Source organism: Ornithorhynchus anatinus, chromosome Y1 (assembly GCF_004115215.2).
Source record: "Ornithorhynchus anatinus isolate Pmale09 chromosome Y1, mOrnAna1.pri.v4, whole genome shotgun sequence".
NCBI lineage: Eukaryota > Metazoa > Chordata > Mammalia > Monotremata > Ornithorhynchidae > Ornithorhynchus > Ornithorhynchus anatinus.
Genome location: NC_053175.1, coordinates 42,306 through 113,984, shown reverse-complemented (window position 1 = coordinate 113,984; position 71,679 = coordinate 42,306). Strand labels below are relative to the sequence as shown.

The 71,679-nt window shown below is 45.4% G+C and overlaps 3 protein-coding genes across 3 annotated transcripts; all 3 read right to left on the bottom strand.

The window, feature by feature from the left end:
- Window positions 1–23,790: 23,790 nt before the first annotated feature.
- LOC120638006 (cation channel sperm-associated protein 3-like) lies at window positions 23,791–34,868 on the bottom strand (the record flags this gene model as incomplete). Its single annotated transcript, XM_039910961.1, has 5 exons — window positions 23,791–24,240; window positions 28,231–28,350; window positions 30,431–30,570; window positions 33,139–33,321; window positions 34,773–34,868. Coding segments are annotated over 4 exons (426 nt in total), but the record flags the coding sequence as incomplete, so codon positions are not given.
- LOC114808653 (cation channel sperm-associated protein 3-like) lies at window positions 34,787–48,155 on the bottom strand. The gene is made up of 2 exons (XM_039910962.1): window positions 47,810–48,155; window positions 34,787–34,874 (listed from the first exon to the last, which is right to left on the bottom strand). Exons 1-2 carry the CDS (start codon window positions 48,125–48,127, stop codon window positions 34,869–34,871), a joined length of 324 nt encoding a protein of 107 aa, XP_039766896.1. The 5' UTR covers window positions 48,128–48,155; the 3' UTR covers window positions 34,787–34,868.
- An 18,190-nt stretch (window positions 48,156–66,345) lies between these two features.
- Window positions 66,346–70,292, bottom strand: LOC114805390 (pterin-4-alpha-carbinolamine dehydratase 2-like). The gene is made up of 3 exons (XM_029056439.2): window positions 70,088–70,292; window positions 67,834–67,914; window positions 66,346–66,605 (listed from the first exon to the last, which is right to left on the bottom strand). Exons 1-3 carry the CDS (start codon window positions 70,139–70,141, stop codon window positions 66,510–66,512), a joined length of 231 nt encoding a protein of 76 aa, XP_028912272.1. The 5' UTR covers window positions 70,142–70,292; the 3' UTR covers window positions 66,346–66,509.
- Window positions 70,293–71,679: the final 1,387 nt, after the last annotated feature.

Below are 71,679 nucleotides of genomic sequence, written 5' to 3'. Positions count from 1 at the left end.
AAGTCATGGTACTCAGAAAAAACCAACTGTGCACTTATCATCTATAAGTATATGTATGGCTCATTTATTCCTGTATCTCCCTTCCCTGTATACTTGTGATTAACAATTCTATCGATGTTTTTCCTAATGTTCCCACTGTATATAGACATTTTGTGTCTGCCTATCTCCCCATTAAATTCTAAGATATTAAATTGTAATTTTAAGGAGGGTAGGGACCGTGCCTTTAACTTCTGTTGCACAGTAAGTTCTGCCAGGACATGTTTTCACCAAGTATTTTGGTTAGACAATCAGAATCACCACAGCCTAGTGGAAAGAACACGGGCCTGGGTTCTTATTTCAGCTTTGGCACTTGCCTGATGTGTGACCTTGGGCATGTCCCCTAAGGTTACTGTGCCTCAGTTTCCTCCTCCATAAAAATGGTGCTCTCCCTCCCCCTGAGCCTGTGAGCCTGTATGTCTTGTTTCTATCCCAGAGCTCAGTACAGTACTTGGCAAATTGCAAGTCCTTAACAAATTCCACAATTATTAATGCTTAGAACAGTGCTTCGCACATAGTAAGCACTTAACAAATACCATTATTATTATTATTATTAGAATATGATGGCAGAATGGGGGAGCTGTCTTCCAACAAAATGTACTTGTCTGGATATGATGTGAAACAAAGTTGAAAGAAATAATAGTGTGCATCTGTGAGGCGTCATACATGGGACAAGTATTATAACAGTGAGTTTTCCTTAATGTGAGGGTCTGCAAGAATGCTGCCCTTCAGCATTAAAGGAGAACTTTGTGTAGCATCCAAGGGATTTAGTACAGCACTCTGCACACAGAAGGCACTCAATAAAACCAACTGACTGAACCTCTAAACTGTAAACTCTCTGAGGGCAAGGAATGCATCTACCTACTCTGTTGTATTGTACTCTCCCAAGCACAGTGCTCTGCACACAGAAAGTGTTCAATAACTACCATTGTTGATATGATGATTAAGGCCAGGGAAACAGAACTGATTATTGGCAGGTAGGGGAGCGGGGAGGGTGGACAGTGAAACACACCCTTTAAAATGCCTATCCTTTGGGCCCTGCATTCAATCCCAGTCATTATAACAGTTGTTCTTTGCACTCCCAGTAAAATTACTATCTAAAACCAAGCCAGTTTTGCTTTTAAAGAAGGCCAACCAGTACCTTCTCTTAGTATGAACCGACAACATTAGAAAGTTCATAAAATAAACAAAAACAAACATGAATGACAAGGCAAACCTTGAGGTTTCTTCATCTTCTGTACTCCTGCACCCTGGTTTTTAAAGCGAGGCATATTTAGATTATGAAATGAAAATCTTATCCGTGGATGTCACAAGACCTCACAGTCTGTAAGCAAACTTCTAATCGGCTTCAGCTCCACCTGTTCATCAACAAAAGAGCCTCTGCTTCTGAAATTCTCTGGATTATATTCTACAGTCTTCCATGTTAGCTGTTGGGGAAAGAGCAAACAATCTGAAAACGAGGCAGTGTAGCAGCTAGTCAGACTTCACTAGAGTCAATGGAAAATGCCCTCAAGCTTATATGTGTGTTGTACCTAAGGGGACCAGACAACCGGTTTTCAGCTGGTCTGACCCCGACTGTTGAGGATATGGCAGCTTTATTTTATTTTTTAGGGTAATTGTTTAGTGGTTACTATGTATCAACCACTATTCTAAGCGCTGGGGTAGATACAGGATAATGAGATTGGACATAGTCTATGTTTCACATGGGGCTCAGTCTTAATCCCCATTTTACAGATGAGGTAAATGAGGCTCAGAGAAGTGAAGTGACTTGCCCAAAGTCACACAGCAGACAAGTCGTGGAGCTATAATTAGAACCCAGATCCTCTGACTCCCAGGCTGGAGTTTTTCTTTTCTGTTCCCAGCTTCCTTCCCTCCCAGCTCCTGTTCCTGATGGAAAGCAGCAATCATGCTCAGAGGGATCTGGGGAGGGAATCCAAGAGCTCTGGATGAATAGGAATGGGAGACAGGGGATCTACAATAGCTAGAATTAATTTATTTATACTAGTGTCTGTCTTCTCCTCTAGACTGTAAGGTCTTGGGGGCAGGGAATTTGCCTATCAACTCTGTTGTATGGTACTCTCCCAAGTACTTAATTCAGTGGTCTGCATACAGTAAGCACTCAATAAATACCATTAACAGATTGATTGACTGATTCCCCAGAGCAATACTCTAGGCTTGGGTAGCCTCAGACAGACTTTCACCAAATGGCTCATGTGATGTCATCTCGTTAGGCTGCATGCCGAACACATTGGGTGGAACACCATGTTTGTCCGTCTTTCAGGCTTCCCTGAAGGCCACTGGTGGCTTCCCTGGTCATTTCTCTTGGCAAGAGGGAATTGTGGGTAATATGACAAATGATTGAAAATTGAATGCCGAGGTTCAAGACATCCAATCTCTGAATGGCTAATAAATGACCCTCTGAAGACCACTTAAGCCCAAGTCCTAACCCTGGACGTTTGGATGACAGAACTGATTTCTGACTTTGTTGTGACTCTTGGTCATCTGGAAATTCATTTCTGATTATTTGTAGGAAATGTGAATAGGGTCCAATCACACCTCTGTATTTGGGAGCACAAAAACAAGGAAGTGCAAAGTTCCAGAGGTTAACAATCAGGAAATATCAAGATGAATTAAACAACAGGCAAGAGATCTACAATCCAAACTTGCTTATATATATTTAATTATTAATCAGTAATGTAGTTGCGCTAATTCCATGCCAGTATGTGAACAAACAAACATAGGCTCAAAGACATACCCAGCAAATGGGTGTTAGGGTAATTGGACTCCTCAGTCTAAGCCTGAAAGCCACAACTGTCATGAGTTTGAAATCCTGTGACAGACAAACCTTCCCTTGAAGTGTAAGCTCCTTGTGGCCAGGGAATATATATTTTGCTTCTGCAGTATTTGCCTATGCGATCAGAATGGTGCTCTTCACTCAGTAGCTACCCAATAAATACATCAATTGATTAACTGATGATTTGGGTCCCAGTTTCTCGCACCTGTCTGGCCTCCCTTTCAGAGTCTCTTTTCCTGAACAGTAAGACCACTCCATTCTGATTGCCTGCTGGCCCTTCAATGGGCTCTCTGCCTAACTTGACTTCATAAAGAGCTTCTTTAATGGATGCCATCTTGAAAAAAGAGAAATGGACTAAAATTCAACTTCCTGTGTCCTCTTGACTGCCTCCTTACCTCAACCAAGACTTCCCTCCCCCACACCCAGGGCCGGCACTAGTTCCTTGCTGCACCATCAAGGAAACCCTATCCTGTCCTGCTTTCCACTGTTCCAACTGGAATGAGAACATCACCGGCAGCACTGAGGCCTCATAAAACCTCTAGACAATTAGCTTGCTGTGAGCAAGAAACATGTCTACCAACTCTGTTGTAGTGTACTCTCCCAAGCACTTAGTACAGTGCTCTGCACGCAATAAGCACTCAATAAAGACCATTGATTGACTGAGAGCTAGAAACTGTGGAACCATTGTGTTGGACTCTGAATTATGCGGAGAAATTCTCCTGCTGTAGCAACAGCTCCCTAATGTCTTCTGCTTTTATTTTGTGTACTGCATTTTTATCCTTGTCTTTATGTGGGTTCTAATGTTTCAGTGTGTATTGCTTCCAGTGTGCCTGTCTTCAATCCTTCTCCCTAGCACTCTCAACTTCACAGATTGGGAACCCCTAAAGGAACAGGGTCTGTGTGTAATTCTCCCCGGTATTCTCTTTCCCAGTGCTTGGCACACAGTGAGAGCTTAATAAATACTGCTACTTCTACTCCATAGGAAGGATCTGTATGATTAATTTTGAAAAAGGCTATAGCTGGGTTCCTTCACTCAAAGACACCCGATGAATTAATTCTCTCTTCCCCAGCCCCTCTGCTATCTCTGGGGTCAAAATGGCCTAACAAAAAGATTATGGGACTGAGAGACAGAAGACCTGGGTTCTAGTCTTAGCTCGGTTACAAACCTGTTGCATGTCCTGGGGCAATCCACTCAATCTCTCTGGGCCTCTGTTTCCTTATCTGTAAAATGAGAAGAATAAAATCTGCCTCTCCCTACCTCACAGGAATGTTACAAAGATTATGCCATGTGAAGGCACTTGGAAAAATGGAAGTACTGTACAAATTCAAGGCGCTATTTTCTTTCTACTTACCTATTTCCTAGTTAGGAACTTAGCTATAATCACATTATACCTCCAAGTGCTCAAGAAAACTGAGAGAGTAATTAGAGGGAGTAGTTTCCTCTGAAATGATAAAGATTAGGGCACAGAATACAGCAATGCAAACTCCAAAATCAGTAACCAATTTACTCATCTCTCTAAGACATTAAATTTACAAAATTATTTGTAAATAATTTCTGTCTCTTCTATTAAATAGTAAGCTCCTTGACCAATCAATGATATGTACTGAGTGTTTACTGTGTGAAGAACACTGTACCAAGTGTTTGGAGGCACGCAATGCAATGCAAATAGTAAACATGACCCCTGTCCTCAAGTACCTTATAATCTGGCATTCTGCTTCCATTGTACTCTCTCAAACTCTTAGTATGGTGCTTTGCACTCAGAGGTGCTCAATAAATCTAACCAATTGATTAATTTTGATTATCCCCTGTTGTAGTACAAAGAGCAAAACACGCTAATCCTTAAATTTTGAATTAGAATAACATATGGGTTGACACACAGATTGCATTCTGCATTTGACGCCAAGTGTCCACTCCACAAGGGTGAGGAGGGCCACTGTTCTCTGGCCTATTGGCTCCGGGCTCCCAGATTCCCTCACCCCAGACAATACCTGCAAGAAACCAATTAGGGCTGAAAAGCTGCCCAGCAGTAGTTTTCTGGCCCATCATCTTTTTTCAAGGAGGAGCAGCAAGGACTAGTGGAAAGAGCATGGGCCTGGGAGTCAGAGGACCTGGGTTCTAATCCTCTTCTATGTGTACACTGGGTGACTTGGGCAAGTCACTTAACTTCTCTGGGCCTCAGTTCCCTAATCTGCAAAATGTGGATTCTCCCTCCTTCTTAGACTGTGAGCCCCTCATGGGACCTGATGATTTCATATGTACCCCAGTTCTTAGTATAGGGCATGGCACATAGTAAAATCTCAATAAATACCACAGTTATTCTCCATAAAGCCCATCCCTGCCCTGTCTCCAACACTCTCAACCAAAAGTTGGCAGCAATACTTCTGGTCCTAATGATTTATTAATCAATCAGTGGTATTTATTGAATGCTTACTGTACGTAAAAGCATTATGCTAAGCACTTGGGAGAGTACAATATAACAGAGTTGGAAGGCATATTCCCTGCCCATAATGAACTTATAATATTTTTTGCAAGCAGCTAAAAATGCCCTTCAAAAATCATCTAGGGACTAAATGCTTATTGCCAGGTGATAGTTTGCTAAACAGCCAGGACTACAATAGATACAATAATAATAACTATTAAGCATTTACTATGTGCCAAGCACTATACTTGAGCATTGGGGTAGATACAAGATAATCAGGATGGACACAGTACCTGTCCCATATGAGGCTCATGGTCTAAGTAGGAGTAAGACCAGGTATTGAATCCCCATTTTACAGATGAGGAACCTGAAGCCCAGATAATTTAAGTGATTGCCTAAGGTCACACAGCAGACAAGTGGCAGAATTGGGATTAGAACTGTGATCTCCTGAGCTCCAGGCCCATGCTCTTTCCAGAAGGCTAAACTGCTCGCCTCCAAAGTATTTCCACTCCTCCTACTTTATCTTGTTGGTTTCAGAGGACTCATAACATGTTTCTTAAATGATATACTAAAACATTAATTGTGACATTTGTTAAGCACTTACTATGTGCCAGGCACTATACTAAGTACTGGGGTCGATACAAGGAAATTGGGTTGGACACAGTCCCTGTCTCACATGAGGCTCACAGTCTTAATCCCCATTTTACAGCTGAGGTAACTGAGGTCCAGAGAAGCTAAGTGACTTGTCCAAAGTCACACAGTAGGTAAGTGTTGGAGCCAGGAATAGAATCCTGGACCTTCTGACTCCCAGGCCCATGGTCCATCCACTAAGCCACAAGAAAATTCTGAGCACACAATCCCATTCATTCAACCTATAATTTCCTGATTTGATTTTGCCAGCCCCCATGGAATACTTTGGTATGTACCACATAGTAACTAGTAATCGGTATTGCTGAGCAGCTACTGATTGCAATACACTACACTAGGCTTTTGGGAGAGTACAACAGAGGCATAAGGCAAGTTACCTTCCTGAAAGGAACGTGCCCTACACAATGGGAGAGACAGATATAAAAACATTTACAAAGAGTCTGATCAAAGTAAGGAAATTGAACAATTAATTGAAAATATATAGATACACAAGTGAGAAGATGGGTATAAGTAAATAAGTCCATGCCAGGGGTGCGGCATTTTGGCTCATACAATCCCAGATACTAATAATGGAGACTTGGGGGTAAAGAAGTGGGATGAGAATTCTAAATCCAAATTGCAGAAAAAGGTGCTGATGACTTGAGAAGTAACATTAATATTTCTGGCCATGGAATAAATAAAATTTGGTGAGTTTCTAATCCATCAGGCAGCCAAATAATTGTATTTATGGAGCACTTATTGTATGCAAGGGTCTATCTTGGCACTTGGGAGAGTACAATACATGCTGTTGGAAGACTTGATCCCTGCCCTCAAGGACCTTACAGTCTAGCAAGGAAGACAGACACTGAAATAAATTACAGGGGAAGAAAGCGAAAGAGCTTAAAGGTATCTCCATATGTGCTATGGGGGTACCTAAATGATGGGGAAGTTTTGAAGTAGCAGGAGTGGGAGAAATAGGGTGGGGAGATGAGAGATTAATCAGAGAGGATTTCCTGGAGAAGATGCTCTCAGAAGGGCTTTGAAGATGGGGAGAGCAGTGGTCTGCCAACTATAAAGTGGGAGGGACTTCTAGGTGGAGGGGAGGGAATAAAATGGCAAGAGACAAGAAGGCAGCATAGTGAGTAGTTTGACTGGAGAGAAACAGAGCTCATGAGTAAGTTTGTGGTAGAAGAGCAAGCATAAGTAGCGAGGAGAGAGCTAAACTTATTTATATCTTCCTCAGAACTCATGTATATCTATGAATGCCCTCAATTATTTATTTTGAACACTCTAATTTCGAATATCTTTCTGTTTCTCTCCCCCATTAGATTGTAAGCTATTTGTGGTCAGGAAATGTGTCACTCCCTTTTCTATAGTACTTAAGTGCTTAGTACAGAGCATCATATCAAGTAGAAGCCTCTAGGTTAGCAATACAACTAATATTAAAGCTGATGGTGGGGAATTTCTGCTTGATGTGGAGAGGAATGGGTGACCATTGGAAGTTTTTGAGGAGTGGGAGGCCTTCCAAACCAACCGTCCATCAAACAGTGGTATTTACTGAGCATTTATTGTGTGCAGAGCTCTGTTCTAAGAACTTAGGACAATACTGCGTAATACAGTTGGTAGACAAAATCCCCCCCCTCAAGAAGCTCACAATCCAGTGCACGAACAAAGTTTTAGAAAAACAATCCAGGCAGCAGAATGAAATATGGAGAGGGGAGAGACTGAAGGCAAAGAAGTCAGTGAGGAAACTGATACAAGTTCTCATTTTCCTTTTATTCCATTGGTCCTTTATCCCAGAATGGAATCTTAATTTACAAATAAGTTATTCAACATGTTCCTAGAAAATATTTGTTTCAAAACTGGCTAAGGGATGAAAATGCCATACCTAGTGCATGTGACTCTTTTCTCTGGCAAGTGTTTTCCAAATATAAATTTGATTTGACAAATTACTTCTGTGGATGCATTGCAACAGCCCAAATGTTTTATTATAAACATTTCTGTCACCAAACTTCCCCCAGACAGAAATGACTCTGTTATTGTAGCAAAGTAAACAGGCATTTGCTCTGGAACTATTAGGACAAACCAGCTTTCTAGAAAACGTTTTCACAGTCCAGCTGCCACTTTATCCCCATGGACCAAGAATGTTGATGGGACTGTTATGTCTGGGGAGTGTACGCGTTTGCCAAACATTTGGGCAGTTAGAATGGCTCAAGCATCCTGAAAATTGGAGGTTACATTGCATCCACTCAGAGGTGTGTTTGAAATTGTCTGTTCTTGCAATGCTATTTTCCTGGATCAAGGGCCCCACTGGGATCCATTTCCATCACACTGATTTGGGAATTCTCCTATTACAATGCCACAAAACATATCCCTGAACTCTCAATGGCCCTGGCGATTGAGAAATCAGAATCTCGAACTCAGGACTCAGCAGACTGATTTTTTTTATCATTTTCCAAGAAAGTCTGAAAATCGTAAGATCCTTTGTCTGCCTTTTGCCCTCAGATTGATAGGGACCATGAACTGAACTGATCGCCAACTCTGGATATTTGTAAAAAGTAAAAGGGAGCAGACCTTAATTGAATAATTGTGGCATTTGTTAAATCCTTCAGTTGTGCCAAGCATTCGAGTAGGTACAGGATAATCAGGTTGGACACAGTCCCTGTCTCATGTGGGGCTCATAGTCTAAGTAAGAAGGAGAGCAGGTTTTTAATCCCCATTTTACAGATAAGGAAACAGAGACAGAGAGACCTTTAGCAACTTACCCAACATCACATCACAGGTAAGTGGCCATGCTGGGATTAGAACCTAGGCCTGTTCTCTTTCTCCTAGGCGACACTGCTCCCCTAATTTGTGCTATGGTTCAGCCCTGGGACTTGTTCAGGAGCTCCAGGACTGCTAAACCAAACCTGGGCAGTGCTCAAGTGCAAATTCACTCCCCCAGAGAACAGAGCCATCCTTGGTTTCCTTTCAGGTGTCCATCTCCCCCCCCCCGGAACCCCCACCGCCCAACTCCCTTCCTTTCCCCACCCCCATTGCAAGAAGCTTGCCTCAGGGTACAATTTGTTCCACTCCAGCTGAAAAGGTCTAGGGCCCCAATCCAACCATCAGTCAATGGTATTTACTGAACACTTACTGGATATAGTCTGGTGGCAGCAGGGATAGACATTAAAATCAGTTACAGCTAGGGAAAGTGCAGAGAATTTAACAGAGTTCAGCCCCAAGAGCAGGGGACTTTTCCATACTACTCAAACCTCTCCTCCTCCCTCTGCCCCTTCCCCTGCTGGGTTCGTGAGAGAGGAAACATGAGGCATCTTTCCCAGTAGGAAGTCAGCACTGAAGTGGTCACTGCTGCTCACAACTTGAGTCACATCATTACAGGCCTTTAAAGATTTGGGGCAAGGAAGATCAGTAGTCTTCACTCTCTGTGGGTAGAGAATGTTTCTACCTGTTTTGTTGTATTCTCCCAAGTGCTTAGTAATAACAATAATAATGACTGTGGTATTTGCTAAGCACTTACTGAGTGCCTGGCACTGTACTAAGCTCTGGGGTGGGTACAAGCAAATCATGTTGGACACTTTCCCTGTTCCACATGGGGCTCATGGTCTAATGAAATTGAGAAGTAGCGTGGTTCAGTGGAAAGGGCCTGTGTTTGGGAGTCAGAGGTGATGGGTTCTAATCCTGACTCCAACTCTTGTCAGCAGTGTGACTTTGGGCAAGTCACTTTACTTCTCAGTGACCTCATCTGGAAAATGGGGATGAAAATTGTAAGTCTCATGTGGGACAACCTAATCACCTTGTATCCCCCACAGTGCTTAGAACAGTGTTTGGCACATAGTAAGTGCTTATCAAAAAATATCATGATTAATCCTCATTTTACAGATGAAGAAACTGAGGCTCAGAGAATTGAAGAGACTTGCCTAAGGTCACACAGCAGACAAGTGGCAGACAGAGTTCTGCATACAGTAAGCTCTCAGTAAATACCACTGAATGATTAAACAGAGAGAAGAAAGAGAAGGGGCCAAGGTGAACAATACTTAACCCAGACAGTTACTTCATCTCTAACCTGCAATTGGCACAAATTCCTTCCATAGCCGTTAAGACCTCTACCAGTCCACCAGTAAGCCTCCCAACTTCACTGCAGTATCCATGCTGCTTCTTAGCACCACCGGGATCAACTGGGCCCCACCTACTCCATCCCACCCATCCATAAAAGCCTCTGCGAAGCCTAGTTCAGTCGCCAAAGCACCATTCTGACGCTTAGTGAACTTTTCGCTCTGCATATTTCTGTTAAAAAAAAAGCTGTATATGCAAAGAAAATAAAGAGCCACCACTGGGTTATGCCACAGAGCGGCATCACTCTCAGAGTAACTTAGGAAATAATAAAGAGTCGTTTTATAGGCAGAAAACCTGCTGGGCCATAGACTAGTAAAAGACTGCCATATTCTTCTCATTGAGGTGTTTGGAGATACTGGTAACAGGTGGCTGGGCTGCATGGATAATTACCAACTCAATATGCTTATTGTAGAAGGCACATCCTCCTTTTCCTCTCCACTCAAAAATGGAAAATATCAAGACGTAAATGCTTTCCAAATCTCCTGCTGTTTATATTCTCCGCTTGGTGGAGTAAACAGGATATCGTATGCTTGTAGGAAACAACCTCTTGAATATATCAGACACATAGAGCCTCTTTCCTGCCAAAGACATCTCTGAGAGGTTACAAAGAGGAAACTATCATTAAACACTTTGGTGAACTGTGCTATGAGCCCATCCACAAAATAAATGGTGATAAACCAGATCAATCCCTATGTCTTGATTAAACTGGATTAAAATAAAACCATAGAAAGGGTAATAATAAAATGAAAACAATAATTAAGTTGGGCCTGGAAATATTAGGGAGGCAGTTGATGCTGTGGAGTGTCTGTGATATCCAGAGTGCAGAACTAGGAACCTTTGGGGAGAGTTAAGAGGAGTCAGCATTTGTGTACAGAAGGTGTTGCTGCAGTGGAAAGAGCCTGGTTCAGGGAATCAGGAGGTCTACCTTCCCATCCTAGCTCTGCCTGCTGACTCTCTGCTACCCGTAAGGAGGGTTTTAGACCGAAGAACTACTTGGGGATATCTATGAAATGACAGACTGAGCAGGAATCTTGAAAGATAGGTGGCTAACATGGGCAGGGAAGACAACCTACTGGGTCTTAATGGTATAGCCCGATCTCAACACTGTGTGATCGGCACATTGGCTCTGAAAGAGTTCTGCAAGGGAAAATGTGTCATTGCGTGTTGTAGTGTGCTACACCTCTGCCACATTACTTGCTCTTTGCACTCTATGCCCCAAAGTGAGGGCCACCAGCATGAAGACTAAGCCCTAACTAAGCCCTCATTTCCCCTTACCTCCTTTTTGCATCCACTATGCACTTGGCTATGTACCCCTCAAGCATTCTGATACCCCAACCCCACGGCACTTATGTTTATATTCTTATATTCGACTATTTCTCCTATCTGTAATGTATTTTACTGACTGTTTCCCCGTCTAGACTGTGCTGCTCTTTGTGGACAGGAGACATATCTACCGACCCTATAGTATTGTATTTTCACAAGCACTTAGTATGGTGCTTTGCACACAGTAAGCACTTAATAAGTACCATTGATTGATTGATTATTATTATTAATAATAATAAAAATAATAATAATGTTGGTATTTGTTAAGCGCCATGTGCTGAGCACTGTTCTAAGCGCTGGGGTAGACACAAGGGAATCAGGTTGTCCCACGTGAGGCTCACAGTCTTAATCCTCATTTTACAGATGAGGTAACTGAGGGACCGAGAAGTTAAGTGACTTGCCCAAAGTCACACAGCTGACAAGTAGCCGAGCCAGGATTCGAACCCTTGACCTCTGACTCCAAAGCCCGTTCTCTTTCCTTACCTGTTAAGGCCTTACTATGTTCCAAGCACTGGGGTAGAGCCAATATAATCAGATCAGACACAGTCCCTGACCTTCATGGGGCTAACAGTTGCAGAGAGAAGAACAGTAGGCATCTAATTTCCATTTTACAGATGAAGAAACTGAGGTACAGAAAAACTAAATAACATTTAATAATAGTTGTTGAATTTTTCAAGTGCCTACTTTTGTCCAAGCGTGGTTCTAAGCATTAGGGTAGAACCATATTAGCAGATCAGACATACTTTCTGACTTACGTGGGGTTTGCCAACCTAGAGGGAGAATTGAATTCCCATTTTATAAATGAAGAAACTGAGGCACAAAGAAGGTAAGTGACTTGTCCCAGATCTCCCAGCAGGCAAGAGGTAGATCCAGGATTAGAACCTAGGTCCTGTGACTCTCAGGCCCAGGCTCTTTCCACTAGGCCAAGCTGCTTACTCTCACACACACACGCACACACACACACACAGAGGAAAAAAAAGCACAACTAGAATTATTCAGAGGCAAAGCCCTACCTTTGAGGAGGCAAAATGAATGGTAAAAGTTATGGAACTCTGTGGAGCAGTGGAGTCCTGGTGAAAGTGTAGGAGGGCTTTGTAGTCAAGACAAGTCTTTGAAGACTTTGGAGAAAGCAGTGAGTAAGGGCAGGCGTTGAGGGGGAGGTGTAGAGCACAGGGAGTCAGAATGATCTGGGTTCTAATCCCAGCTCGAGCATTTGACTGCTGTGTGACCTTGGACAAGTCACTTAACTATTCTGTGCCTCAGTTACCTCATTTGTAAAATGGGGATTAAAGCTGTGAGCCCCTCACATGACATGGACCATGTCCAATCTGATTAGTTCAATGTCTGCCCCAGCGCTTAGTACAGTGCCTGGCACATAGTAAATGTTTAACAAATACCATTTAAAAAAGGTGGTGGAGAAAGGAGAATGGCTCAGAGGGGAGAGGTTAGAGGGATAAACAGAGGCTGCAGTTCAGACATCCAAGCACTGCTGGGCACAGATGAGATGTGTGGGAACTTGGATTGGCCAGTGCCAGCTGGGGGCTGAATCCACTTAGACTATGAGTTGGAAGAACTGGGTTCTCACCGGGCACCTTCCACAGACTTAACCAGTCACAGCAAAATAAACAGGCCACTTGGCAAATTGGCGTTATCACTGGTCATCGTCCAAAGTGGAGATTCTAACTGGCCACCAGCAGCCCTGCAAACAGAAGATGAAGCCAAATGGAAACCTGGTTCCTGACTCTGCAACAAAACCACACTCTGGTCTTGCCACCCAGTGTGTCTGGGGCTTTGTCCATGGAAATCTTCCCAGACACAGCCACACTTCCCACTGCAGCTAGAAGAGGGTTTCAGAGGGAACTCCTTCTGCTCTGAATTCAAGTTCCAGGTAACACTGAAGAAGCAGCATGGCGCAGTGGAAAGAGCACGGGCTTTGGAGTCAGGGCTCATGAGTTCGAATCCCAGCTCTGCCACTTGTCAGCTGTGTGACTGTGGGCAAGTCACTTAACTTCTCTATGCCTTAGTTCCCTCATCTGTAAAATGGGGATTAAGACTGTGAGCCTCACGTGGGACAACCTGATTCCCCTGTGTCTACCCCAGTGCTTAGAACAGTGCTCTGCACATAGTAAGCGCTTAACAAATACCAACATTATTATCAAGGCAGTCAGGATTCTTGATTTTCTGCACTTTGCAAAATCCTCCAGGATTCTTTGGTTTTAAAAAAACTGGTCCTTGTTAAGCACTTACTTTGTGTCAAGCACTTTACTAAGTTGGATAGGAGATCATCAGGATGGACACAGTCCCTCTCCCACATGGGGCTCACAGCCTAAGTAGAATTTAATTTAATTTAATGGTTTAATTTAATTTAATGATTTAATCCCCATTTTACAGATGAGGGAACTGAGGCAAAAGTTAAGTGACTTGCCCAAGGTCATACAGCAGACAATCAGTAGAGCCAGGATTAGAACCCAGAATTTTTTAATGGTATTTTTAAGCACTTACTATATGCAAGGCACTGTCCTACAAGATACAAGATAATCACATTGGACACGTCCCACATGGGGCTCAGAGTTGCAATCTCCATTTAGAGTTGAGGTAACTGAGGCACAGAGAAGTTAAGTATCTTGCCTAGGTCAAACAGCAGACAAGTGGCAGAGCTGGGATTAGAACCCAGATCCTCTGACTCCTAGACCTGTGCTCCTTCCACTAGGCCATGCTAATCTTCTTGCCACGAACTTCACCTGGGATAATCTCTGGTAGCCGAAACTCTTCTAAAAATTATTCCTTAGGTAAGAAGCAAATATTCAGTCCCTGTATGCTACTGTGTTGGTATAGGGAGCAAAAGAGTGAAAAGCAGCATGGCCCTGTGGAAAGAACAAGAACCTGGCAGTCAGCTGATGTGGCTTCTAAATCCCTGCTCTGCCAATTGACTCCTGTGTGACGTTGAGTAAGTCACTTAACTTCTCTGTGCCTCAGTTTCCTCATCTATAAAATGGAAATGAAATCCTATTCCCTCCTACTTATTATGTGAGCCCCATGTGGACAGAGATTGGGTCCAACTTGATAATCTTGTATCTGCCCCAATGTTTAGTACAGTGCCAGGGACATAGTAAGATCTTGGCAAGCATTATTGTTAATATTATTGATATTGGATGCCTACCGTGGCCTAAAATGAGTACTGTTTGTATGCAGGACACTGTACTGAGCACTTATTATTCTTGGTGCCTCCTGAGTGCAGGGGCCTCTACTGTACACCTACTGTGTTTAGAGTACTACACTAGGCACCTGGAAGACTACACTCTAAGTGAAAGACACAAAGGCTGGGTCTTGGAGGTGCGTAGAGTTGCCAAAGTGCTCTTCGTTCGATCAGACATCAGAATGGAGGGAGGCAGAGGAGGGAGGCAATCGGTTAAACTCTCCCCAAGTACAAAGCAACATTCTTCTGTTTGGAGGATTGTATGAGAAGTGGAAAATGTGGACAGAAACTATCCCTAATAGCATCTGGAGTGGGATAAAGCAACAGCGCTGTGTAAACAGAAGCAAATTAGAATGGATTTTCAGTCATTGCTTAAATTCTCAGGTTTTTCTTGTTCCCAAAGTGCAAAACCCCTCCTGGGCCTGAGAAGCAGGTGATAGAGAGAGAGCACGTGTGGTGTAGGAAAAGAGGCCTGGCCTTGAGCCAGGAACAATTCAGTAGTTCACACTGATGTGGTTCCCTTCCAGAGAGGAGTGACTACCAGCACCAGTCGGACTGAAAACGGCTCTGAGACACCTTTCAAGCTACTGCTTCTAGAACGTTGTGTATTGCAGCCGGTTCTATGTCCCTTTAGCCCGAGTTCCTTTCCCGGAGCTTCTAAGGGAACTCTGAGCCTGACAATAAACACATTGTCAAGCAGTTTGCACCATGACTCACAGAGCCCCTCTGAGCTCATTCAGCTTTTCATCATAGATCACACCCGGCCTCGCAATTCATCACTTCAGACCGAGACCCCTAAGCGCAGGCTGGAGGGGGAGAAGGCAGCTGGTTCCGGGAGCCAGACAGAATGTTTCTGAAGTCGTCATCCCTATCATCATCCTCATCTTATGGACCGAGCACCTCCTGTGAGCAGATCCCGGGACTAAGCCCTTAGAAAAGTAAGCCTTTGAAAGGGGTTTACATTCTAGAATTTAATCTTTGGGTACTTGGCACTACCCTAGGCACCATGCACAGAGTTCAAAGCTTTGGTCCCCATCCTCCAGGATCCTAGGGGCTGATACAGACAGTCAAAGCTTAGCCAAACATATGAAAATAGGCATGGCAGAGCCAACTCAAAACCAAAAAGCAAGCGGGAGAAGCATCTTGCGGCAAGAACGCAATGAAGAGTTAAGGAAAAACAAAAAACACATTTCTAATAGAGCCAATAGTTCCTGCCTGTGGGTTCTGTGTTGTGGAAAGTGTCATTTGTCAATTTTCAGAGGTGATGTGGCAAGGGTGAGATCAAAAATGGCCTAATCCCTCCATTTAGTCCAGGAAGGCTTCCGGAAGGAAGCGGGGACTTCACTGCCCAAGAGGCATTTTTAGACTCAGAGAGCAGTGGGTGAGAAGGCAGGGACAGGGAGAACTGGCTAGGGAGTAATTTTCATCAGGAGCTAGATAGAGGTTACTCTGGATCGATATAAATGGTTTGGTTACCCACCCCTGGTCCTAGGGTGCTGCAAACCTTTGGGGAAAAAGATTCCAGAAGGAGTAGGAAGGGGAAGAGGGACATCTTCAAGGAACATATTTCTTATTTCAAGGGGACCAAGTGGCAGTGGTTGGAGGGGAAAGGAGGAAAGAGGAAAGAAGGGGGTTTTCTGCTACTTCCATGGAAGAAATGGGAGTGGGATGGAGGAATATCATCCTAGTAGATCTTCCCTTAAATTGTACTATTTGTTTGGTGCTTACTATCTGTTAAGCACTGTACTGAGCATTCAGGTAGGTGCGATTCATGTAGATTGGACACAGTCCCTCCCCACCATCGCCCTGCCATAAGAGGCCCCATCTTAGGTCCTCGGCTGGAATTTTGAATGGCATTTCTTTATTCATCCTTCAAAAAGTGCTTTCTGGCAGCTGTCCCAAATCTGAACAAATCATCCCTCTCGGCCCCCAGACTGACCCATTCTTGGGAGCGAATGGGAAGTACTCATGGCCAGGGTGACATGTTCCCAAAACAGATGGAATTGGTGCGGGATCCAATGAGATGAAGCCAAGGCATAAAACCCTCATCATTAACATGGCATGCGTACTCCACCCAGGGCACGGATGGTCTCCCAAAAGCTTTCCAAGAATATTAACTAAATAACTGTTGGCATGCTTCTTGGTAAAACTATAAACCAGTGCTAGATGTATCTTATGAGCAGGGAAACCCAGGCTGAGATGTTAAGTGTCAGCATTAACTCAGAAAGCTAGCTTTTTGCCCTACCTTCATCTTGTTCAGATTTAGCCCTGTATTTCCCAATGACCCTGCTGGAAACTGGCTCTGCAGAGTTTGCATACTCAAGCCACTAATGAGCCTTTCTGACTTCTCCTTTCAGTGGGTTCTCCTTTGAAGGAGAATACTGTTCCTAGCTCTGACTCTCTCGCCACTGCAAGCTCGCTGTGGGCAGGGAATGTGTCTGCTTACTGTCGCGTTGTACTCTCCCGAGCGCTTAGTACAGTGCTCTGCACACAATAAATGTTCAATAAATAAGATTGAATAAATGAATAAATAACATCTAGCTCTATCTAGGCCTGATCCAGGGAACTCTGCTGGGTCTGCTTTCTATTCTGAGATCCACCACTGGATTGGTAGAACTGCTACCCAAAAGATGAGTCAGTAAATCAAAATACAGTGTGAAACACTTGGGAAAATATACTGCCCACAAGAACCTTACAGTTAAAGGGGGAAACAGACAAAATTGATTTTAAAATAGCAGGAGGTTATAATAGGAAGAAGCATAAATATATTAGGATGAAATAAGTAAATATTTGAAGATATATCTGTATCTAAAAATATATAGACATATAGATAAATGTCCATAATTGGTAAGGCTGGGCATAAAATATATGTGCTAAAGCATAACTGTTGGGTTGATACAATTTGGATGTTAGAAATTAATCAGGGAATGCTTCCTGGAGGAGGTGGAATTTCAGGAGGACTTTGAGGATGGATAGAGCGGTGGTCTGGTGAAATTAGGGTGAAGGGAGCTCCAGGCCGGGGGAATGGGGTGAGTTAGGGGTTTGAGGGTGGGAGAGTCAGGAGGGGGTACAGCAAGACAGTGAACTTTGGAGGAGCGAAGAACCCAGGCTGAGTGAAGAACTCCTGAAATCTTCATTGTTGGGAAATTCTCCAAGCCAGAAAGGAAAAATGTGGATATTTTTAGCTCCAGAGTTGTCCAGTCTTGAAAGGAAAAAGTTCAAGCGCCATCTGTCTATCCTTTGGCTGGGGCCTCTCCACACCCAGGGGAACAAAGGCGGCTTCTCCCGGAGAACAGGCCCAGGGTGTCTGACGGAGCCACATGTGTTTCCATTCTGCTGGGGATGTTGCAGGAAGTGCTCCTCATAAAACGTGAAATTATTACAAATGAGAACATTAAAGCTGCCGGGGCCGGAGCTGAAGCCATTGGCTCCTCCAGAGCCCTTTTATGAGGAACTTCCGTGAATCCCCATAAACATCTTCCCCGAGGAGCCAGGGTGCCAACCCCCTCACCGGCCCATCCTGGCACCGCTTCAGGAACTGGATTCCAGACTGGTTTGGCCACAGGGGACCCGGCTGTCAACTCCTGGAGGGTCAATTGGCTGTCGGTCAATCAATCAGCTCGAGGTATCTGCTGAGTACTTCCTGAGTGTGAAAGCAGTGTAAGGAATGCAAGAGAGTGTAATAATAATAATGACAGTGATATGTATTGAGCACTTTGTACATGCCAAGCACCGTACTAAGTGCTGGGGTAGATACAAAATGATCAGGTGGGAAGCAGTTATTGTCCACATGGGGCTTACCCTCTACATACAACAAACACCAGACACACGTTCCCCATCCTTGAGGAGTTTAGAATCTCAAACAAAAAGAAGTTATTTAAAAATTTTTAATAAAAAATATTTAACAATCAGGGGGAAGAACGAAGAACCAATAAAGGTGGACAGGACCGCAGGGGGAATCGCTCAAGATTGGGGGGAGGCAGGGGTCCAGGGAGCGCAAGCACAGGGATGGGGGAATCCTGGTCCCAGCCTGGGCTCAGGAGAGCCCCAAGGGATGATCCCCCTGCTTTTTGGTGAATTTGGGGGCCCAGATTTTGAGACCCATCCTTGGTTCCATGTTGGTATGAGTGGAAGCCCAGGCACTGTGGCCCACTGTCAGTTGTCCCAGTCCCAGCAGCCTTGAGAGTCAACTGCCTTTGTGCTACATCAACACAGTAGATTGGCTACAGATACATTGCAGCAAGAAAGGGTTGGGTTAAAGAGCAAGCACCTCAATAATTACTATGAATGAGTCGATTGATTAAAGGAGAACTTCTCTGTGTCCGCTTGCTTTGAAAAGGGAGATTTTCCAAGTAGTTGGGGATGGGAGGTGAAATTATCCACTCAAAGACCTTGTCAGCAAGCTGGATGAGGTGACTTTTCAGGGTTCTTTCTGGCTCCAGGCTGCCTCCACCACATCTGCCAGGCCAGACTAGTACAAAAGCCCAGTGTAGTGATAAAAGCGGAAGGAATTCTGGCATATGAATGATCTGGAAGCACCAAGCCTCCTTCCATTCTGGCTTCTACAGCCAACTTCTGCTGCATAGGATTTCACCCTGACCTGGGAGGTGAATGTAAAGGTGCAGGAACAAGTGGGAGTGCAGGGACTTGGGTTTGCTGTGCCTCAGTTTCCTCTTTTCCATTCATTCATTCAATTGTATTTACTGAGTGCTTACTGTGTGCAGAGCACTGGACTAAGCACTTGGGAGGGTACAATTTAAAATAAATAGACACATCCCCTGCCCACAGAGAGTTTACAGTCTAGATGGAGGAAGATGAAATCAATATAAACAAATATTTAAAAAAAGATATGTACATAAGTGCTGTGGGGCTGGGAAGGGGGATGAGCAGATGGGGCAAGTCAGGGCGACACAGAAGAGACTGGGAAAAAAGAAAGTGGGGGCTTAATCGGGGAAGGCCTCCTGGAAGAGATGTGCCTTCAATAAGACTTTGAAGGTGGGGAGAGTAACTGTCTGTCGGATTTGAGGAAGCAGGGTGCTCCAGGCCAGGGACAGGATGTGGGCCAGGGGTCAGCAACGAGATAGGCGAGGTTGAGGCACGGTGAGAAGGTTACCAATAAAGGAACAAAGTATGTGGGCTGGTTTAGTAGGAGAGCAGTGAGACTAGTTAGGAGAGAACAAGGTGATAGAGTTCTTTAAAGCCAATGGTGAGAATTTTTTGTTTGATGTGAAGGTGGCTGTGCAACAGGGAAGTTTTCTGAGGAGTGAGTTGACATGTCCTGGACTTTTTTTAAAAAAATGATCCAGGTAGCAGAGTAAAGAATGGACTGGCGTGAGGAGAGACAGGAGGCTGGGAAGTCAGCAAGGAGGCTAATATAGTAATCCAGGGATTGTATTAAGGGGGTAGCAGTTTGGATGGAGAGGAAAGGGCAGATTTTAGCAATGTTGTAAAAGTGGAACTGACAGGATTTAGTGAAGGATTGAATATGTGGGTTGAATGACAGCAGTCAAGGAAGGATGGTGGTGCTGTCTACAATGATCCTGCTCCTTCCTGCTTATAAGTTCCATGTGACAGGGACTGTAACAGACCTGATTATCTTGTCTCTACCCTAGCACTTGGAAAAATGCTTGGCACATAGTAGGCACTTAATGAGCATATAGGAAGTGCTCAATAAATAACACTGATAGCTTAACAAATATTATTATTGTCATTATTATTATTATCATTTTGAGTTTCCATGGCACTAGTGCAGTTTCCCTGTTCCTCAGGGCAGGGTTGTGACTGTGGCAGCGAAAGGGTGGTGGGAAGCAGGAGCACCATTGGCTCCCAATGCAAGTCCAGAACGGCTACTGCAAACCCAAAATGGCTTTGGGCAGGAAACTTAAGGGACCGCTTTGGAGTGGGGACCCAGGGAAGGTCAGCCTGCGGCATCCATTGCTCCACTCCTTTAACCAGCCAGAGAGGGGCAGGTGGCACCAGGGAGTGGAGGGAGTGAGAAGTGTTAGAAGCCCCAAGGTAGGCACTCCATGCTTTGATGATGCAGCGGGCAGATTGCTTGCCGGGTAGGAAAACGTCCCCATTCAGGCCTTCCTGGCTAGGCAGCAGCAGAGGCAGCAGGTGAGGATGAGATTGAGACAGCAGCAAGGCAGAAGACAGACAGGGTAAGTTCTTCATCACTGGGTACCCACACTTACTGGAATTGCAAGATCAAACCAGGCACTCAGAAGAGTAAGACTGATCCTCTTCTGAGAGTCCTTTTTTACGGTTTCTGTTAAGTGCTTACTCTTTGCCTGGCACTTTACATAGTGCTGGGGTAGAAGCAAGCTAATCAGGTTGGGCACAGTTCAAGTCCCACGTGGACCTCACAGTCTAAATTCCCATTTTACAGATGAGGGAACTGAGGCATAAACTGACTCACACAATGTCACACAGCAGACAAGTTCTGGAGCCAGGATTAGAATACAGGTCCTTCTGACTTCTAGGCCTGTGCTCTGTTCACTAGGCCAAGCTGCTTTTCATCTCAGACATTCCTCTTCTGGTTTTTAACTCACTGGGCATCCTGTTAACAGACATTTCTAGTTCCACCTCTGGTTTCTGCTCCTTTTTCAAAGATGGAGATTCTACCACCTTTAACCAGTTGGTCAAATATAAGTTGCCTGTCATAGTGGTGGCAGATGAACCTGCCCAGAATCCTCACTAAAATGCTACGAAATGCTCAAAGTCCAGTAGCAGTCCTGGGAATGTTTTGGTCCATTTCAGATCACAAACATCAGTTCCCCAAAAATGCTTCAATGGGCTGCCCCCCCGAAAGGAGCTGGCCATTTCATAGGGGCTGCATCTCCTAGATCGAGAGCTCATTTTGGGCAGAGAATGTTACTGTCTGTTGTTGTACTGTACTTTCCTAAGTGCTTTGCACACAGTAAAAGCTTAATAAATACGATTGATTGAATGAATGAATGAATGACTGAATCCTGCCCAGCATCCGTCTCCCTGCATCTTCCAGCACACTCCAGAGGCTTTAAGGCCAGCAGGAGATGGCCAATTCTTCCCCAAGCATCTCTGTGGGCTTCCAAGAAATCTCCTGGGGGGGGGGCCTGGGAGAGGAGGGGGAGCCCACCTACCAGTGGCTCCGTTACCATGTCTGAGGGGGCCACTCTTCAATTCAGGTCGAAGAACCGGTCTTGTCAGTGCTGATGGAATCTCTCCCTGGGAGTGATGGATGAGGCTCGGGCCCGAGACCTCAGGACCAAAAACCTGAGCAAAGGAATGGTTAATGGGGAGAGTGGTTTGCACACAGCCACTCACACACCCTCACCCTTGCCAGCCTGCATGCACGGGAGTGAGAGAGTGGTGGACGGGCAGGACCCAGCCCTCAGTGAGCTGCTCACAAAGGTTTTTTGGGGGAATCCCATGACAGGACCATGTCTAGACTTTGTTTGGCTCTTTGGCACTAGCTCAAGTCTCTGCTCCTTTGCTCCTACCTTTTGAGGAAAAAGTTTGATTGATTTAAAGGCCAAATAAAGACAGCCCTATCTGTGACTGGTCCCTTAATCACTCCATTGTAAATGAAGGAGAAACATTCAGGCTGTATGTCTCTTGGATCCATCCACTTTCGAAAACCAAGAGAAACAAGCTTGGAATAAATGCACTTTTGGCTTTCTGAGCATGGAAATTTGCCGATCACTCTAGGTTGTGAGTCGCGTGTGAGACAGCCTGATTATCTTGTATCTACTCCAATGTTTAATACAGTGCTTGAAACAGGGTAAATGCTCAACTATTATAATTATCATTATCATTATTATTATTCAAGGGGCTCTAGGAACACTACATCCCAGTTCCCTTCCTTTGCCTGGGGTTCTTGTTCCCAATCCCAGGGGTTGGGGAATTTTCCAGCAACTGGGGGAGAGAAAGAGAGAGAGAGGAAGAAAGTGAGAGGGAAGGAGATGGAGAGAGAGAGAAAGGAGAATGAGCCAAAACACTCAAGTGAGTTGCAAGAAACAGAAGGCTGATGATCATTCTTTTGTTATTTTAATGGGAAAACAATTTCTTACTTGTTCCAAACTTCAGCAGGCCACCAGCAGGATGTTTCTATAACTATGAAGTCACCAATGATTTATTTTCTAATCCCTCCTCCATCATCAAATTGAAAACATGTACAATTCAATAATAGAGTTCTAGGATCCTAGAATGAGAGAGGTGCATTGTGGGGAGGAGCTGGAGGGAGGGTCAGTGCACTGTGGTTATCAACAGGCCCTGGGCTTCGGGAACCGAAGAGCCAAAGGCTACCATGTTCCCCTAGGAAGTTTCCTAATCTCTGGTCTGTCCCTGAAAGAGATAAGCTCCCGGCTGACCCAGGGCTGTTGAAGTGCTCTTTGTTAGGGTGTCCGTTTGTCCAGTTTTGTGATTTACAGTCCACTATCAGCTGTTCTTACCCCACCCGGTGTGGATTCAGTTTGGGATTTGAATTTTCAGTTCTGAGGGTCAGAGGCAGTCCCCAAGGCCACCAAGACATGAGAGAAGAATGCAATAGCTCTGCAGGCCCTGGGGAGTCAGGGTTCCCCCCTAGAAAAATGCTCCAGGTTCAAGGTCCCCAAATGATCCGCAAAGCCGAGTGGGTGGAGTAACGCCCTGGGCGTTGGTTTGAGTCTCGTGGTCTCCATCCGTTGGCAAGTCAGGGACCACCCTACTCAGTTCCTGCTTTGGGGACAGAACTGTAAAGAGTAGGGGGGTCCCCCACAGGCGGCCCCCTGTCTCAGCTGCTTACCTTCCTCAGTCCTCTGTGGACTGCACTGAACCATCCCAGCCTGCTGTGGAAGCCGGGCAAGGGGCAGCTGGAGCCCCTGAAGGCTTTGACTTGTAAACACCAGCTGTGAGCTCCAATTAGACCTAATACCTCTGATTATTTCCTCACCACCCTTACACAGGGAGCTCCAAGGATCCACTCTAGTAGATCTACCTTAAGGTGCAGGTGGAGGGGAGAGGGTTCTGGCAGTGGGATGGGCAATGAGGAGCAAGGACCACAGCAGAGATGGTGGCCCAGGGCCTGGACATATTGCGAAAGGAATCACTGGGGAGTGGGGGCCAGAGGGTAACCACGCGGGAAGCAGCATGACCTAGTAGGAAGGGCATGGACCTCAAAGTCAGAGGACCAAGGTTTGAATCCTGGCTCCACCACTTGCCTGCTTTTTGACCTTGGACAAGTCACTAAACTTCTCTGTGCCTCAGTCACCTCGTCTGTTAAATGGGGATTAAAACTGTGAGCCCCATGTGTTCAACCTGATTAGCTTGTATCTACCCCGGTTCTTAGTTTGGTGCCTGGCACGTAGTAAGCATATGACAAATGTCATAAAAGAAAAAATTTCAAAGGCAATACCAGACTGTCCAGTGGGCCTTCCAAAAAACATTTAGTTCTCCTCCACCCAATGCCAGTGTTGGGAGGAACTAAGATGACATTTCATAGCTGGGAGAGGGGAAGCAGCAGTACTTTCAACAGGTGGGTTCTGGGAGGAACCCAAATCTCTCCAGTGAGCCTTTCTCTCTCCCTTTGCTGCTTCCCCTCACCCAGCTATGAAATTTCATCTTAGTTCCTGGTTATCCAGGGATGTCAGGTAGATATCAATAAAAGGCAGAATAGTACAAAATTCATCTAGAATTATTGGGTCCAAATGATGAAGGGTCATCTTGAAGTTATCCACCAGTTCACTGAAAGTCTTGTATTCGCACTTTTTCTAGCATTGAAAGGGGACAAACAGCAGAAGGGAAGTCAGTGTTAGTCAGCCAGGATTTATGGAGGGCCAACAGAGGCAGAGAATATCCACTTTGTAACACAGGTTCAAGACTAGACCAGGGCCTACACTCAAGGAGTTTACAATTCAGGGTCAGAGAAAACGGGGGCTTTAAGGGTTGCAGGGGTGGACTGGCTATTCCCTCAAAGATGTGTGACTAGGGCCACCGCCATCCACTGGACCATCGCTTGGAACATTTTGAGGATGGTGCCCAAACCTCAGCTTTCTAATATGGCTACCACCATCAGAGGGGTTGGGGAGTTGCTGGAGTTGGCTGCAGTCCCTGTTACAACCTTATGCTGCCTTGGCACTCTGGCTCCCTCTGATGTTTCCTGTGGGTGGTGGCCATTTTGAATTTCTCAGCTCTCTGAAGAATGATCAGCGGTAGCTGATCGAAGAATGTGAGGGGAGACCGTGGGAGGGAGTGTGATCAGATCTCAGCTCTCATCCCCAGGGATGGTCCTGGCTTTTATGATAATAATAATAATAATAATGTTGGTATTTGTTAAGCGCTTACTATGTGCCGAGCACTGTTCTAAGCGCTGGGGTAGACATAGGGGAATCAGGTTGTCCCACATGGGGCTCACAGTCTTAATCCCCATTTTACAGATGAGGTAACTGAGGCCCAGAGAAGTTAATGACTTGCCCACAGTCACACAGCTGACAAGTGGCCGAGCCGGAATTCGAACTCATGACCTCTGACTCCAAAGCCCATGCTCTTTCCACTGAGCCACGCTGCTTCTCTTTTATGCCCACCACATCACAACGTCCAGGTTGAGCACAGCCCCGGGGATGAGGCAGACCATGCTGGGCGGCGTCCTGCAGTCTGAGCTTCAGAATGACTGCTATTGAAAGTGACACTGTCCTTTAAGTGGCTCAACCCTAGCTCGGGGAAGGCAGGGGATGGCAGCCAGAGTGGGGAACCTGGATATCCTAGAGTCAGCCAACAAGGTTTGGCTGTGGGATCCCCTCTGCCTCTCTTCCCTATCCTGCATCCTGATAAAATCTGTTTTGTGGGGCAGGGGTCTGGAAAAGTGGGGAACAGTGTGGACTAGTGGAAAGAGAATAGACCTGGGACTTAGAGGCCCTGGGTTCTAATCCCAGATCTGCCACTTGCTAAATAATAATAATAATAATGGTATTTATTACTTACTATGTTGCCAAGCACTGATTTAACCAATGGGGTAGATAGAATGTAATCAGTTTGGACACAGTCCATTTCCCTCATGGCTCACAATCTTGATCTCCATTTTACAGATGAGGTAACTTACTTGCTTTGTGACCTTGGGCAAGTCACTTAACTTCTCTGTGCCTCAGTTCTCTCAACTGCAAAATGGGGAGTCAATGCCTGTATTCCCTCCTTTTTAGACTGTGAGGCCCATAAGGGGTCTGATTAAGCTGTATCTACTCCAGTGCTTAGTACAGTGCTTGACACATAGAAAGCACTTAGCAATTGTTATTACTATTACTATCAGGCACAGCAGTCTAAGCATTTGCCACAGCTTACCTGACCCGTTTTCTGTCCTGGCCCATGAACAGAGTTAAAGCAAGGATCTTCCCCCACTGCATCAGCCTCCTCACTGACCACCCTGCCTCTACACTCTCCCCTCTCAAATCCTCGCTTCACTCTGCTGCCCACATCATTTTTCTAAAATATTGTCCTTTCTATTTCTCCCCATGCCTCATAATTCTCCAGTGGCTGCCCATTCCTCTCTGCATCAGACAGAAACGCTTGAGCATAAGGATTAAGGCACTCAGTTCTCTCCCCACTGCTTATCCTCACTCCTCTCCCACCAGGCTCCAGCTTGCACTCTGGGCTCCTCTCAAGTCAACTAACTGAATGTGATTGATTCTCATCTGTCTTGCCACCAACCTCTTGCTAATGTCTTCCATTCTTGCCTAGAACTCCCTCCCCCTTCACATTCATTCATTCATTCATTCATTCATTCATATTTACTGAGCGCTTACTATGTGCAGAACACTGTACTAAGTGCTTAGACTGTACAAATCAGCAACAGATAGAGACAGACAAAAACAATAGCAGTAAATAGAATCAAGGGGATGTACATCTCATTAACAAAATAAATAGGGTAATAAAAATACATACAAATGAGCGGCCAAGCACAGTGCTGAGGGGAGAGGAAGGGAGGGGGGAGGAGCAGAGGGAAAGAGGGGGAAAGGGGACTTAAGTGAAGGGAGGTGAAGGGGGGCAGAGAGGCAGCAGAGGGAGCAGAGGGAAAAGGGGAAGCTCAGTCGGGGAAGGCCTCTTGGAGAAGGTGAGTTCTCAGTAGGGCTTTGAAGAAGGGAAGAGAGTTAGTTTGGTGGAGGTGAGGAGGGAGGGCATTCCAGGACCGTGGGAGGACGTGGCCCTGGGGTCGATGGCGGGAGAGGCGAGAACAGGAGGTGGGCGGCAGAGGAGCAGAGCCTAAGGAGTGGGCAGTAGAAAGAGAGAAAGGAGGAGAGATAGGAGGGGGCAAGGTGATGGAGAGCCTTGAAGCCTAGAGTGAGAAGTTTTTGTTTTGTGCAGAGGTTGATAGGCAACCACTGGAGGTTTTTAAGAAGGGGAGTGACATACCCAGAGCGTTTCTGCAGGAAGATGAGCCGGGCAGTGGAATGAAGAATAGACTGGAGCGGGGAAAGACAGGAGGAAGGGAGATTACAGAGAAGGCTGACAGAATAATCCAGCCGGGATACTATGAGAGCCGGTACCAGTAAGATAGCCATTTGGGTGGAGACGAAAGGGTGGATCTTGGCAATATTGTAAAGGTGAGACTGGCAGGTCTTGGTGACAGATTGGATATGTGGGGTGAATGAGAGCCGAGTCAAGGATGACACCAAGGTTGTGGGCTTGAGAGATGGGAGGATGGTCGTACCATCCACAGTGATAGGGAAGTCAGGAAGAGGACAGGGCTTGGGAGGGAAGATAAGGAGCTCAGTTTTGCACATGGTAAGTTTTAGGTGGCAGGCAAACATCCAGATAGTGACGTCCTGGAGGCAGGAAGAGAATCGAGCCTGAAGGGACGGTGAGAGGATGGGGCAGAGATGTAGATTTGTGTGTCATCTGCATAGAGATGATAGTTGAAGCTGTGAGAGTGAATGAGTTCACCAAGGGAGTGAGTGTAGATGGAGAACAGAAGAGGGCCAAGAACTGACCCTTGAGGAACTCCTGCAGTTAGAGGATGAGAGGGGTAATTACATCTGACAGATCATTACTTTCCCAATCTTCAAGATCTTTCTCAGCCCACATCTCTTCCAGGAGTTCTGCCCTGATTGATTTCTCATCTCCCTACCTTGTCCTCTCCCACTTTAGAACTTCTGTGCAACCTACTCCATGGCACTTAGACAGATAACCCTTTACCTCATATTAGTATTTGCCTTCCACAGTAGACTCTAAGCACCTTGTGGGCAGGAATCATGAACAATCACTGTACTGTACTCTCCCAAGCATCTAACACAGTGCTCTGCACACAGTAAGTGCTCAGTAAGCACCTCTCTCCCACACGAGCAAGAGAGGATGACCTAGCAGCAGTCCGGGCTATTTCCACTGAGAAGCTGCGTGGCTCAGTGGAAAGAGCCTGGGCTTGGGAGTCAGAGGTCATGGGTTCTAATCCCGGCTCTGCTGGTTGCCAGCTGGGTGATTTTGGGCAAGTCACTTAACTTCTCTGGGCCTTAGTTACCTCATCTGTAAAGTGGGGATTAAAACTTGAGCCCCACGTGGGACAACCTGATCACCTTGTATCTCCCCAGCGCTTAGAACAGTGCTTTCCACATCGTAAGCGCTTAACAAAACCACCATTATTATTATCACTGGCATAAGCCAAGTCTACCAGGCCACACTGAATTCTGGCTGCAGATTAAGTTCAGGCTCCACCCCTTCCCCACACTGGGCAGCGGGCTCTGCTGCTGCGTGTTCCCTTGCGACCAGTAACACACCTGTCCTTGCATCAAGTTGCTGACTTCTTCCTGCTGCTTCAACAGGATCAACTGCTTCTCTTCCAGAAGGGCAGCGTGCCTCTCCATCTTCAGCTGTCTCTCAAATCTCTTGCTTAAGTCCTGGGAGGACCAGAGAGGAAAGGGAGGAACTGGCTTGGGGCCAAGAGGAAGGAGAGAACGGAGGAATTAACCTCTCTTCTCTCAGTCGCTACATCAAATCCAGCCCAAGACAAGCTGGGTCTTAAAAGGCACTTCCTCTTAAGGTTGGTAAATGAGTCACACAGACTGGAAGTGTTCATCCTCTTCTAGAATCTGTACCCCGGGAGTCTCGAGGTTTCCACTTGGAGACCCTTCTGACCACCATTTCATACCACCCCTTCTTGCATCCTACCTCTCTCACCCAGTCCTTCCTCATTCCCACCCCCACAACACGACTCCTGCTCCCATCTCGAAAATACATGTGCACAAGCATGTGTGAACACACACACACACACACACGTATACACACACACACACACATCTCTGGAAGAACAGAGAATAGCTGCAGGGAACAGGTGATGAGAGAAAACAGCTCCTGTGGCCTCCTGTGCCAAGACACTCTATACTACTTGCCACTGATCCTGCAGCTACTTTTCCTCAGTTTCCATCGTCCCAAAGGGTAATGAGGGTCCAACAGATCAAGGAGCTAGGACCAACAGCAGGTGATGAAAAACACACTCACTTCTCATGTTCTCTGGGGCCAGGTAACAGAAACAGAGGTCTTGTGCTCCGGTCTTGATCTTTAATGCTGTCACTTTGCTTCCTTCCCCCTTATATTCTTATGTGCATGAATAAGTGTAATAAGAAAAAGTATATTCTTATACTCTACTATTTCCCCTATATGTAATTCATCTTACTGTCTGTCATCCTCCTTGTGGGCAGGGATAGTGTCTACCAAGTTTATTGTGTCAAACTTTCCCAAATGCTTCGTACGGTGCTCTTTCTGTGTGCACTTTGTGTGCACACAGAAAGTGCTCAATAACTATGGTTGATTGATTCCCCCACTTTGAGGTGACACTTTCCCTGCTTGTTGTATTTCTTCAGGAATCAGGGTCCAGAAGCCTGGAAAAGAAGACAACTGACGAGGGATTCCTGCTTTCCTAGATTTCTACCATAAGTAAGGACCAGGTCCCCAGAGTCTGATTTCTCCAAGATCCAGCCGAGTTTCTTCCAGGTCCTGTGCCTGGTAGCATGGCTGCGTGCTTTAAGCACAGGCTGTTTATCCCATCTCCAGAGGCCCCATTGCATTTGTTTTTAGCAGGGAACACTTCTACCAACTCTGTCATTTTGTTACATTGTAATAATTATAATAATGATGGTCCTTGTTAAACTCTTACTATGTGCCAAGCACTGTTCTAAGCTCTGGGGTAAATCCAAGTTAATTAGGTTGGACGTATGTGGCTCACACACTTAATCCTCATATTACAGATGAGATAACTGAGGCCCGGAGAAGTAAAGTGGCTTGTCCAAGGTCACATAGCAGACAAATAGTGGAATGAGGATTAGAACCCAGGTCCTTCTGACTCCCAGTCCCATGCTCTTTTCTAAGTGCTTAATACAGGGCTCTGCGTAAAGTGAGCTCTCAATAAATATGATTGATTGATTGTGCACCCTGGAGGTTCTCAGTGTAGTGTGCACATGATAAGCATCTAGTACACTGCGGTGCACATAGTAGGCTCCCAGTACAGTGTTATGGTCACAATAGGTGCTCCGAACAGTCCTATACACACTGGAGGCTCTCAGTTTAGTGCTGTGCTCATGGCTAGGCACCCAGTACAGTGCTGTGTAACAGTAGGTGCCCAGTTCTGGACCCACAGTAAGTGCTCAATCAATGCCACCAATTGATATGAGAAGCAGCATGGACTAGTGGAAAGAGCCTGGACCTGGAAGACAGGAGGACCTGGGTTCTAATCCTGATTCTGGCACTTGTCTGCTGTTCAATCTTGAGCAAGTCTCTTCACTTCTCTGTGCCTCCACTAACTCATCTGTAAAATGGGCATTAGGCCTGTGAGCCCGATGTGGAACATGAATTATGTCTAACCCCATTTGCTTGTATTCGCACGCAGAGCTTAGTACAATCTCTGGCACATAGTAAGTGCTTAACAGATGCCATCATCATCATTATTATTATTATTGAATACTGTCAATTGACTGAGCCCACCTCGTGTGGATGATCATCATGCCAAAGAACATACTCAGGAACAGGAAGAAGGCCAGCAGAATGAAGGTGATGGTGAATGCTCCACTTATGCTGAATTTGCACACATTCAGTTCATTCTGCAGAAAGGTCCAGCCATCCACCTGGAACAGAGAGCAGGATCTAACAATAACAATGGATAATAACTTTGGGAACAGAGTTCCACATGGGGGATCATCAGGTCCCACATGGGGTACGCAGTCTAAGTAGAAGGGAGAACAGGAATTGAATCCCCATTTTGCAGATGAGGGAACTGAGGCACAGAGAAGTTAAGTGACTTGCCCAAGGTCACATGGCAGTCAAATGGCAGAGTCATGATGAGAACCCAGGACCTCTCTCTCCCAGGTCCCTGCTCTTTCCATTAGGCCGGGCTGCTTCTACTCAACTGGTCTCCCTATCCTTGGAATTGCTAGAGGGATTGCAAAGGTCCCCCAGGGGGGTGGTGGTGGGAGTAAGGAAGGAGGCAAAAGATTAGAGGAAGGGAGTGGGGGTGGGGATAGAAGGACAGACCAGGGGGAGGGAGGTAGAAAGGGGACACATCCATGACTCCCACCTGGGCTGAGAAGATGAGGGTTGGAGGACCAGAGGGCCGGAGTCTTGTGTGACTCCCCCAACCTCACCCATAACTGCATGGGGCCAACTTCATCATGGCACCTACAGTGTGAGGGTGGCAAGTGTCGAACAGACCTGCCAGGAAGCAGCCTGACTTGGTGGAGAGACCATGGGCTGGGAAGTCTGAAGCTCTAAATTCTAATCCTGGCTCTGCTGCCTGTCTGCTGGGTGATCTTGGGAAAGTTTGTTAACTTCTCTGGGCCTCAGTTTCCTCACCTGTAAAATGGGGATTCAATGACTGTTCTCCTTCTAGCTCCATTCCCTTATGTGGGTTATTCAGATCACCCGAAGGAAAATCCCTGCTGTAGCAGAAATGAGAATGGATTTGGGAATGTGATATTGGGAATTTTGGGTCATTCAAAAATGTGTCATTTTGAGGGGAGAGATGTTCTCCTCCCCACTGCAGAGTTTGGGCTTTCCTTGGGCAACTGACGAGCATGGTCAGTGTTTTCATATTGCTTATATGAGCATCACTGTTCTTCTCGCTCCAGGATAAAGTCTTCAGTGGAAACAACGCTTGGATTTGCAGCTGGAACCAGACACCTCAGTTCAGTGACAATACCTTTCTTTAACTATTTGCTTCATTTGCAAATACCAGTCAGGAGTGATGTTTCTGAAGAAGTATTTACCATAGAGATATTTCTGGGTTTAATCCCCCAAAATGAAAACTAAAATAAAACCCAACATTCTGGAAATGAAAACCCACTGTTACCTGATTTTTTTAAAAACCCAACAATTAGTCATTGAGTTATATATTTTTTAAAGATCATCTCCACTTGTATTTTGAGAATGGGATTCTATCTTGGATTTGCAGTCTATTCTCAAGTAATTTTTGGATGAAAATTACGGCTGAATTTGGCCTGGGGCATATTGGGGATTGGCATTTCCAGTGTCAGTGGCCCACCCGACACAGTAATGAAGTAATGCCAACAGCATCACTGGGTCTTCCAGGGCCAGTGGCCTTCTTGACACTGTAACACCATAATGACAAAAACAACGCTGGGCATTCCAGTGCCAGTGGTCTTCCTGACACTGTAATGGAATATTACTGATTGATTGATCAAAGCTTCATCCCGTTACTGCCATTCCTTCTAGACTGTGAGCCTGTTGTTGGGTAGGGATTGCCTCTATCTGTTGCTGAATTGTACTTCCCAAACATTTAGTACAGTGCTCTGCACACAGTAAGCGCTCAATAAATACGATTGAATGAATCACTGGGTGTTCCAGGGTTTTGCCAACTTTAAAGGGATCAACCAACTGTGTACGACCTGCTCATCTTCTATCCGTCCCAGGGCTTGATACAGTACTTGGCATATAGTAAGCATTTATCTTGTGTCTGCTCCAGTGCTTGGTAGAACAGTGCCTTGCACATAGTAAGCACCTAACAAATACCACAATTACCAAATTCCAGTTACTATTGTAAACTACATCATTTCTGGGTCCCAACGACTCTTGCCCCAGTAGATTGTAAACTCCTCCCACTATATTTTAAATTCCCCCCACTAGATTGTAAACTTCTCCTGCTAGATTATAATCTCCTTGAGGATAGGGATCCTACCCAGTAACTGTTATATTGCCCTCTCCCAAGTGCTTCCTACAGGCTCTGCACACAGTTAACACTCAATAAATAGTACTGATTGATGGTGTGATTGATTTCCATTCATATCTGGACCTGGCTAAAATGTGATTGTTATATTTGAGGTGTCTTGTTTTTACTGTGCTGATTTAGCCCAGATCACCTTTGTTATGATTAACATTACTAAATGTATTTGTTAAGTGCTCTCTATGTGTCAAGGACCATTTTAAGTGCTGGGGTAGATACAAGTTAATTAGGTTGGACACAATCCCTAAAAAACATATTAATAGTATTTATTGAGAGCTTACTGTGTACAAAGCTGCTGCTTCTAATATTTAACTGTCCATTCTGGATCTGATCGCTGTCCCTCCCCTCCCTACTGAAGTGGATGGGGACAAATTTCCCCTCAAGAGGCTTTCCTAAAGCATGGTTGCAAAGTTTGGGATTAGACACGAACAGTAACAGGAAAAGTAGAAGGAAGTACCGTGGCTAAACTGAAGAGCTTGAAGAAAGCACTTGCCAGATTCCCCCAGTTTTGTGTGTCTCCCTTGTCCTGGTTCCCAAACAAACTGTGGTCCAAAATGGCAAAGATGAACATCAGGAGGAACAGCAAGGCCAAGACAGAAGCCACCATGTTCACGGTCCGCCACAGGGCCTTCAGCAGCGTCTACGACACAAGACACAGGAGCAGAAGAGAATGGAAGTTTTCCTTGAAACTCCCTGAAACTCTCAAGGCAGGGGGATCAGGGCCAACACACCTGGCCATGGGAGCACTCTGACGTGGACAGCCTCCTCGCCTCGCCTAAAATCAACGGCTCCACCCCTCCGTCTGTGTGAGCTCCCAAAGATCAACGTCTGCACAGAGAGCCAAGTTAGCTTCAATCTCACAAATTAGGGAGGCAGTTTGGGCTAGTGGAAAGACCCTGGGACTGGGAGTCAGGAGACCTGTTCTACCACTGGCCTGCTGTGTAGCTTTAGGCAACTCACTTGACCTCTCTGGGCTTCAGTTCCCTATTCATAAAATAAGGAGAAGATTCCTGCTCACCCTGCCTCGTATGCTGTGAGTTCCAAGTGGGACAGGGACTGTGACTGATATGATTTGCTCATCATCATCATCATCATTATTATTACCCCAGTGCTTAACACAGGGCTTTGTACATTGCGAGTGATTAAATATGTATCATAAATAATTAACATTTAGCTATCCTTTGTCCAGGGTTTTTAGTTCCAACAGTCTTTCTAACATAGACCAGAAGCAGTGCCAGATTTGGCCAGACCAATGTGTTCATCCAGTCCAGTCTAATGAGTCTGGTTACGGAACTTCCCCAAGACCACCTAGAGAGTTAAAGGGATATTGAGAAACAGATAAATTAAGGAAGTTCCCCAAGGTCACACATCAAGCTGAGAGACTCCCGAAGCCCTAAGAAGCTAAGCAATTTACCCAGAGTCACACAGCAAATTGAGGATGAAAGTAGGAATGGAATTCATGTCTCCAAATAGCCGGTTAGGGACTCTCCCTCCCAGGCCCTGGTTTTCGTAGCTGGCAGCACATTCCCTGCAAAACAAGAACTTGGCACCTAGAAAAGTACCCCCAAATCATGGTTCCCTTGCTCCCACAAATGCAGATGCTCTTCTGACCTTTGGGGGCTGTCAGACGGGGACCAGTACCTGTTAGGAACTTGGCCCCTTCAAAGGTGAGAAATCAGCATGGTGGGGGAAATTTGCTTTCTGCTCTCAGAGGGTGGAGTTTTGGGCTCCTGGACTTTAATTTTAGAATTTCCATTTCAGATCATGCATCTAGAGACTACAGAGCAATGGGCTAGCACGGGAGGAGGTGTGGCTTCCTGGAAAGAGCCAGCAAAGAGCCTGAGTCAGGAGATCAAATCAGGTCTCCTACTGATTTGTGCCTGACCTCGGATGAGTCACTTGGCTTCTCTGTGCTTCACTTTCCTCATCTCCCCACCATTCCTCAAAATCCTCCAGAGGTTACCCATTCCTCTCCACTTCAGCAGAAATTCCTATCAGTTGACTTTAAGGCACTTTCCCTCTTATTTATCCACTCTCTTTGCCTACTACACCCCAGCTCATTCATTGTTCCTCTCAAGCCATCCTACTTACTTCTGCATCATGCTCGTCTCTTGAAGCTCTGACCCCTTGCTGATGCTTTCTCCATGTTTCTTCCCTGAAAACAGCCAGGCCATCTCTCTCTCCACCTCATGGCTTAATGGAAAGAACAGAAAACTGGTCACTAGAAGAAAGTGGTTCTAATCTGGGTTATTCCACTTGCCTACGGATATGAATTTGGATACGTCACTTAACCACCCTATGCCTCTATTTCCTTATCTGCAAGGTAAGGTAACTTACTGTGTGGAAGGAGGCAATGGTAAACCACTTCTGTATTTTTACCAAGAAATCTCTGTGGATCCACTACCAGAATGATCGCAGATCGAGGTGGGGTGTTCTGGGGGAGATGCATCCATGGCATCACTATGGGTCAGAGACGACTTGATGGCATATGACAAGGCAAGGTGGGGATTAAATGTGAAGCCCATGTGAGTCAGGGACTGTGTCTGATCTGATTAGCCTACAACTTCCATAGTGCTTTGCACATATTAAATCCTTAACAAGTACCATTATTTTTATACAAAGCCTTTTCTAAAATCACATCTCCTCCAGGAGGCCTTCCCCAATTATTTTCTAATCCCACCAGGTTATATCCTCCTCACGTGCCACTGTGAGCTCGTTGTGAGTAGGAATGTGTGTTTGTTGTTATATTTGTACTCTCCCAAGTGATTAGTACAGTTCCTTCTTCGCTTTGCACACAGTAATCACTCAATAAATACCATTGAATGAATGAACTTTTAAAAATGTATTTATTAAGGGTTTACTACATGCCAGACACTGTAATTAGGTGCTGGGGTAAACACTAGCTAATCAGATGGAACACAGTTCATGTCCCATAAAGACCTCAGTCTTAATCCCCATTTATAAGAGAGATAACTGAAGCAACAGAGGAAATGAAGTGACTTGCCTAAGGTTGCACAAGAGACAAGTGGTGAAGTCAGGTTTAGAGTCCAATTCCTCTGATTTCCAGGTCCATGGTCTTTCCACTAGGAAGCTGCTTCTGGAATGGCACTTGAGGAGTGCCACTTCTCACCACCGGTGTACTAAAGTGCTCACAACCACCCTTATCTTTTATGTTCATTTCTTCATGCCCTATTACTTAAACACTATCTATTTATATCTCCTTTCATATCCCCTTTTATATCTCCTTTCTTCCTTCAACCTGTAAATTATTTTAGGATCGACCTTTCCACCTCAACGCATCAATCAGTCAGTAGTATTTACTGAATAATTCCTTTGCTCAGAGTGCTATACTAAGAATCTGATAGAGTACCATAGGGTTAGTAGGTTCAAAGACTTTACAATCCAGGGGGGGCAATAGATGAATAGGTAGGTGAAGGAGGTCATGATTGGAGTGTGAGAATTCAGACTGCTGAGGTTAGAAATGGCACAGTGATGAATAAAGATCTGGTCCGGCCTGTTTGTGTGAGATGAGTGTGAGTGTGTGAGGTGGGATGGGAATGAGGAGTGATAGGAAGCAATAGGAATTAGAGGTGTGATAGGAAGCCAGGGTATCAATATCCATGTAGATATTGAAGTCTCCAATTATCTGTCTAATAATAATAATAATAATGTTGGTATTTGTTAAGCGCTTACTATGTGCCGAGCACTGTTCTAAGCGCTGGGGTAGACACAGGGGAATCAGGTTGTCCCACGTGGGGCTCACAGTCTTCATCCCCATTTTACAGATGAGGTAACTGAGGCACCAAGAAGTTAAGTGACTTGCCCAAAGTCACACAGCTGACAAATGGCCGAGCCGGGATTCGAACCCATGACCTCTGACTCCAAAGCCCGTGCTCTTTCCACTGAGCCACGCTGCTTCTCTAGGAAGGAGAAGGCAGAAAGGAGAGAAAGATACCAAAATCACTCAGCAAAAAGAAGGTGGGACCAGGAGTTGGGATAGATAATAATAATAATTATATTTGTTAAGCGCTTACTATGTGCCCAACATTTACTAAGTGCTGGGGTGGATACAAACAGAGTTGGACACAGTTCCCTGACCCTCATGGGGCTCACAGTCTCAATCCCCATTTTACAGATGAGGTAACTGAGGCACAGAGAAGTGAAGTGACTTGCCCAGGGTCACACAACAGACAAGTGGCAGAGTCAGGATTAGAACCCATGACCTTCTGACTCCCAGGCCAGTGCTCTACCTACTACACCATGCTGCTGAGGGGGCATCATTGGGGATGAACTAGGTCTTAATGATGGAGAAGAGGAGTAGGGGCAAGGTTAGGAAGAGGTTAAGTCTGTATGCTCGTTGTGTGTCCACCAACTCTGTTGAATTGTATTCTCCCAAGCGATTAGTACAGTGCTCTGCACACAGTAAGTGCTCAATAAATACCATTGATGATGGTCAAGGATGAAGGGAAGTTTGCCCACAGTGAAACAGAAATTCCATCGGCTGCATTTTGATGGGGATACAGGGCAGAGCTGGAGAGGGGAGGGCATCATGAGTGGGGATGGATTGGGTGGGAGTGAGCTGTGGGGGGGTGTTGCTGGGGTCAGGTTGCTGGGGGACAGCGAGGGAGGCCAGGGTGTGGTAAGCTGGGTGGGGGAAGGTCAAGAGAGATCATGGTGAAGTCTTTAAGGGTCTTCAAGGAATGCAGCTTTCTATCCAGGTCCTGAGACCACAAGATTCCAGGGCTGAGAGATCACATCTTCCTGTTCTGATCCTGAGAAACCTCAAGCTTCCACTCTTGAGAGATCACAGCTTCGTGTCCTGTTCCTAAGAGACCTCAAACTTCATGTCCTGGTCCTGAGAGACTGCAAGCTTCCAGTGCTGAGAGACCACACACTTTCTGTTCTGGTGCAGAAAGACATCAAGCTTCCAGGGCTGAGAGACTGCAGTTTCCTGTCCTGGTCCTCAGGACTGCAAACTTCCTCCTCTGATCCTGAGAGGCTGCTGGTTTCCAGTGCTGAGAGACCACAGCTTTCTGTCCTGATCCTAAGAGACTGCAAACTTTCTGTTCTGGTCCTGAGTGACTGCATGCTACCAGTGCTGAGAGACCACAGCTTTCTGTCCTGGTCCTGAGGGACCACAAGTGCCTGTCCTGGTCTTGAGAGACCACAAACTTACTATCTTGGTCCTGAGACTACAGGCATCCAGTGCTGAGAAACTTCAGCTTCTTGTTCTGGTGCTGAGACCATAAGTTTCCAGTGCTGGGAGATCCCAGTTTCCTGTCCTGGTCCTGAGAAACCACAAGTTTCCTACCCTGGTCCTGAGAGACCCCAAGCTTCCCCTGCTGAGAGACTGCAACTTTCTGTCTTGGCCCTGAGAGACTGCAAACTTTCTGTCCCAGTCCTGATAGACTTCAGGCTTTCAGTGCTGAGACACCTCAGATTTTTCTTCTGGTGCTGAGAGATTGCAGCTTCCTGTCCTGGTTCTGAGAGACTACAAGCCACTCGTTCTGGTCCTGAGAGACCACAAGCTTCCAGTCCTGACAGACTGCAGCTTCTTGTCCTGCTCCTGAGAGTTCACAAGCCTCCTGTCCTGGTGCTGAAAGACTGTAAACTTCCTGTTCTGGTCCTGAGAGATGCCAAATTTCCAGTGATGAGAGAACACAGCTTCTTGTTCTGGAGCTGAGAGACCATAAACTTCAAGGGCTGAGAGATCGCAGCTTCCTGCTCTGGTCCTAAGAAACCACAAGCTTCCAGTCCTAAGAGACTACAACTTCTCATCCTGGTCCCAAGAGATCACATGCTCCCTTTTCTGGTCCTGAGAGACCACAAGCTTCCAGTCCTGAGAAGCCATAGCCACTTGTCTTGGTTGTGCGGGAACACATCTTCCTCTCATGGCCCTGAGACCCTGCAAGATTGCAGTGCTGAGAGACCACAGTTTCCTTTGCTGGTGCTGAGAGTCTGCAAGCTTCCAGTTCTGAGGGACCATAGCTTCTTATCCTGGTCTTGAGAATCTGGGATTTTGGAGGTTGTGTCAGTTGTCTCCACAAAGAGGATCAGAGTGTCCTGGGCCTGGAGTTAGAGGACCAGGGTTCAAATCCTGACACCATGATTTGCCTGCTGCATGACTTTTGGGAAGAAACTTAACTTCTCTGTGCAGGGGTTCCACACCTGTCCTCCCTTCTACTTCAACTGTGAGCACCACGTGGAACATAGACTGTGTCCAATTGAATAACTCGAATCTACCCCAGCACTTAAAACTGTGCTTAACACATAGGAAGTACTTAACATGTACTATAGTAATAATAATAATTATAGTGCTAATAATTATTTCAGTTAATATTTCAAAGGCACATTTCTGGGGCTACTTAGGGCAAGATTAGATTGCACCCATCTAAATCAAATGCGAGGGTCCCCCTGCCAACATAACCCTACTGAGAACAGGATGTTCTGGGGTAAAGTACCCCAGGAAAATCCATAATAGGGACAGCTGAGTGTCTATCTCCCCTGTTAGAGTGTAAGCTCCTTGTGTGCCTTGGGCTTCCGTTGTGTTTGCATAGTTGTTTAGGACACTGCATTGCATTTAGGAGGTCCCTAATAAATACCATTATTACTTTATGAGCACCACCTCGACCCCAGACAAACCCATTCAGAGAGAGTCCCGAACAGATAGCTTTCCTGAGGGGGTTGGAACTCCAGAGATCCCTACATTCCAACCCCAAGACTACAGAATCCTCTACTTTGCAGAAATGAGCCCAAGAAGAGTGAGGAGAGAAAAGAGTACAAGGGTGAGGATGGGGAGAGAGTGCAGGGGAGTGAGAGGGTTCATGGTGAGGAGAGAGTGCAGGGTAGGAAGAGAGCGCAGGGTGGGAGAGAATGAGGGGTGGGAAGAGGGTGTTGAGTTGGGGAGAAAGTGCAGAGTGGGGAGAGACTGTGGGCTCGTTGTGGTCAGGAATGTGTCTGTCTAAAATTATATTGTACTCATCCAAGCACTTAGTTCAGTGTTTTGCACACAGTAAGTGTCCAATAAATATAATTGAATGAATGATTGAGAGGGTGCTGGTCGGGGAGAGGGTGTCGGGGTGGGAAGAGAATACAGGTTAGGAAGAGGATGCTGAGGTGGGAAGAAGGTCTAGGGTGGGGAATGAATATAGAGTGGGGAGTGCAGGGTGGGAAGAGGGTTCATCATGGGGAGAGGGTGCCAGGATGAGGAGGGAGTGCTGGGAGGGTGTGGGGGGCAGTAGCGAGAACGATTCCTGGAACAGCCTCGTATGTGAGAGTTTATTTTCCAGCTCCAAATGCCTATGGAGAGAGCCTGAGTGGCACTCAGCTACCAGGCTGTCTCTCTATGGAGTACAAGGAAATTATTTCCTCAAGGTGGGAATTTATTGCACAGAGGTGGAAGGCTGAGTGCTGTAAAGGGGTTTTTAATTAATAAAGGGAAGGGAGCCAAGAATGTGCAGCACGTTGGGGTTTTCAGCACTAAAGACTGCTTCCCTGCTAAGGGCTAATTTAGACTTCAATTAATAAATTATCATAAACGTTCAGGAACTGCCGCCTCCCACACCTCCAACCACCCAAGCTTGGGGGAGCTGCAGCCCGAGGTACAAAACCTGTTTAGAGCCGGGGCGGCCACGGAAGTCCAAGAGGCCCGCTCTGCCTGCTGCCTCTGGGACGACCAGGCTGGGAGAAGCCGGGCCAGCCCAGGAGGAGAAGGAGGAGGAGGAGGGAAGGATGGAAGGACACCCACTAATTACCAGCAAAATTCCCAGCTAAGTGTCTGGGGCTCTGGCTGGCTCCCTTCAGGGAGGACCCGGGCAAACTAGAGGCCCACCGGGCAGGGAACAGAGTCGTTGGGCTCTCCATCCAAAGTGCTACCATGTTAATCCTATCCCACCTTGATTACTCTAGCAACCTCTTTACTCACCTCCCTGCCTCTTGTCTCTCCCCACTCCAATCTATACTTCACTCTCCTCCCTGGATCATTTTTCTACACAAACATTCAGGTCATATTATTCCTCTCCTCAAGAACCTCAAGTGGTTGCCCATCCACCTCCGCATCAAACAGAAACTCCTCACCAATGACTTCAAAGCACCTAATCACCTTCCTGCCTCCTATTAATAATAATAGTATTTGTTAAGCGCTTACTATGTGCCAAGGACTTCTCTAAGCGCTGGGGTAGATACTAGGTAATTAAATTGTTCCACAGGGGGGTTATTGTCTTAATCCCCATTTTACTTTGAAGTAATTAAGGCACAGAGAAGTTAAGTGACTTGGCCAAGGTCGCACGGCAGACAAGTGGTGAAGCTGGGATTAGAACCCACATCCTCTGACTCCCAAGCCTGTGCTCTTTCCACTAAGTCACTCTGCTTCTCCTACCTTGCCTAAATACTCTCCTACCCAACCCACACACTTCATTCCTCTAATCTATCTTGATCTCATCTATCTTGCCGCCAACCTCTTGCTCACATCCTGCCTCTGGCCTGGAATGCCCCCATCCTCAAATCTGACAAGGACTATACCCTGCTTCAAAGTCTTACTGAAGGCACATCTTCTCCAAGAGACCTTCCCTGACTAAGCCCCCCTTTCTTCTTCTCCCACTCCCTTCTGCATCACCCTGACTTGTTAACTTTATTCATTCCTCTCCAGCCCCACAGCATTTATTTATTTATATTAATGTCTGTCTCCCCCTCTGCACTGTAAGCTTGTTGTGGGCAGGGAATGTGCCTGCTTATTGTTATACTGTACTCTCCCAAATGCTTAGCACAGTGCTCTGCACTCAGCAAGCACTCAATAAATTCGATTGACTGACTTACTGACTGACCGAACTTGACCCCAAGACCTGGTCCAGGGTGAGGGGCTTTCTGCTGAATCTGTCTGAGGCCTCCCTGGTCCCTTCGAGGCCACCCAGAGGCATGGGAGGCTGAGGAAGGGAGAGGGGATGCTCTGGACCGAGTCCCAGCACCCCTGGTTGTGACAACCCACCCCAGTCCCAGCCATCCTCCAAACCCACCTACAGTCCCAAACTTAGCCCTGGTTTACTTCCCCACTTCAACATGCAACTGTGCGACTGGGCTTGCGGCAGAGCCAAAAGGCCACTTTGTGCCTCACTCTCCCTCCCTCTTAGGTTGTGAGCCCCATGAGACCCAGGGACCATGTCATAGTAAGAGCTCAATAAATACGATTTAACGAATGACTGTCCAACCTGATTGGATGTTCCCGAGTGCTATAACTCTACCCTTTCTTCAGCTTAGCGACATCACTTCTTCATCAACTTTGATTTCCATTACCCACCATTCCCACCAATTATTGCAGAACCTTTGCTCCCTCCTGAAGTTACGAGTGTCCCCACCCCTTTCTTTTCTCACCTGATGTCCTCAGAAAGTAGAAAAAATTGAGACCATCAGTCAGGAGCACTGTACACTGCCCCCCTTTCTCCCCAAATCCTGATCACTTGACAGCTGCTGTCTACTCAATCCCAGCTGTCTTTCAAGAAATCTCCCTCCTGCTTTCAACATCCATCCATTTTATCTGTGCCTTTGATCCTGTTCTGTCTCTCTCCTTCTAAAAACACATGCTTCCCTGCTTAACCACCATCTTCAACTTCTGATTCTCTGATGACCCCTTCCCTTCTGCTTTCAAGCACACCCAACCCTCCCCTCTACTAATAAAAGCCTTTATCTGGATCCCATCTCATCCTGTAGATGTCACCTCATCTCCCTGACTCCATTCCCCTCCAAACTCTTAGAATTGGTAACATCCACTCTCTTTCCCCTAAATCCCTCTCCCTTCTGGATCATCTATACACTTGGACCTATACCTCTGGCCATTTGATATTCACCCCACCCTCAGCCCCACAGCACTTCCGTACATATCCATAAATTATTTCTATTACTGTCTGTTTTCCTCTTTAGACTCTAAGTTCATTATGGGCAGCGAACTGGTCTATAAACTCTGTCGCACTGTACTCTCCCAAGCTCTTAGTACAGTGTTCTGCCCACAGAAAGTGCTCAATAAATACCATTGGTTGATGCACCCACTGCCTCCACTTCCTCTCTTCCAACCTCCTTCTTGACCCACTACTATCTGGTTCCCAATTCCTTTACTCCCTTGAGGTCACACTCTTCAAGATCACCAGTGATCTTTTTCTTTCCAAATCTAATGGACTCCATTATCCTAATCCTCTTGATTGCCTTTGACATTGAGGACCATTCGCTCCTCCAAGAAATGCAAACTAATCTTGATTTGGATGACATACTCCGCTTCTGTTTTGTTTTTGTTTATTTTTTATGGTATTTGTTAAGCACTTAGTTTGTGTCAAGCACTGTTCTAAGAGCTGGGGTAAATAAAAGTTAATAATAATAATTATTATTATTATTATGGGAGTTCTTAAGCACTTACTACGTGTCAAGCACTGTTCTAAACTCTGGGGTAGATACTAGTTTATCAGGTTGAACACAGTCCCTGTCCACATGGGGCTCATCCTCTTATCCCCATTTTACAGATGAGGTAACTGAGGTTCAGAGAAGTGAAGTGATTTGCCCAAGGTCACACAGCAGACATGTGGGAGAGCCAGGATTAGAATCCAGGTCCTTCAGATTCCCAGGCCAGTTCCATCCACTAAGTCATGGTGCTTCCATCTGCATTCATCCTGCTTATCAGCTTATCAGGCTGGACACAGTGCCTGTCCCACATGTGGCTTATAGTCTAAGATCTAGGGAGGAGGATTTAATCCCCCTTTTACAGATAAAGTAACTGAGGCACAGAGAAGTTAAGTAACTTGCCCAAGGTCGCAAAGCAAGCAATTGAGAATCCAAGGGCTCTGGATCCCAGACCCTGGCTCTTTCCACTAGGCCATGCTGCTTTACCCTGGTTCCCCTCTGACCTGTCTAGCTGCTCTTTCTCAGTCTCTTTCATTGACTCCTCTTCCACTTCTGATTAATCAATCAATCAATCAATGGTATTTACTGAGCATTTATTATCTATGTACAAAGTACTCTACTAAGTGCTTGGGAGAGGACAGTACAACAGAAATAGCAGACTCACTCCCTGCCCATAATGAGCTTACATTTTAGAGGGGGAGACAAACATTACTATTAATGAATAAGTAATTTATAATATATAATTTTGTAAGTGCTGCAGGGCTGGGGGTGGGGTGAATATCAAGTGACAGAGAAGGGAAAGAGAGCTGGGGAAAGAGGGTTTAATCGGGGAAGGCTTCTTGGAGGAGATGTGACCTTAAAAATGCTTTGAAAGTGGAGAGAATAGTGATCTGGCATACATAGAGTGGGAGGGAGTTCCAGGCTAGGGAGAAGATGTGGGAAAGGGGTTGGTGGGGAGATAGATGAGATCGGGCCACAGTGGGTAGGCTGCTGCTAGAGGAGCGCAGTGTGGGGGCTGGGCTGTAGTAGATCATGAGGTGAGGTAGGAGGGCTTGAGCTGATTGAGTGCCTTAAAGCCAGTGGTAAGGCATTTCTGGTTGATGTGGCAGTGGATGAGCAGACACTGGAGGTTCTTGAGGAGTGGGAAGATATGGACTGAACTTTTTTGTTGATGAACAATCTGTGCAGCAGAATGAAATATGCACTGCAATGAGGAGAGAAAGGAGATTGGGAGGTCAGCAAGGAGGCAGATGCTGTATTTAAGGCCAGTTAGGATAAGTGTTTGGATCAATGCTGTGAAAGAAGATCTGACAGGATTTGGTGACAGGTTGACTGTGCGGCTGGAATGAGGGAGATAAGTCGAGAACAGTGCCAAGGTTATGGGCTTGTGAGACAGGGAGGTAATTCCCCTACCTGTGGAAGTTGTCGCTCAAGGCTCCGTCCTGGTTCCCCTCTTCATCTCACTTTACAATCATTCCTTCCGGGAACTCATGTGCTCCCATGGCTTCAGCTACATCCTCTATGCAGATAACTCTCTAATGTCCAATGCTACAGGCTCCCAGTATTGCAGTCTTATATTTCCCCTTGCCCCCAGGTCTTCTCCAAAATTTCTAAAACTATGTTTCATCTCTTCCCTTCCAAATCCACACTCCACTTAACTTTCCCATCACAGATGGTGAACACTGTCCTTCCAATCTCCAAAGCCTGCCAACTTGCTATTCATTCAATAGTATTTATTGAGTGCTTACTATGTGCAGAGCACTATACTAAGTGCTTGGAATGAACAAGTTGGCAACAGATACAGTCCCTGCCATTTGATGGGCTTACAGTCTAATCGGGGAGACAGACAGACAAGAACAATGGCAATAAATAGAGCCAAGGGGAAGAACATCTCCTAAAAACAATGGCAACTAAATAGAATCAAGGCGATGTACATCTCATTAACAAAATAAATAGGGTAATGTAAACATATACAGTTGAGCAGATGAGTACAGTGCTGAGGGGCTGGGAAGGGAGAGGGGGAGGAGCAGGGGGAGATGGGGGGAAAAGAGGGTTAAGCTGTGGAGAGGTGAAGCGGGGGGGAGGTAGAGGGAGTAGAGGGAGAAGGAGAGCTCAGTCTGGGAAGGCCTTTTGGAGGTGAGTTTTAAGTAGGGTTTTGAAGAAGGGAAGAGAATTACTTTGGCAGAGGTGAGGAGGGAGGGCGTTCCAGGACCGTGGGAGGACGTGGCCAGGGCTCGACAGCGGGATAGGCAAGACCCGAGGGACGGTGAGGAGGTGGGCAGCAGAAGAGTGAAGCGTGTGGGGTCGGCAGTAGAAAGAGAGAAGGGAGGAGAGGTAGGAAGGGGCAAGGTGATGCAGAGGCTTGAAGCCTAGAGTGAGGAGTTTTTGTTTGGAGTGGAGGTTGATAGGCAACCACTGGAGGTGTTTAAGAAGGGGAGAGACATGACCAGATTGTTTCTGCAGGAAGATGAGCCGGGCAGCGGAGTGATGAATAGACTGGAGCGGGGCAAGAGAGGAAGAAGGGAGATCAGAGAGAAGGCTGACACAGTAGTCTAACCAGGATATAACAAGAGCCGGTAGCAGCAAGGTACCCCTTTGGGTGGAGAGGAAAGGGTGGATCTTGGCGATATTGTAAAGGTGAAACCGGCAGGTCTTGGTAATGGATAGTATGTGTGGGGTGAACGAGAGAGACGAGCAAAGGATGACACTGAGATTATGGGCCTGAGAGACGGGAAGGATGGTCGTGCCATCCACGGTGATAGGGAAGTCTGGGAGAGGATCGGGCTTGGGAGGGAAGATGAGGAGCTCAGTCTTGCTCATGTTGAGTTTTAGGTGGCGGGCCGACAATCAGGTGGGGACATCCTGGAGGCAGGAGGAGATGCGAACCTGAAGGGAGGGGGAGAGGACAGGGGCAGAGATGTAGATCTGCGTGTCATCTGCATAGAGATGGTAGTCAAAGCCGTGAGAGTGAATGAGTTCACCAAGGGAGTGAGTATAAATGGAGAACAGAAGAGGGCCAAGAACTGACCCTGGAGGAACTCCAACCCCTCGTTCTTTCCTTGCTAAATATTACCAAATGTGTTCCTCCACAACAATTCCTGGATCTACCCCCATCCTTTCCATCCAAACAGGGGCTTGTCAGATCCTGACTAGAGCTATTGAATCGGCTGCCTCTCTACTGTCTCCACCTCCCTCTCTAGGCCATACTTTGTGGGCTGGTCATTTACCTTAAACGTCACTCTACCCAGGCTTCTCTACTCCTGTGAACCTTCAATGGCTACCCATTCATCTCTGCATCCAGCAGAAACTCCTGGTAGTCAACTTTAAGCCACTCATTAGCTCTCACCCCCTTTGACTCTCTCATCTCCTACTACATTCCAACTCACACCCTTCATTCCTCCCAAGTTCACCTTCTCACTGTGTCTCATTCTGTTTTTTTATTGTATTTGTTAAGCACTTACTATGTGCCGGGCACTATACTAAGTGCTGGGGTAGGTATAAATTAATCAGATTGGACAGGATCCCTGACCCACATAGGGCTCACAGTCTTAATCCCCATTTTACAGATGAGGTAACCGAGGCTCAAAGAAGTTAAGTGACTTGCCCTAGGTCACATAGCAGGCAAGTGATGGAGCCGGAACTAGAACTCAGATTCTTCTGACCCGCCCACCCAAACCCCTTCATAGTTCTGGCATCTATCCACTAGGCTATGCTACTTCTCTCTAAGTGTCCCATCCCTGAACCCTTGCTCACATCCACCTCCTGCCAGAAAGCTGCTGCTCCTTCAAATCCACAGCTCTCCCTATCTTCCAAGCCTGGTTGAAATCACATCTCACCTAGGAGGCCTTCCCTGATTAATTTTTCTTCTCCCCCAATCTCTTCACACTGAGAAGCACTATGGCCTAATGGAAAGAGCATGGACCTTGGAGTCAGAAGAGTTGTTGGTTCTAATTCCAGCCCTGCCACTTGTCTGCTGTGTGACCTTGGGCAAAGTCACTTCACTTTTTGGTACCTCGGTTCCCTCATCTGGAAAATGGGAATTTAATACCTGGTCTCCCTCCTACTTAGAGTGTGAACCCCATGTGGGACCTATCTTGTATCTCCCACAGTGCCTGACACGTAGTAAGTGCTTTAAAAATATCACAGTTATAATTATTATAGTCTCCTAAATACCACCTCAGTTTAGAGGGCATGGAGACACCATGGGTCAGGAATGATGGCATTTGAAGAAAAAGAGACCCTATTTTAGCACTTTTCCACATATTCATCTCCCATCTGTTCTTCCTCCTATCTGAAAACCACTGTATGCCTGCCTCCCAGGGTAGATTGTAGACTCTTTGAAGACATGGAAGCAGTGTGACCTCGTGGGAAGAGCATGGCCTGGGAGTCAAAGGACCTGGGATCTAATCCCAGCTCCACCACTTGCCTTCCGTGAGCCTCAGTTACCTCATAGGTAAAATGGGGATTAAAACTGTGCATCTCATGTGGGACACTGACTGTGTCCAACCCGATGATCTTGTATCTACCCCAGTGCTTTACTAGAGTGCTCTGCACATAGGAAGCACTTAAAAACTACCATAAAAATAAAAAAAAACAACCAGGCATCGAGTCTTCTATCTCTATTGTCCTCTCCCCAGAGCTCAGCACATTACACTGCCCAGTTATTGCTCAGTAAACACCACTGATTGATAGTGCTTTGTTACATATTCACCACTTCATCAATGCCCTAACCTCACTATAGCTCTTACCATCATTCCACGACAGTAGGAGATCAGCTTGAGGATCCGAAGAGACTGGACTCCACTGGCAATACTGGCATATAAGTAACCATGTTTCAGCTTGGTGAGGCAACAAGGAATGCAAGCAATGAAAAGAACACAAAAATCCAGCATGTTGTACAGATTCTTCCAGTACTTGAGTGGTGCCACAAAAATCTTTAAAAAAAATTCAGCGAAGTAAATGGCCATGAAGACAGTTTCTGAAAACTGAAAAAGGAAGAAGTCAGTGGTCACTTGTAGTCTGTGAGAGCCATCACACCAGTATGAGGTGGGTGGGAAAGGGGCCATCCACTTGAGACTTGCCTTTTATGGGTGAGGCCCCACGCCCATGCCATCCCCCTCCAGGAACTCATTTAGTCAAACAAAATTATTTATAGAGACCCTGCTGCATACCGAGTACTGCACTAAGTGCTGGGGGAGTAGAATAGAATTAGAAGACCCTAGGTTTTCTCTCAAGGAGCAGGTTGGGTGAGGAGATTGACACCAAACAATTTATAGAACAATGAAGAGGAAGGAAAAATGTCTAAATACACATACAAGTCCAACAGTCAGGTGAATAAGTCCAATAAGAAGAGCGCTCCGTGGTATTAGTCCTTAAGTGCTTAACTGTTGCACGAGTGCTGAGGTGAGAACTGTTGGCTATGGAAGCAGTGTAGTCTAGTGGAAAGAGCAAGAGCCTGGGAGTCAGGGGGACTGGGTTCTCATCCTGGCTCTGCCACCTGTCTGCTCTGTGAACTTGGGCAAGTCACTTGGCTACCCTGTGCTTCAACTTCCTCATCTGTGAAATGGGGATTCAATATTTGTTCTCCCTCTCCTCTAGACTGTGAGTCTCATGAGGGACAGGGACTGTGTCCGACCTGAATAGCTTGTATCTACTCCAGCACTTAGTACAGTGCATGGCATATAGTAAGTGCTTAACAAATGCCATTACCATCATTGTTATTTTGTTATTAATAATTCTTATTTCATGACCCAAGAGAAGAAAAATTAATCAGGGAAGGCCTCCTGGAGATATGATTTCAGTAGGACTTTGAAGACAGAGAGCCAAAACCTGGCAGATGTAAAGGGAGCGTTTCTGGACAGGAGGAAGGGTGTGAGAGAGGGAGTGAATGTCTTAGAGACAAGAACAGGGAACATCCAGTAGGTTAGTTAAATAGTGATGAAAAGTGCGAGCTGAAGTATAGTGGGAGAAAAGAGTGCATAAGGAAGGAGAGAAGTTATTGGGTGCCTTAAAATCAGGGGTCAAGAGATTCTGTTTGCTGTGGAGAGGAATGGATAACCATTGGAGGTTTTTCAGGGATGGAGAGATGTGTGCAGAATGACATTTCTGAAAACTGACCCCAAACAGCAGAGTGAAGCATGGACTGGAGAAAGGGAAAGGCTGGAGGCAGGAAGGCCAGTGAGCAATATACAAGCTGGGCTATTACAAGTGCCAGATCCAGGGTGGCAGCCATTAGAATGGAAGAAATCTGGGAAAGATCTGGGAAATACTGGGGAAGAAAAATCAACAGGATTTCTCCCAGCACTCCCAGAAACTGAGAATGCATCCTTGCAGGATACGACTTTGAGGAAAACTCACACTGTAATACTTCAATACTGCCCACATCAATCAATCAATCAATCAATCAATGTTATTTATTGAGTGCTTACTTTGTGCAGAGCACTGTACTAAGTGGGCGGGAGAGTACAGTACAATATAATTAGCAGACACTTTCTCTGCCCATGAGAAGCTTACAGTCTAGGGGGCTTGCACACAACTGGGACGATGAGCTCCCCAATGGAGTGAGTGCACATACACAAAAGAAGGGTATCTAGAACTGAGTCTTGGGGACCTCTATAGTTAGGGGGTGGGAGGAAGAGGACGAGACACTGAAAGAGACTGAGAATGAATGACCAGAGAAAGAGAAGAAGAACCAGAAGACAGTGTCAGAGAAACAAGGTTGGATAATAATCCAGGCTCTGCACTTGCCTATCATGTGGCCTTGGGCAAGTCACTTCACTTCTCTGTGCCTTAGTTACCTCATTTGTAAAATGGGGATTGAGAATGTGAGCCTCACATGGGATAGGGACTGTGTCCAACCCAATTTGCTTGTATCCACCCCAGTGCTTAATACAGTGCCTGGCACATAGAAAGCACTTAACAAATACCACAATTATTATTATTCCAGGAGAAGAAGGTGGTCCAGGTTTTAAAGACTGCTGAGAGGTCAGGGCGGGTTAGGATGGAGTAGAGAATGTAAAACTGTAGACTGTAAACTCTAGACTGTAAACTCCCTCTAGATCATAAGCTCACTGTGGGCAAGGAATGCGTCTATCAACTCTGCTATGTTGTACTCTCCCAAGCGCTTAGTACAGTGCTCTGCACATAGTATGTGCTCAACAAATACCACTGATTGATTGATTGCTTTAGTTTGTTAGATTTAGAAAGGAGAAAGTCACTGGTGATTAGAAGAGAGCAGTTTCAATGAGTGGTGGAAGTAGGAGCCAGAGGAGATAGTTGGAGGAGAGGAAGTAGCATGGAAGTTGCAAGAAGCAGTGTGGTCTAGTAGATAGAGCATGGGCATGTGAGTGAGAACCCCAGGTTCTTATCATGGTTCTGCCACTTGTCTGCTCTGTGACCTTGGGCAAGTCACTTCACTTCTCTGTGCCTCATGAACTAATCTGTAAAATGGGGATTAAGACTGTGAACTCCATGTGGTACCGACACTGTGTCTAACCTGATTAACTACCAGGCCTGTGATCTAACCACTAGGTCATGCTGCTTCTCAATCTGTCCCCCTGTTGCTCTGTTGATCTCATATTACCAACCCGCAGCCCTGGTTCACCGCCCAGTTCACTTCCTCTGCTCCTGTTTTTGAGCTGCTGTTTCTTTCTTCACTTCCGTGATTTTATCTCCAACGGCTTTTTCCCTTACACTTTCATACCCACCTACAATCTCCTCATATTCTATAAAAATCCAATCTCAACTGCACAGCAACCTTCGGCTATCCCCCCATCTCCCTCCTACCATTCCTGCCTAAATCAATCATTGATAGCTTACTATGTGCGGAGCACTGCACTAAGCTCTTGGGAAAGTACAATACAACAGAGTTGGTAGACATGTTTGCTGCTCACAGGCTAAACTTCTTGAACAAGTTGCTTGCAAATTCATTCATTCAATCATATATATTGAGCACTTACTGTGTGCAGAGCACTGTACTAAGTGCTTGGGAGTTACAATTCAGCAACAAATAGAGACAATCCCTGCCCACAACAGCAAATGCTGCTTCCACTTTTTTAATGGTATTTGTTAAGTGCTTACTTTGTTCCAGACACTGTACTAAGCACTGGGGTAGATACAAGCTAATCACAGTTAAGTACCACATGGGGTTCAAAGGCTTAATCCCCATTTTACAGATTAGTTCATGAGGCACAGAGAAGTAAAGTGACTTGCCCAAGGTCACAGAGCAGACAAGTGGCAGAGCCATGATTAGAACCTGGGGTTCTCACTCCCATGCCCATGCTCTATCTACTAGACCACACTGCTTCTTGCAACTTCCATGCTACTTCCTCTCCTCCAATTATCTCTTCTGGCTTCTACTTCCACCACTCATTGAAACAGGTCTCTCCAAATCACAAGTCACCTTCTCCTTTCTAAATCTAACAAACTATACCAATCAATCAATGTTATTTATTGAGCACTTACTATGTGCAGAGCACTATACTAAGTGCTTGGAAGAGTACGACATAGCAGAGTTGATAGACACATTGCTTGCCCACAGTGAGCTTACGATCTAGATGGAGTTTACAGTCTAGAGTTTACAGTCTATAGTTTTACATTCTCTACTCCATCCTAATCCTCCCTGACCACCTTCTTCTCCTGGAATAATAATAATAATTGTGGTATTTGTTAAGCACTTACTATGCGTCGTGTTCTAATCCTGGCTCTGCCACTTGTCTTCTGTGTGACCTTGGGTTAGCCAGTTCATTTCTTTGTGACTCAGTTACCTCATCTGCAAAATGGAGATGGAGACTGTGAGTTCCACTTGGGACAGGGACTGCGTTCAACTCTATTTGCCCATATAGAGCCCAACACTTAGTACAATACCTGTCACATAGTAAGCGCTTAACAAATATCATTATTATTATTGTTGAGGGCATGGATTTGTGCATTAAGAGAAGGGAGGCTGGGAATGGGGCGTGATGATTGGAGGGAGGTAGAGTGATCAGAGGTCTTTGAGGGGAAGAGGACAGTTTTGTGGAGAGAGAGTATAGGAAAGAAAGTAGGTGAGGAGATTATGGTCTTACAGGGGTATTTCAGAGTTAGTGAGTTTAGAAATTGTGTAGGGCCTAGGAATAATGAAACTGAACATGTGTCCAAGTTGATGAGTGAGGTGGGATGGAGCAGGGGATCAATGGAACTGAAGAGTGAGAGGAAGCAGGTGGCTGAGGAGTCGTCAGGAACATCTGATATTGAAGCTCCTGAGGATCACATTAGGGATGGAGAAAGAGAGGGGAAATGTGAGAAAGAGATCAAAATGGTTCAGAAAATTTGGAGGTGGGGCTGAGGGGAGGGCAGAGGGACCAGTAATTGGAGTGGGTGGTAGAAGTGGATGATATGGCTCCAGAGGAGGAGAAAGAGAGGGATGGAAGGGGAGGGATGGTGTGAAAGGGCAAAAAACAGCCAACTTCTCTCCTCTTCCCCGTGAGTCTGGCGGGTCTTGGGAGAAGATGAGGTCCCCAGAGGAGAGGGCAGCAGGGAAGAGAGTGTTATCTGGAGAGTGCCAGGATTTGATGAATATGAGGAGGAGGTAACAGGTGAAGTACTGGTCATGGATAAAGGGTCAGGGGCTGTAGGCAGGGACGGGAGAGGGGATGGCATGAAGGGTGGAGAAGGGATGGATGGGAGTAAACTGAAGGGGTGCCATTTTAGGGGAAGGGGTTAAGGTTCTGTCCACCTCCTACACTCCTATGCTCGAGCTGCTGAGCGCTGCTGGTCAAAGTCCAAGCACCAAGCCGACCTCACACACTTGAAATTTATCCTTTCCTGCCTTAACTGTGCCCTCTCCTCCACCAGGCAAAACTTCTTCTCCTCCCTCATCGACACCCATGCCCGTCACCCCCGCCAATTGTTCCGGACCTTTAACTCTCTCCTTATGCCCCCTGTTCCTCCCACTCCCCATCTCTTACCCCCAATGATCTGGCCACCTACTTCATCACAAAAATCAGCACAATTAGGTCTGAGTTCCCCCAAGTCACCCCTCCCTCTCTCCCCTCCCCACCACCAACCCTCTCCCCTACTTTTACATCTTTCTCTCCAGTATCCTCAGAGGAGATCTCCTCTCTCCTCGCAAATGCCACCCCTTCCACCTGCGTCTCAGACCCCATTCCCGCTCACCTTTTAAAAAATATTGCCCCTGCCTACCTCCCTTCCTTAACTTCTATTTTTAACCACTCAATCTCCAATGGCTCCTTCCTCTCTGCCTTCAAACATGCCCATGTCTCCCCCATCCTAAAAAAGCCCTCTCTCGACCCCACTTCCCCTTCCAGTTATCGCCCTATCTCCCTACTACCTTTCCTTTCCAAAATCCTAGAACGAGTCATCTACAATCGTTACTTAGAATTCCTTAACTCCCATTCTCTCCTGGACCCCCTCCAATCTGGCTTCTGTCCCCTCCACTCTACCGAGACTGCTCTCTCTAAGGTCACCCATGACCTCATTCTTGCCAAATCCAATGGCTCCTATTCCATTCTAATCTTCCTTGACCTCTCTGCTGCCTTTGACACTGTCGACCATCCCCTCCTCCTCCATACCTTATCTCATACCTTATCTCACCTTGGCTTCACGGACTCCGTCCTCTCCTGGTCCTCCTCTTATCTCTCTGGCCGGTCATTCTTGGTCTCCTTCGCTGGAGCCTCCTCCCCCTCCCATCCTTTAACTGTTGGAGTTCCTCAAAGGTCAGTTCTTGGCCCTCTTCTGTTCTCCATTTACACTCATTACCTTGGTGAACTCATTCGCTCTCACGGGTTCAACTGTCATCTCTGTGCAGATGACAAACAGATCTACATCTCTGCCCCGTCCTCTCCCCCTCCCTTCAGGTTCGCATCTCCTCCTGTCTCCAGGATGTCTCCACCTGGATGTCAGCCCGCCACCTAAAACTCAACATGAGCAAGACTGAGCTCCTCATCTTCCCTCCCAAGCCCGGTCCTCTCCCAGACTTCCCTATCACCATGGATGGCACGACCATCCTTCCCGTCTCTCAGGCCCGCAATCTCGGTGTCATCCTTGACTCGTCTCTCTCGTTCACCCCACACATCCTATCCGTTACCAAGACCTGCCGGTTTCACCTCTACAATATCGCCAAGATCCGCCCTTTCCTCTCCACCCAAAGGGCTACCTTACTGCTACAGGCTCTTGTTATATCCCGGCTAGACTACTGTGTCAGCCTTCTCTCTGATCTCCCTTCTTCCTCTCTTGCCCCGCTCCAGTCTATTCTTCACTCTGCTGTCCAGCTCATCTTCCTGCAGAAACGCTCTGGGCATGTCACTCCCCTTCTTAAACACCTCCAGTAGTTGCCTATCAACCTCCGCTCCAAACAAAAACTCCTCACTCTAGGCTTCAAGCCTCTGAATCACCTTGCCCCTTCCTACCTCTCCTCCCATCTCTCTTTCTAATGCCTACCCCACATGCTCTGCTCCTTTGCCGCCCACCTCCTCACCGTCCCTCGGTCTCGCCTATCCTGCCGTCGAGTCCTGAGCCACATCCTCCCGCGGTGCTGGAATGCCCTCCTTCCTCACCTCCGCCAGGCTAATTCTCTTCCCCTCTTCAAAACCCTACTTAAAATCACCTCCTCCAAGGGGCCTTCCCAGACTGAGCTCCCCTTCTCCCTCTACTCCCTCTACTGCCCCCCCTTCACCTCTCCGCAGTTTAACCCTCTTTTCCCCCCCCCATCTCCCTCTGCTCCTCCCCCTCTCCCTTCCCATCCCCTCAGCACTGTACTCGTCTACTCAATTGTATATATTTACATTACCCTATTTATTTTGTTAATGAAATGTACATCGCCTTGATTCTATTTAGTTGCCATTGTTTTTATGAGATATTCTTCCCCTTGACTCTATTTATTGCCATTGTTCTTGTCTGTCTGTCTCCTCCGATTAGACTGTAAGCCCGTCAAATGGCAGGGACTGTCTCTATCTGTTGCCGACTCGTTCATTCCAAGCACTGAATAATAGTACAATAGTACAGTGCTCTGCACATAGTAAGCACTCAATAAATACTATTGAATGAATGAATGAATACCCCAGTGCTTAGTACAATACCTGACATAGTGTCTAGCAAAGACCATAAAAAGGCACTTAATAAATACCATAATTAACTTTCTACTGCAGTGTTACTCAAGTACCTTGGTCCTAACTCACCTAAAATTTACCAGTATTTTAACTCAACATTTTAGACAATCTGGCTTGCACAAAATTATGTAAAATGTATTCATCAATGTGAGAAAAGAAGGCTACTAAACTACTGAAATTTATCAATATTTTAATTCTCCCTTTAGCCAAAAATGTTATATTGTATTTTAATTGTATGTTCTATAATTGTCCAGAATTTTACATATATATAAAATTATAGCACTTTTTTTGCTGATCTAAAAATAGTTTACTGCTCAGATGATGGCTCATTACCTCTTTTTGAGAGGAAAAAAGAATTAGCAGGAATTTTTTAAATTGCTCTCATTTTTGTTTTTTGTTTTTCCTTTTAGTAATTACTCCAAGGATGAAACTACTTAAGACCTCATGAACATTTTTAAGAAGGTAAATAGTAGAGAAGGGCACAACACCAATTTGCTCTTACCTCAAAAAACAGAAATAAACTAAACCGAATTTTAGAATTGGTCTCCAAAACAATAAAGCATGCATTCACTGAGACTGTACTGATCATAATCAATGAGAAAATAGGACTCATGATTTTTTCCAAATAGATCACAAACTCTGTATCCTTTCTCCTGTCAAAAAACAACAACACAGTTTTCTGCCAATTAGTCAATGATATCAATTGAATGAATGCCTTACTTAAAAATCACCTCCTCCAAGAGGCCTTCCCAGACTGAGCTCCTCTTCCCCCTCTACTCCCTCTGCCATCCCCCCTTTACCTCTCCGCAGCTAAAGCCTCGTTTTCCCCTTTTCCCTCTGCTCCTCCACCTCTCCCTTCCCATCCCCACAGCACTGTACCCGTCCGCTCAACTGTATATATTTTCGTTACCCTATTTATTTTGTTAATGAATTGTACATCGCCTTGATTCTATTTAGTTGCCATTGTTTTTACGAGATGTTCTTCCCCTTGACGCTGTTTAGTGCCATTGTTCTTGTCTGTCCGTCTCCCCCGATTAGACTGTAAGCCCGTCAAACGGCAGGGACTGTCTCTATCTGTTGCCGACTTGTTCATCCCAAGCGCTTAGTACAGTGCTCTGCACATAGTAAGCGCTCAATAAATACTATTGAATGAATGAATGAATGAATACTAGGTGCTAGGCACTGAACTCAGCATATGGAAGAGTACAGCTGCAGCCCAGCACATGATCCCTTGGCAAAACATACTGATTACACGATACTGAAAGTACTAGGAAGAACAAATCATTGAAGAACAGATCAATCTATAAAGACAATATATAAATCAATAAAGATATACATAAATACCTGAGTGCTGAGGATAGGATTTAGAATACACAAGAACTAAGGGTGGGGGTTGGACTGAAGGGACTCGGGTCCTGTGGATTAATCAGGGAAGGCTTTATGGGTGAGATGAGTTTTCAGGAGGGTTTTGAAGATGAAAAGAGTTATGACCCAGCCGATTTTAGTGGTGGGGTTTGGAGGGGGGATGGAATTGGGAAGCAGCATGGCAAAGTGGATGGATCCTGGGTCTGGGAGTTGGAAGGACCTGGGTTCTAGTCTCAGCTCTGCCATGTCACACAGCAGACTTGACTTCTCTTGACTTTTCGGTGCCTTAGTTACCTCATCTGTAAAAGGGGATTAAGACTGTGCACTCCATGTGGGACATTGACCGTTCCCAATCTGATTAGCTACCATTTACCCCAGCCTGGCACACAGTAAGCACTTCACAGATATCACTAAAAAAAAGTGGGGGAAAGTTCTAGGCTGGGGAAATTGGCCAGGGTTGAACACAACATGAGAAGCAACCTGACCTAGTGGGTTAAGCACAGGGCTGGGAATCAGGAGAGTTAGGTTCTAATACCAGTTCCTCCTCTTGTCTTACCTTAGACAAGTTACTTATCTTGCCCATGCCTCTATTTCCTCACCTGTAAAATAGGAAATCAATACCTGTCCTCCCTCCTCTTAGACTGTAAACTCCAGGTGGGATTATATCTGATCAGACTAACTACTATAGTTCTTGGCACATAGTAAGTGCTTAACAAATACTATCATAATTAATAATAATAAAAGTAAAGAACTTACCTATATTTCTTTAACTAAGAGATAAAGATATTTAAATTGGAAGTGGACTGTAAAGTATAACTGGAAACCTGTTTGATGTTTTCCTTTGGAATAAATAAGTTATATTCAGACATCCTTTCCACTGTTTTCTTTCAATTTTGAGAAGAAAGCTCAGGGTGAGGATCCTGTGAATCTCAGTGAGATCAGGATAATGGAATCATCTTTATGAGGTCGCTTGCTGCCATTCTAAATCTCATGTCACAACGGAACCTTGGGAAACACATTTAACCCAAAGATGTCAGAATACCTATCTATTATACTTGTTTTGCGATGTTCTTCTGAACAATCATCTCTCCAACAGAACATTCTTCTTTTAAACCCTTTCTCTGACAGAACTGTGGAGTGACCAGCACTCTATAAGTGTATTTTAGCAAAATACTGCTTCTTTCTTCTCCTCCTCAACCTCCAAAGTATATTGTCTGACTTGAAAAAAGTGATTAAAGCCCATTTCGATTTAACTTTAATCAATCAATCTATTGAGCACTCTTTGCAGAGTACCGTACTAAGTGCTTGGGTGAGTGCAATGCCACAAAGTTGGTAGAAATGTACCCTGCACACAAGGAAGCTACAATCTAGTGAGAGAGACAGACATTAAAATAAATTATGCATATGCACATAAGTGCTGTGGGGCTGAGGGTGAGGTGATTATCAAGTGTTCATTGGCAGGTTATCTAGCAAGAGGTAAATAAGCATAACCCTGCCCTCAGAGAGCTTAAGGTCTAAGCACTGGAGACCTTATCATCATTCACTGTCAATGGTGATGATCTCCGAGCCATTGGCCCTTGAAGATATCATGGATCGAAGGGTGATTTCCCACTCAGACCACTTAAGTACTTAATGTTAGGAAATCTTGATCCCACGTCTGGAAATCCTCAGCGTAAGAACTCCCGTTCCAATCAAAGACTAAATCCTTGGAGTCCACCCTACTGAACGGACTCCAATGCTTGCCGCTAGCAACTTGAGGAGCAGCATGGCTTAGTGGAAAGAGTAAGGGCCTGGGAGTCAGAGGATCTGGGAACTATTCCTGAACACCATATGCCTGCTATATGACCTTGAGCAAGTTTCTAACTTCTCTTTGCCTGCTTCTTCATCTGCAAAACAGGGATTCAATACCTGTCTCCCTTCCGCTTAGACTGTGAGTGCTGTGTGGGACAGCAACTGTGTCCAAGCTGATGATCTTGTATCTACCCTAGCACTTAGAGCAGTGTTTGAAACCTAGTAAGCTCTTAAAAAATACTGTCATTATTTTTACAACAGAATTAGCAGACATGTACCCCGCCGATAACAAGCTTGTAGTCTAGAGGTGGAGATGGACATTAATATGAATAATTTATATTTAGTTTAAAGATATGTACATAAGTGTTGTGGGGGTGGGCTTGGGGTGAACACTCATTCAATAGCATTTATTGAGCGCTTACTGTGTGCACAGCACTGCACAAAGGTTGCAGACCCAAGTGCATAGAAGTCTTCATGCCAGATCAAGATGGAAAAATTTACAAGAAGATGGGCTAGTGAATTTCTTGGATACAAATTCAGGAGTGATATGAATATAAGAAGTGCCATCCAAACACTAGAACGAGGCCAGGAGTGAGTCTAACTGGTAAGAACTCACTCTGAGACAGAGAGCTGATTAGTCAGAGGCCACATTGACCATGAGCAGGCAGTGTGATCTGGTGGAAAGAATCAGGGAGGCCTAGATTCTGGTTCCCACTCTGCCTTGGACAGCAATGTGGATTTCTGGGACTCTCAGGGTCTCAGTTTCCTTACCTGTAAAATGGAGAAAATAATATTAATCCTACTTCTCCTTACCTCCCAGGGAAGCCATGAGGATAAAATGAGATAACTGATGGAAAACCCTTTGGAAAAATATAAAGCTATACAAAAAAAATATGAATTATTATAAGGGTGCCAGAGTGGCCATGCAACACTGTTACTTGTAGACTGTAATCTATTTTTGGGCAGGGATCACATCTACCAATTCTGTTGAATTGCACTGGGTTCCCAAGCACTTAGAACAGTGATCTGCCCACAGTAAACACTCAATCATTATCCTTGATTGATTGATTAATTGATCAGCTGGTTATGAAAAGTCAGAGATGCAAAAGGACCTGATAGGGTACGGAGTTGGAGACACTTGAGGCAGGCAGTGCTGAAAATGTCAGAGGCGGTATTAAGAGTGGCCTGGCCTTCAGTCTGCTGGTGGGTACTGCCTAGGGGTAAGCTCCAGGAATGCCACCTCCAAAGTCATCCGGGACCTGCCAGTGTGACTGGATGTCATTTTGGCGGCTGCCGAAGGGCTGTCGTAAATTCTGGCCCCTAGGGATGCTTTGTGTGGCGAGCAAAGCCGTGGTTGAATGTGGTCCCGAGGGAAGTTGGCTTTTTGGCCCCCACCTAGGGTTCAGGAAGCTGCAATAGCAACACTCGGTTTGGCAATATAGAAAGCATCAACTGCTGGCGTAAGAGGGGCCTAGTGGGGTGGCGGGGGGGGGGGACCGGCGGTGGAAAATCCCTCTTCGTTTTCTGCCTTTTGCCACCAGCATGGAAAGTGGAAGTTGTTTTGCAGCTGCTTTTGAATTGTTCTCTCCTCTTTGCCTGGATCAAAAGTCGCCAACTGGTGTTGGAGATCTTAGGCTGCTTGTCTGCAGCTATACCAGCAGGGGGTAGGTTTCCTTCCCCTGGGCTTCCTCAACTGGTTGTTTCTGCAGGAAGAAGGTGCAGGGTGGCACTCTTGGCTTTTTCCAGAGAGCCAGGTTAGACAAGGCCTTCTCTGACGACAGGCCAAACCCACATTCCCCTGGGCTTTGCCTTGCAATAAGTCTTGCCACTTTAATTATAAAAGTTAGGGTTGGGGTGAGGGTATGGGGATGTTGGGGGTTTGCTTTTTTTTAAATACCATTTTGGAGGGATTTCAAGTATGCGAGGAATTCTATCAAAAGCTTGGTGGACGGAGGAAAGAGAAAAATAGCCCCTTTATCCCAAGTGTCCTACCTAGATGTGCCGCAAACCACAACCCAGTTTGGTTTCTGGAGAAGGTAAGGTGAGGAAGAATGGGAATTTGCCAGGTCCAGCAATGGGAAGAGGGTAGTCCCAGGGAAAACTAAAAAACTAACGAGAAATCTGAGAAAATGCTATTGGAAGCAACTTTTCTATGCCTCAGTTCCCTCATCTGCAAAATGGGGATTCAAAATAGGTTCTCCCTCCAAATTTGACTGAGCTCCATTGTGAGCTCACTTAGTGCAGTGTTTGGCTAATAGTGAGCACTTAAATACTACGATTATTAGTATTGCTCTGGATATTACCAAATGGTCTTTATAATATTTACTTTTATTATGGTATTTGTTAAGCACTCACTAAGTGCCAAGCACTGTTATAACCACTGCGGTAGATACAGGATCATCATTTTGGACAGTCCCTGTCCTATGCTCTGTCATAGGTAGGAGGGAGTAGGATTTAAACTCCATTTTCACAGATGAGGAAACTGAGGCACATAGAAGTTAAGATACTTGCCCAAGGTCACAGAGCAGACAAGTGGTAGATTCTGGATTAGAATGTAGGTCCTCTGACTCCCAGGCCCGGTCTTGTTCCTCTAGGCCACTCTGCTTCAGCTGTCTTTTAAAAATCTAATGAATTTCTCTTGAGAGGTAAGATCCATGCCATAATGAAAAGAGATACCCAAGCAAGGGGAAGAGCACTTCTAGAGAAGTAGCCCTGGGTCCCCAGGGAGAGGAGAACCCTTTGACTGCCCCCTCTAACAACTGGGGAGAAAACAAAGCATTCTGACAAATTCAAACAAAGTAATCTCATCCCTTAAAAGAGAGAGGGACCTTGAGAACAAATGAGGCTTATGGGCAGAATCTGCAGTCCTCAACATATTTCGAGTTACAATAAATATTTGAAAACGTACACGCTGTTTCAGCTTTACTACAGGTCGGTATCAACTTTACAACATCACCAGCCTCCTGCCTGACATCAGAACTGGGAGTGCAGACAGTAGAGGAAGTGTATCGGAGTCACGGGGAAATAAAGAAACAATTTTGAAAGCTGCGGTGGATGGGGGAGAATGATGAGGGAGAAAGTTTAGGGATGTTTGGGGGTGTGAGGTGGGAATGGCCAGAGGTGGAGTGGAAGTGAGAAAGAGAAGGGCTTACCTGTCAGGTGGAGTCAAGAAGGAACATCAACAAGTTCATTTTACTTATTATCATTATTATTATTATTTGTTAAGCCTTACTACGTGTCAAGCACTTTTCTAAGCGTTGGGGTAGATACAAGTTCATCACGTCAGACACAGTTCCTGTTCCACAAGGGGCTCATAGTCTAAGTAGGAAGGAGAACTGGTATTTAATCGCCATTTTACAGTTGAGAAAACTAAAGCGCAGAGAAGTTAAGTCACTTGCCGAAAGTCACACAGCAAGCAACTGGCAGAGCCAGGAGTAGAACTGAGGTCATCTCTGCCTGCCTACTTGCTTTGTTTTGTTGTCTGTCTCCCTCTTCAAGATTGTGAGCCTGTTGTTGGGTAGGGATTGTCTCTGTTGCCGAATTGTACTTTCCAAGCACTTAGGACAGTGCTCAGCACATAGTAAGCGCTCAATAAATACGATTGAATGAATGAATTAATCTGATTCCCATGCCCTGGCTTCGTTCACTAGGCCATGCTGTTTCTGATAATAATAATAATTCTGGAATTTGAAAGCGCTGACTCTTGTGCCAAGTACTGGGGTAGATATAGGATAATCAGATCAGGCACAGTCCCTGAGGGAGAACAGGTACTGAGTCCTCATTTTACAAATGAAGCAACTGAGGCAGAGAGACATGAGGTGATTGCCTAAAGTCACACAACAGGCAAATGGAGAAACTTGATTTAGAGCCCAGGACTCCTGTCTCCCAATCGTGCACTCCCATCCACTAGGCAGGAGGGCAGATAATATTATCAGCCTCGTCAGCTACTTTATTATAAAACCTCTCTGATCCAATATAAATACATGATTGAGTACTCAATTTAGAGTAATTTTGACAAAAACAGGGTATCCAGCCTCGGTTGAGGAACCAATCCCTCATTTCTCCTACACAAGATTTAGGTTTAAGATGCACTTCCCAGGAACCAATTGGTAAATCCGAGGATGATGTGAATTCTCAATCTCCCCGGTGACCAACGGCACTCTTGAGATTATACAGCAGTAATTAGCTTCCAAATACAAAAATGATGGACTACTAGAGCTAAACCCTGTATTCATTTGGCAGGGATCCCATGTAGGATCCTGACCATCTTTTAAATGCCCCAGTTGGAGGTACACCCCATTCTGCCACAACACGTGCTTTCATTACATGGTTTGAATATATTACAATGGAAGAATTAGGGAACATTCTTCCCACATATGAGTTGGTTCTGCCATAACACAAGCCACATGTGCGTGCCAATAGTTTCGGAAAAGGAAGGAACATGCCTGGTCTCAGTGATGCTGCCATGTTTGCCAGCCTCTGCCTCAGCCTGCTGCACGGTGTCGTGTAGTTGGGTGCTAGCAACTTTATATTATTTAACATTGTGCAGTTAACAATGAGTGTCCCGGGTGTAAAGCTAGTAGCTGCTAGGGCTTGGTCACAAGATTAATTCAGGAATTTGAATTGAATAATGCCAGTCGGTAGCCTCTCTGGACTACCACCCCCCAGCCCATTGATTTCCACCACAGCGATGTGACGACGAGCATGATTTTCCCATAGTTGGTGATTCTTCCAGAACACAAACATCCATGTTACAGGACAACTCCCTGAATTTAGCTAAGAGGCCCTGACCAAATATATTAATGTGAAAAACATCAAAATTCATCAAGAGGAAGATGCCAATATGAAACAGATTTGTCTCGTTGAGACAAGACCAAAAAAAATCCCTTTGAACCAGGAAAATCATGTTTATTTTGTTTGCCCTAAGATTCCCTGACCCGTGATATTTTCAGAATACTGTCCAGTTTGTGGGGAATCACTCTCTAAACTCCATCTGAATGGTTAGTGGGGCCGAGCAAACAGGATCTTCATTCATTCATTCATTCATTCAACCATTCAGTCGTATTTACTGAGAGCTTACTGTGTGCAGAGCACTGTACTAAGCGCTCAGGAGAGTACAATACAACAATAAACAGACCCATTCCCAGCCCACACAGAGTCTACAGGTGGGGAGACAGACATTAATATAAATTAATAGATTACAGATATGTACATAAATGCTGTGGGGCTGGAAGCGGGGAAGAACAAAGGAGCCATTCAGGGCGATGCAGAAGGGAGTCGGAGAAGAGGAAAGGGGGGGCTTAATCTAGGAAGGCCTCTTGGAGGAGATGTGCCTTCAGTAAGGCTTTGAAATGAGGGGAGAGAAACTGTCAGATGAGGAGGGAGGGCGTTTCAGGCCAGAGGCAGGACGTGGGCTAGGCTTTGGCGGCGAGATAGGTGAAATCGAGGCACAGTGTGAAGGTTAGTATTAGAGGAGCCAAGTGTGAGGGCTGGGTTGTAGAAGGAGATTAGTGAGGTGAGGTGGGGGGGGCAGTGGTCGAGTGTATTAAAGCCAATGGTGAGGAGTTTAGCCTCTAATTTGTCTATCTGGTGATCAGAGAGGGGACTTCAGTTCGTTTTCGTTTAACTCCTCCCTGCTACGATGACCCTCTAAAAAGAAGGGGGCTGGGGGGTGGACGGCCTGAGAAAAACACCATGGCACGTCAGAGAAAGACAAACTCTCAAGGTACCCCACTTCGACATAGTCCCTTTCAAGTTAAACTTCAGTTAAGCTACTTTGGCGATTCTGTCTGTCAAAATGTATGCCGGTGAATATTTACGTTTGTATTAGCTATAGGATCTTTGATTTCTCTACAGCATAGCATGTAAGTTTATATAACGTAAACGTGGACTTGATACTCTCTCCACACATGATTTTCTCGTTAATTAGCAACCGTGCTCTCGTGTCCTGGCCAACATAATTATGTGAAAAATTCAATTATCCCTATTGTGTTGGTTGAATGCAAGTAAAAACATGATTGCAAATTCTGGCTTTAAGACTTTTGCCTTTTTCCCCTCAATAGGATAGTGCAAGAGTAGATTTTCAGTCAAAATTACCTTGTAACTACCCAAGCAGTTGGCACAGTGCTTGCCACATGGTAACAAACACCACAATTATTATCAGTGTGGATGTTGGTACATGCATGAGTATGTTATTTACATGTGCGCACATGTGTATATCTGAAATTATGTACATATCTTTCATTTATTTTAATGGCTATCTCCCCCTCTAGACTGTAAGATCCTTGTGGGCAGGTCTCATGTCTACCAATTCTAGAGTATTTTTCTCTCCCAAGGGCTTAATACAATTCTCTGCATGTAGTAAGCACTCAATAAATACCATTGATTGATTGATATGAAGCTTTGGTCATGAAATTCACTAAGCTACAAAAGAAAAGAATTGGCTGAAAAGCAGCATGGCCAAGTGAAAAAGCAACGGACCTGGGAGTTAGAGGGCCTGGCTTCTAATCCCGGCTCTGCCATTTGTCTGTAGTGTGATCTTCGGCAAGCCACTTCACTTCTCTGTGCCTCAGTTACCTCAACTGTAAAATGGGGATTAAGATCATGAGTCCCATGTTGGACATGGGCTGTGTCCAACTTGATTAGCACACCCCAGTTCCTAGTACAGTGCCTGGCCCATAGCAAGCACTAAACAAATACTATTTTTTTAAAATAAAGGTGGGGGAAGGCTATGGGGAATACGATTGCTTCTCATCCTCTTTCCCCAAATGTTTCCTCATGACTCTCCATCCCCTACACCTAATCGGGGCCTCCTGAGCCCATTGAGTTGCTACCTCCTCCCCAAACCTACAGCACCTGAGAGCCCCCAACTTTCCATGACTCCTTTCCTCAGTTCCCTGCACATCTGAGCACGGCTACCCAGGAACAACTCCAATTTCCAGGACCCCATCCCTCTCTGCCCACCTTCCAGGCTCCCCAAGGTCACCTGTTTAATTAAAGAAAAAAGAAAAAAAAGATTTCTGTTAAAGAATGGTCTTAATAAGACTACGGGAGTTTTTCAGACCTGATGAGCACTTACACTGCATACAAAAAGAGGATTGCAAAGGTGAATCTTGTGCGATGTTCCCTTGCTCTCATCTCCAAAGAGCATGGAGCAGAGTATATTTTCCCCATCGTACAGCTTCTTTTGGAAGTACTTTCCAGAACTATTGCAACGAATACTGCGTGTGACTTCCTTTTTAGTGCTGCCATATACATACACACTCACACACACACACACTCCAGTGGCCCTTTCTTACCTTCTTTCTTAAGATGCGGACAGTGCATCTGACTGATCCCCGGTTACTCATTTTGAAAGTAGCTTCAAGCTCTATGTGGGTTGGACTCAGGCTTTAAGCCCACTCAGTTTTGGAGGCGGGGAGGGCTTCCTGTTTGGAGGGGCCAGGTTATTTGTTTGCTTCCTGCGAAGCCTGAGCCAGAATTGCCATCTCTTCCATGGATCCAGGTGGGAGGCAGGGAGGCAGCGGTCACGAGCTCTTATCCTAATTTGGCTCCCGGATCTCTGAGACCCTCTCAGGATGCTGAGATCCTTATTTGTGAAAAGGGGGTGGTCCAGATGGAACTTTTGGGTGAGGGAGCAGATTTTTAAAAAATTAATCATTCTACGCCATGTTTACCAAGAAAGAGGGCGGCTAAGGCTCTTTAATCCAATTCTGATTGGCAGCCTGGACAAAATTAAGATACGACTTTGAAAGTCTCAAGAACGTTCCATCAGGAAGCTGTGATCCCCTTTTAGCTATAAACACTGCTTTCCTGCACTCTGTTGCACTGCAAAATCACACTTGTGGTTTGAGTTTTAATTCTTTGAAATGTTTAAAGCATCCCCAAAATAAGTGTGTTGTGCAAGAATGTAATATTCCTGTATGATGACTAGGTACAGCTGCATAAATTACCTTTGTTGTTTACCTTATGTGCTATTTGGAAATATAAAATAATACCAGATAAGACTAGGGTTTTGCCAATTGCATTACAATTACAACCATCTTTGAATTTAAGCTTGGAACCTATTAAGACCCAGACTCATTTTCAGATAAGGAGAGAAAAAAAGTAGAATTTATCCATCCAAGGTGCCTTAAAAGTATAGCAACATGAACACAAATTTGAGCTCCTATGCAGTTCTATTCCGTTACACAGAACCAGCAGCTTTCTCAATAAACTGAGCCAGCTTTATGTCTCTTTTGGTCAGTCCTCCACAGTCATGTGAAGTGAGAGTTATCTGGACCTAGAGAAAAAGACAAACAGACTTTTTATTAAAAAGTTGAAACTGCTGTTTACATTGCTATTATTCAATGGGGCAGATCACAGATATTAATCTAATGTTGCATGGTCATCTTTCAGAATCTAAAACTTAAAAATAAAAAACACAACGGGTTTAAGAAATGGCCCATTTACAGGTATGCTTTACAGGCATGCTTTGCAATTTTATGAAACAACAAAGCCAAGAGGAAGAACCCACCATGACCAAAACAGCAGCCTCGGGGGAACTGTCCCTTCCATGGGAGAAGACAGTTTCACTCTTCAGAATCCCAGTCTTTCTTTTTAAGAAAAGGACGCTGCCTTTTTATTTCCATGCCTGCACCTCTAAATTTCATGACGGATAAGGCCACCAAGAACTAAAGCCACCGAATGCAATGGCTAAATGGAGGCTTGAAAAAGCAGGTTTCTTGCAGGCCAATTCAGAAACAAAAATCAAGCTTCTCTCCTTAGTAGGGGAAGTCAGGATGACGCCCTGCTCCAGACTGCTTTGAGTTACTCCACTAGATCTCACTCAAGATTGCTACATTTTCTCCTTTGGCAAAAAATCTTTTCAACAGGGAAAATGCTGAAATCTAAAATCAACCACTGGCATTTATTGTCTACTGTGTGCAGGGCACTGTACTAAATCCTTCCAGATGGAGACAACGTCTTGCCCTTTTACATAGGCGCCTCAGACATTCACATATTACTTCTTGAAACACGCTTCTCATTCTAGTCTGTATCTTAGAAAGAATTGTTCCTGTTGAGAATCAATTAAATGTTTACCAAATGCATACAGCTCATGAGACAGAGGAACTTCCGCACAATCTTGGGAAGGAATTAAAACCCTAAACTCCATGCAATTCCCTCTCCCCCACCCTTCCTCTATTTCAGTTTACCAGAAATAACTTGGAAGAAGAAATGTTTCTGTAAATCTTGTTTGTATTGAAAGCAGGGGTCTAATTTAGCCGGTGTGGCCATATACGTTTCAGCAGAAAACAAGAATATCATAGAGAAATCATTTTAACAATAAGTAGGATTAGAGAAGTGGTAATTTGCTTGAATGCATGTGGATTTTTAAAAAAGGTCCAGACAATGCCACCCGATACTCCATTCCAATGGAGCTAGACAGGGTAAAGGGGGTCACGGGCAGGAGGAACTGATCTCTTCCCATTTACAATCAAGGTGACAGAAAAATAAGTCAACAAATTTACCTTATTGTACACATTGAACCATTCGGGGTGGTGATTCATCTTTTCTGCTTGTAAGGCAACACGTGACATAAATCCAAAAGCCTAGGATGAAACAAAGACGATATTAAGGCCTATACCCCGTCCTCCCCATCCCCAAACACTGGCCTGATAGACAAGAGTAAATCAGTAGCCCAAAGACATTTTTAGAACCTTCGTATAAACTGTGGGGGGGGAAAGTGGCCGGAAAACAAGTGTTCTTCTTAGTGGGGTTGCCCGGCCATTGGGGATTGCAACCTACCATACGACATTAAGAGCCACTGGGTCCCAAATAAACAAACCAGAAAATTGGTCTCACCCACTGACCTGTCTGGACAGTTTAATTGGAACCATGATTAGGGGCTCTCCAAAATAACGGCAAGCAATTTCCCTCTAGCAGCCTGGCTCCCATTGGACCTCCCTCTCCATAGCCACTGAGTCTTCCCGCCTCAACCCAAAAAAGCAACAGCTTCCATGACGCCGCTGAATCCAATTCTTTTTTTCCCGGTTCTCGGTTGTCTTACTGGGTTGGAAATCCAAGAGACACTCAAAGAAGACCTCCCATTTAACGGAGGACTCTTTTGAGGTGTCTTATTAAATGCACACTTCATCTGAAGGGTTCACAGAGGAAGGCCCCTGACTACCTGTACCACAGCCCCTAGGTAGTGGCAAGGGTGTCTTTGTATGGAAGACAATCAGGAAGAGAAGAGCTGGGTTTGGAAAAACAAGTAGGTCACTCGAGACCCGGAGGCAACCGGTAGCCAATTCCGCCACTGCATTTGGATCATGGGGGAAATGGGGACCTAGGACATTTTCTGAACTGGAGGAGAAACTCAACTTGAGAGAAGAAGTTTACTGTCAAAGTTGGAAGAGGGAATTGCAAACAATAGTAGAGTTTGTTCCTATCATGTCCAGAAGGAAGAAATACTTGGTAAGACTTTAATATAACTGCAAATTAATTACAGTGATACAACAGAATTCATGAGGAAGCCACTATTAAACTCGCAAAACAAATACCGAACTTCATTTTCCACAGCCTAGACAAGTTAAAATGATTGCAGGAAATGTTATTTTCTTCGGAGTTTTGTTTGGTGTTTCTGAGTGGCATGAGTGTTTCACATACCACTTGAAAAAATCAGAAATACGGTAACTTTCTCGCAGAACATCAATTCTCTGTCATTCAGCACTGTCTTGAGTTCCGAATACAGTCTTGTTGGGCTGAAAATTTCCTTCATAAGGCTTAAGCCCCAGAGGCTTTCCTTGTTACCAGAAAGAGGAAATTGGTGCTAAATCTGTTTAACCCTCCAGAAGTGGGAAAACCCACTTTCTAACTGTTTGACAATGAGATTCTTGTCCAAACTGAAGAAGAGGGAAAGGGGAAAATCAAGTCAAAACAGGAGATTTACTTATTCAAATTCTCAAAGGTTTGTGACACGCTGGGTTGCGGAGAGAAGAGATTACGCGCCATTGGTATGAACACTGAATGCCGCACGCACCTTGGGAGGCCAATGAGAGGCCGGAATCCATCAAACACTAACCACTGGAGTTCCCCAAGGCCTCTATCAAGATGCCTGACAGCAGCATCAGTATGTTGGGCTCCACACAAAGACAGTTTCTACCCTTCATCATGGTCCGTTACTGTTGAACTCGGATGAAAAAACAGAGCTCTCGCTCGGCGGACTTTCCCTCCTCCCTTTGAAGATGTGTGTACACGTGCTTGTGTGTACATTCACGCACATGTGGGCGTGCACACGTGCTCACACACATCCACACACACATCCACAACTTCCACACACACCCTACCCCCAATTATAGAGAGAATCAATTTGGGGCCAAAAAACCATAGGAGTAACAACTAGATAGTTACCAAACTACTCTTTGTTGTACAGATCTTTATACTCTACTCTTTTCCCAATCTGCAGTTGATTTTAACTTCTGTTTTCCCCTGAAGACTGTATGCCTCTTGTGGGTAGGGATTGTGTCTGCCAACGCTGTCGTATTTTGTGGGCAGAAATCATGTCTATCAATTCTTTTGTATCGTTCTCTCTCAAGGGCTCGGCCTACAATAAGCCCTCAATAAATGCAATTGATTGATTGACTGAGGAGCTGTTACCTGCAGTGTTTCTTATTCCTGGATTTTCTTAATGCAGGATTCATTCAATTGTATTTATTGAGCACTTACTGTGTGCAGAGCACTGTACAATTCCTGCTAGTTACCTTCAAAGGACATCATCATTACCTCAGGGTCCTGGAGTAGGGGGTGTAGGCAGGGCAGGGTCCTCTTTCTTTCCATTTCTCTGGAGACCAACGAGTTAAGCTCAGGATACGATCTTAGATAGGGTCGAGATTATCCTCCAGGCTTCAATGGGCAAAACTCCACAGACAATTCCAACCATATCCACCACCACAGCAGTGTGTTACAGAGAATGGCGTGTTGACTAAATCTGGCCCCACCTACATGAGCATACAACATAATCGATGTCCGTGGGGCCAGAGGAATACTTGGCTAAGCAAACGAAAAAAAACTAAAAACAACCAAGAATGCAAATCACAGTCAGTGGGCAACAGAGCAAGCAAATTTTTCCATTTCCATTTCCCAATTTTAACACATTTCTCCTAACCTTTCACTGAAGCATTTGCATTTAATAAAATATTATTGCAAAACTCCGAGAGACCACTAAAACGGGATTCCCTCCTAATTCTCCCCTTAGGAAAGAACTCTTAATCTGGGCTGGGAGAGGGCAGCGGCAATCCTATGATCTCTCTTCCTGACAGGGTCTCGAAAATATTAAAAATCCACAAATTAAAAACATCCTTACCAAGGCACATTCTTCATATTAAAATGAAAGAACTTTTGCAAGGAAGCTAGGCCTATGGAAATGAAGAAAGAAGCACAATATGGGTGGGGGGTTGGCCTGCAGTGGGGAAGGGAGGGTCCCTGTGCTGCTTCTCAAACTTTTGTTTTTTCCAATTCTCTGCTTTCCAAACTGGACCGAGGGCCTATCGCCGAGATCTGAATACACTCAAGCCAATAGCCACATCAGGATGGCATTGGGATGGCCTCAGCACAGTGACAAGGAAGAAGAAGAAACAGTGACATATCAAATGGCAGGGGAGGGAGGAGGGCACCTGGGTCCTGTGACTGACCAATGGAACCCCCAAATGACCAATCCCACACCTCCCTTTTTACCGCATAACCAAAAAAACAAAGAGTTCCCCAGCGAAGTTTCCAAGGTAAAATGAGCTCACACAACTCCTGGAGTATGGAACCTGGTTTGTATTAAAATATTTTGGCTCATATTAGCATCTTGACATATGCCTACCTGTTTAGGTAGGATTTTTGGGGGTTGTTTTTTTTTTTTACTGCCAATTTACAGCATAGTTTGTATATGATCCGTGTTCTAGTGAGCGCCAGCCATTTCAAACAAACATATGGTCAACAAATAACATATAATGGTTGAAAATAGCTTCAGTCTTTCCTCAGTGGCAAATTACAAACATTTTTAGGGGGAAATCAATGAATGGATGAATGAAGTATGACTTTTAAGTCACTTTGCCATTCTGAGGAATGCTAGCGTTTCGATCACGGCAAATTAGGCCAATGAAGTTTGTCATCTGGAAATCTCCAAACCATCCAGCAATTAAAAAGCTTTTTCTGTGAACCCCAAATCAAGTATCTGTGCTGGGACTTCCATTTTTCTTCAAGTTCCCTTTGGTTGGTTTTATTCAACATGCACAATTAGGGTTTCAAAATCGCGAAACAATATCAGATTCGCCCAGACCAAGCTTTCCCCGCCCATCCTCTACCCCCACCCACACCGCCAAGTCCTG

Bases quoted from the DNA above. Each gene is read 5' to 3' on its own strand.
- LOC114808653 (XM_039910962.1), bottom strand. From the start codon at position 48,127: ATGGCCCCTTTCCCACCCACCTCATACTGGTGTGATGGCTCTCACAGA.
- LOC114805390 (XM_029056439.2), bottom strand. From the start codon at position 70,141: ATGGAAAGAAAGAGGACCCTGCCCTGCCTACACCCCCTACTCCAGGAC. The intron at 67,915-70,087 runs GTAATGATGATG...GTTTCATCCTAG, and splicing joins CCCTACTCCAGGACCCTGAG to GCTTTTGGATTTATGTCACG. The intron at 66,606-67,833 runs GTAAATTTGTTG...CTTTTTCTCTAG, and splicing joins GGTTCAATGTGTACAATAAG to GTCCAGATAACTCTCACTTC.